At 47.5% G+C, this 70,660-nt stretch overlaps 1 protein-coding gene across 1 annotated transcript; it reads left to right on the forward strand.

Moving 5' to 3' along the window:
- Nucleotides 1–1,470: 1,470 nt before the first annotated feature.
- LOC130301616 (zinc finger protein 420-like) lies at nt 1,471–52,949 on the forward strand. Its single transcript, XM_056551630.1, has 8 exons — nt 1,471–1,738; nt 6,220–6,399; nt 8,994–9,120; nt 17,547–18,728; nt 32,098–32,243; nt 33,033–33,212; nt 34,647–34,767; nt 50,000–52,949. Exons 1-8 carry the CDS (start codon nt 1,658–1,660, stop codon nt 51,364–51,366), a joined length of 3,384 nt encoding a protein of 1,127 aa, XP_056407605.1. The 5' UTR covers nt 1,471–1,657; the 3' UTR covers nt 51,367–52,949.
- The last annotated feature ends 17,711 nt before the right edge of the window (nt 52,950–70,660 follow it).

The raw sequence follows: 70,660 nt of genomic DNA on the forward strand, positions 1-70,660 counted from the left end.
GTGATGTGATAGTTGGGATTGGGGGGAGGGCGGGAGGGGGAGGGGGGGGATGTTCTGCTACTATCTGTAATTCGCATGTTTGTATCGAAACTTTGTTCTATGATATGTTTAATGTCACGTCTGATGATACTCAGACGGTTGTGGAAGTTTGTAACTTCAAATAAAAAGATGTTTGAAAAAAAAAAAAAAAAAGTTTGAATCACCCCCCTTTTCCCATTAAAAAAATAAAACAGTGTAAATAAAAATAAACATATATGGTATCACCGCGTGCGTAAATGTCCGAATTATAAAAATATATTGTTAATTAAACCGCACGGTCAATGGCGTATTTATGGTCACTTTTCATACCATTATAAAATGAATAAAAAGTGATCAAAAAGTCAGATCAAAACAAAAATTGTACCAATAAAAACGATCAGATCAGATCACGGCGCAAAAAATTAGCCCACATACCGCCTTGTATGTGGAAAAATAAAAAAGTTATAGGGGTCAGAAGATGACATTTTTAAACGTATACATTTTCCTGCATGTAGTTATGATTTTTTCCAACCTATATAAGTCGGGGATCATTATAACCGTATGGACCTACAGAATAATGAGAAGGTGTCATTTTTACCGAAATATGCACTGCGTAGAAACAGAAGCCCCCAAAAGTTACAAAACTGCGTTTTTTCTTCGATTTTGTTGCACAATGAATTTTTTTTCCGTTTCACCGTAGATTTTTGGGTAAAATGACTGATGTCACTGCAAAGTAGAATTGGTGACGCAAAAAATAAGCATCATATGGATTTTTAGGTGCAAAATTGAAAGAGTTATGATTTTTAAAAGGTGATGAGGAAAAAACGAAAATGCAAAAACTGAAAAACCTTAAGGGGTTAAAGAGTAAAGTTTTTCTGAATTAAAGAGAGAGAACGGCCAGGGAGTCTATGGATATGGAGTTAGTAGAGGCAAATGCAGTGTTTTTAAAGTGGAACCCTTTCCTGACGAGATTGGGGGAGATTTATCAAAATCTGTGCAGAAGAAAAGTTGCCCAGTTGCCCATAGCAACCAATCAGATCGCTTCATTTTTAACAAGGCCTCTGCAAAATGAAAGTAGCGATCTGATTGGTTGCTATGGGTAACTGGACAACTTTTCCTCTGGACAGGATTTGATAAATCTCCCCCTGTGACTGTAGTACATGCACTATAAAGAAGTATAAGGGCTGGTAACCATGGCGACTACTCCACTAATAGGAATGACTGATCTTAACACCAGTTCTCCTCTTAACAGCTCAGGTCACATGATTGTGACATCATCAAAGGTCCTTCAACACTTATCCTCTACTAATGCTAAGCTCCACCCACTCCTGTCACATGACCATCATCACAGGTCCTTTATCCACAATTTCTTCTATCTTGCTGGCCCCGCCTACTCCTATCACATGACCATGCTCACAGGTCCTTCAACCACAAAGGCTTCAATCCTACTGAGCTCCGCCCCCACATGTACTCATCACATGATAGTGACATCGTCGCAGGTCCTACACCCCCAGCTTCTAGCAGATACAGAGAAGATCGGGCACTCGCTGCTGTTGTGTTCTGAGTGCTCTTTCTCTTTCTGGTTCCTTCTTCTCTAGGTCCCATTTTTTTTTCTCCATCTTATGAATTAAATTCAAGAATGATGGAGAAGGACAGGAATGAGATGTCTAGGACAATATTACACTTCTCTTTGGAGATCCTCCACCTGCTGACCGGAGAGGTGAGGTGACCCATTTACATTTCCACCATTGTTGTCCCCCCATCTACATTTCCACCATTGTTGTGTCCCATCTACATTTCCACCATTGTTGTCCCCCATCTACATTTCCACCATTGTTGTCCCCCATCTACATTTCCACCATTGTTGTCCCCCATCTACATTTCCACCATTGTTGTCCCCATCTACATTTCCACCATTGTTGTCCCCATCTACATTTCCACCATTGTTGTCTCCATCTACATTTCCACCATTGTTGTCCCCCCCCATCTACATTTCCACCATTGTTGTCCCCCATCTACATTTCCACCATTGTTGTCCCCCATCTACAGTTCCACCATTGTTGTCCCCCCCATCTACATTTCCACCATTGTTGTCCCCCCCATCTACATTTCCACCATTGTTGTCCCATCTACATTTCCACCATTGTTGTCCCCCCATCTACATTTCCACCATTGTTGTCCCCCCATCTACGTTTCCACCATTGTTGTCCCCATCTACATTTCCACCATTGTTGTCCCCATCTACGTTTCCACCATTGTTGTCCCCATCTACGTTTCCACCATTGTTGTCCCCCCATCTACATTTCCACCATTGTTGTCCCCATCTACATTTCCACCATTGTTGTCCCCTCCATCTTCATTTCCACCATTGTTGTCCCCCATCTACATTTCCACCATTGTTGTCCCCTATCTACATTTCCACCATTGTTGTCCTCATCTACATTTCCACCATTGTTGTCCCCATCTACATTTCCACCATTGTTGTCCCCCCATCTATATTTCCACCATTGTTGTCCCCCCATCTACATTTCCACCATTGTTGTCCCCATCTACATTTCCACCATTGTTGTCCCCATCTACATTTCCACCATTGTTGTCCCCCATCTATGTTTCCACCATTGTTGTCCTCCATTTACATTTCCACCATTGTTGTCCCCATCTACATTTCCACCATTGTTGTCCCCATCTACATTTCCACCATTGTTGTCCCCATCTACATTTCCACCATTGTTTTCCCCTCATCTACATTTCCACCATTGTTGTCCCCATCTACATTTCCACCATTGTTGTCCCCATCTACATTTCCACCATTGTTGTCCCCATCTACATTTCAACCATTGTTGTCCCCATCTACATTTCCACCATTGTTGTCCCCATCTACATTTCCACCATTGTTGTCCCCATCTACATTTCCACCATTGTTGTCCCCATCTACATTTCCACCATTGTTGTCCCCATCTACATTTCCACCATTGTTGTCCCCATCTACATTTCCACCATTGTTGTGTCTCCATCTACATTTCCACCATTGTTGTGTCTCCATCTACATTTCCACCATTGTTGTGTCCCCCATCTACATTTCCACCATTGTTGTCCCCATCTACATTCCTACCATTGTTGTCCTCCATCTACATTTCCACCATTGTTGTCCCCATCTACATTTCCACCATTGTTGTCTCCATCTACATTTCCACCATTGCTGTCCCCCATATCTACATTCCCACCATTGTTGTCCCATCTACATTTCCACCATTGTTGTCCCCCATCTACAGTTCCACCATTGTTGTCCCCCCCATCTACATTTCCACCATTGTTGTCCCCCCCATCTACATTTCCACCATTGTTGTCCCATCTACATTTCCACCATTGTTGTCCCCCCATCTACATTTCCACCATTGTTGTCCCCCCATCTACGTTTCCACCATTGTTGTCCCCATCTACATTTCCACCATTGTTGTCCCCATCTACGTTTCCACCATTGTTGTCCCCATCTACGTTTCCACCATTGTTGTCCCCCCATCTACGTTTCCACCATTGTTGTCCCCATCTACATTTCCACCATTGTTGTCCCCTCCATCTTCATTTCCACCATTGTTGTCCCCCATCTACATTTCCACCATTGTTGTCCCCTATCTACATTTCCACCATTGTTGTCCTCATCTACATTTCCACCATTGTTGTCCCCATCTACATTTCCACCATTGTTGTCCCCCCATCTATATTTCCACCATTGTTGTCCCCCCATCTACATTTCCACCATTGTTGTCCCCATCTACATTTCCACCATTGTTGTCCCCATCTACATTTCCACCATTGTTGTCCCCATCTACATTTCCACCATTGTTGTCCCCCCATCTATATTTCCACCATTGTTGTCCCCCCATCTATATTTCCACCATTGTTGTCCCCCCATCTACATTTCCACCATTGTTGTCCCCCATCTATATTTCCACCATTGTTGTCCCCCCATCTACATTTCCACCATTGTTTTCCCCTCATCTACATTTCCACCATTGTTGTCCCCATCTACATTTCCACCATTGTCCCCCCATCTACATTTCCACCATTGTTGTCCCCATCTACATTTCCACCATTGTTGTCCCCCCATCTATATTTCCATCATTGTTGTCCCCCCCATCTATATTTCCATCATTGTTGTCCCCCATCTATGTTTCCACCATTGTTGTCCTCCATTTACATTTCCACCATTGTTGTCCCCATCTACATTTCCACCATTGTTGTCCCCATCTACATTTCCACCATTGTTGTCCCCATCTACATTTCCACCATTGTTTTCCCCTCATCTACATTTCCACCATTGTTGTCCCCATCTACATTTCCACCATTGTTGTGCCCATCTACATTTCAACCATTGTTGTCCCCATCTACATTTCAACCATTGTTGTCCCCATCTACATTTCCACCATTGTTGTCCCCATCTACATTTCCACCATTGTTGTCCCCATCTACATTTCCACCATTGTTGTCCCCATCTACATTTCCACCATTGTTGTCCCCATCTACATTTCCACCATTGTTGTCCCCATCTACATTTCCACCATTGTTGTCCCCATCTACATTTCCACCATTGTTGTGTCTCCATCTACATTTCCACCATTGTTGTGTCTCCATCTACATTTCCACCATTGTTGTGTCCCCCATCTACATTTCCACCATTGTTGTCCCCATCTACATTCCTACCATTGTTGTCCTCCATCTACATTTCCACCATTGTTGTCCCCATCTACATTTCCACCATTGTTGTCTCCATCTACATTTCCACCATTGCTGTCCCCCATATCTACATTCCCACCATTGTTGTCCCATCTACATTTCCACCATTGTCCCATCTACATTTCCACCATTGTTGTCCCCATCTACATTTCCACCATTGTTGTCCCCATCTACATTTCCACCATTGTTGTCCCCATCTACATTTCCACCATTGTTGTCCCCCATCTACATTTCCACCATTGTTGTCCCCCATCTACATTTCCACCATTGTTGTCCCCCATCTACATTTCCACCATTGTTGTCCCCCATCTACATTTCCACCATTGTTGTCCCTCATCTACATTTCCACCATTGTTGTCCCCCATCTACATTTCCACCATTGTTGTCCCCCATCTACATTTCCACCATTGTTGTCCCCATCTACATTTCCACCATTGTTGTCCCCATCTACATTTCCACCATTGTTGTCCCCATCTACATTTCCACCATTGTTGTCCCCATCTACATTCCTACCATTGTTGTCCTCCATCTACATTTCCACCATTGTTGTCCCCATCTACATTTCCACCATTGTTGTCTCCATCTACATTTCCACCATTGCTGTCCCCCATATCTACATTCCCACCATTGTTGTCCCATCTACATTTCCACCATTGTCCCATCTACATTTCCACCATTGTTGTCCCCATCTACATTTCCACCATTGTTGTCCCCATCTACATTTCCACCATTGTTGTCCCCATCTACATTTCCACCATTGTTGTCCCCCATCTACATTTCCACCATTGTTGTCCCCCATCTACATTTCCACCATTGTTGTCCCCCATCTACATTTCCACCATTGTTGTCCCCATCTACATTTCCACCATTGTTGTCCCTCATCTACATTTCCACCATTGTTGTCCCCCATCTACATTTCCACCATTGTTGTCCCCCATCTACATTTCCACCATTGTTGTCCCCCATCTACATTTCCACCATTGTTGTCCCCATCTACATTTCCACCATTGTTGTCCCCATCTACATTTCCACCATTGTTGTCCCCATCTACATTTCCACCATAGTTGTCCCCATCTACATTTCCACCATTGTTGTCCCCATCTACATTTCCACCATTGTTGTCCCCATCTACATTTCCACCATTGTTGTCCCCATCTACATTTCCACCATTGTTGTCCCCATCTACATTTCCACCATAGTTGTCCCCATCTACATTTCCTCCATTGTTGTCCCCATCTACATTTCCACCATTGTTGTCCCCATCTACATTTCCACCATTGTTGTCCCCATCTACATTTCCACCATTGTTGTCCCCATCTACATTTCCACCATTGTTGTCCCCCATCTACATTTCCACCATTGTTCCAGATGTGCTCACTAGAGCTCTATACAGGGGGCACAATCTCCTCTTTGTAGTGGGGGAGGAATACTGGGGTCAGTCCTCTCATTGTCTCTCTCCATACACAGGATTACACCATAGTGAAGAAGACAGGGGGGGAGTGTGTGGCCCCCAGCAGCCATCTCCATGAGTCAGGAGGACAGAACAGGGCACAGGGCCCCATCACGGAGCCTCCATCTCTCTCACTGATAAATGAAGAGAAGATCCTAGAACTCATCCACAGGATCACTGAGCTGCTGACTGGAGAGGTGACCCTGCCCGGACATTATACAGTAATGGAGGGGTCTGGTGATGACTGGAGGGGTGACGCTGCTGGGACATTATACAGTAATGGAGGGGTCTGGTAATGACTGGAGAGGTGACACTGCTGAGACATTATACAGTAATGGAGGGGTCTGGTGATGAATGGAGAGGTGACACTGCTGGGACATTATATAGTAATGGAGGGGTCTGGTGATGACTGGAGAGGTGACACTGCTGGGACATTATACAGTAATGGATGGGTCTGGTGATGACTGGAGAGGTGACACTGCTGGGACATTATACAGTAATGGAGAGGTCTGGTGATGATTAGAGAGGTGACACTGCTGGGACATTATACAGTAATGGAGGGGTCTGGTGATGATTAGAGAGGTGACACTGCTGGGACATTATACAGTAAAGGAGGAGTCTGGAGCTGACTGGAGAGGTGACACTGCTGGGACATTATACATTAATGGATGGGTCTGGTGATGACTGGAGAGGTGACACTGCTGGGACATTATACAGTAATGGAGGGGTCTGGTGATGACCGAAGAGGTGACACTGCTGGGACATTATACAGTAATGGAGGGGTCTGGTGATGACTGGAGAGGTGACTCTGTTGGGACATTTTATAGTAATGGACGGGTCTGGTGATGACTGGAGAGGTGACACTGCTGGCACATTATACAGTAATAGAGGGGTCTGGTGATGATTTAGAGAGGTGACACTGCTGGGACATTATACACTAATGAAGGGGTCTGGTGATGACTGGAGAGGTGACCCTGCTGGAACATTATACAGTAATGGAGGGTCTGGTGATGATTAGAGAGGTAACACTGCTGGGACATTATACAGTAATGGAGGGGTCTGGTGATGATTAGAGAGGTGACACTGCTGGGACATTATACAGTAATGGAGGGGTCTGGTGCTGACTGGAGAGGTGACACTGCTGGGACATTATACAGTAATGGAGGGGCCTGATGACTGGAGAGCTGACACTGCTGGGACATTATACAGTAATGGAGGGGTCTGGTGATGATTAGAGAGGTGACACTGCTGGGACATTATACAGTAATGGAGGGGTCTGGTGATGACTGGATGACTGGAGAGGTGACACTGGTGGGACATTATACAATAATGGAGGGTGTCTGGTGATGATTAGAGAGGTGACACTGCTGGACATTATGTAGTAATGGAGGGGTCTGGTGATGATAAGAGAGGTGACACTGCTGGGACATTATACAGTAATGGAGGGGTCTGGTGATGACTGGAGAGGTGACACTGCTGGGACATTATACAGTAATGGATGGGTCTGGTGATGACTGGAGAGGTGACACTGCAGGGACATTATACAGTAATGGAGGGGTCTGGTGATGACTGGAGAGATGACACTGCTGGGAGATTATACAGTAATGGAGGGGTCTGGTGATTAGAGAGGTGACACTGCTGGGACATTATACAGTAATGGAGGGGTCTGGTGATGACTGGAGAGGTGACACTGCTGGGACATTATACAGTAATGGAGGGGTCTGGTGATGATTAGAGAGGTGACCCTGCTGGGACATTATACAGTAATGGAGGGATCTGGTGATGACTGGAGAGGGGACACTGCTGGGACATGATACAGTAATGGAGGGGTCTGGTGATGATTAGAGAGGTGACCCTGCTGGGACATTATACAGTAATGGAGGGGTCTGGTGATGATTAGAGAGGTGACACTGCTGGACATTATATAGTAATGGAGGCGTCTGGTGATGATTAGAGAGGTGACACTGCTGGGACATTATACAGTAATGGAGAGGTCTGGTGGTGATTGGATAGGTGACACTGCTGGGACATTATATAGTAATGGAGGGGTCTGGTGATGACTGGAGAGGTGACACTGCTGGGACATTATATAGTAATGGAGGGGTCTGGTGATGACTGGAGAGGTGACCCTGCTGGGACATTATACAGTAATGGAGGCGTCTGGTGATGACTGGAGAGGTGACACTGCTGGGACATTATACATTAATGGAGGGGTCTGGTGATGACTGGAGAGGTGACACTGCTGGGACATTATACAGTAATGGAGGGGTCTGGTGATGACCGGAGAGGTGACACTGCTGGGACATTATACAGTAATGGAGGTGTCTGGTGATGACTGGAGAGGTGACACTGCTGGGACATGATACAGTAATGGAGGGGTCTGGTGATGATTAGAGAGGTGACCCTGCTGGGACATTATACAGTAATGGAGGTGTCTGGTGATGACTGGAGAGGTGACACTGCTGGGACATTATACAGTAATGGAGGGGTCTGGTGATGATTGGTTAGGTGACACTGCTGGGACATTATACAGTAATGGAGGGGTCTGGTGATGGCTGGAGAGGTGACACTACTGGGACATTATACAGTAATGGAGGGGTCTGGTGATGACTGGAGAGGTGATCCTGCTGGGACATTATACAGTAATGGAGGGGTCTGGTGATTAGAGAGGTGACACTGCTGGGACATTATACAGTAATGTAGGGGTCTGGTGATGATTAGAGAGGTGACACTGCTGGGACATTATACAGTAATGGAGGGGTCTGGTGATGACGGTATCATTGTGTGTCAGGTTCCTATAAGGTGTCAGGATGTGGCGGTCTATTTCTCCATGGAGGAGTGGGAGTATGTAGAAGGACACAAGGATCTGTACCAAGACATAGTCATGATGGAGGATCACCGGCCCCTCACATCACATGGTAAGAGGAGACATGTATGTACGGTATATTTTGTGTTGGTTGCAGTCACTAGTGACTATATGGAATCTATAAAGGGGTACTCCGGTGAAAAATGACTTTATTTTTTTGTTTTTACTTATTATATGCTGTATGCTCCACAGGAAGTTGTGTAGTTCTTTCCAGGCTGACCATACTGCTGTCTGCTGACACCTCTGTCCATATCAGTAACTGTCCAGAGCTGGTGAGGTTTTCTATGGGAATTTGCTTCTACTCTGGACAGTTCCTGACATGGACAGAGGTGTCAGCAGAGAGCACTTCCTGTAGTCCAGAGCAGTTCAGTGTGCAGCTCATTTGGGTGTGTCTCTTTGTGTGTGCTCCAGAGACTTCCAGCAGACCAGAGCAGGTGTTTCATCAGCCTCCCCAGGAGTGTGGCAGCCTCCTCGGGAGAGCCTCCCTGCATGGCGTCCCTGGGCTCCACCTCCCGTTCTTCAAGGCTGGCGGGGGGTGGAGAGCAAACAGCAACAGCCATTCCGGCCGGGGGGAGAAGATCTGGCAGAGTCTGCAGCAATGCGGGCTCTGCACCCCCGGCAACGGGTGCCAGCCAGAAGACTGGTAAAAGAAAAGCAAGAAGGAGAAGTGTGGAGTTGTGGGCAGAGAGAAGGCCCAAGGAGTCCAGTGCCACCTACTGCTCCCGCATGGCCGCGCGGTTTGCTGAATATGATCGCTGCGGCAAGGAGCTGAAGTTGGCCAGACAAGATCTGCAAGGGGCTCAGAATCTGGTGAACACTGCGCCCAAAAAGAGCAGACCAGAGCTAAGAAGAAAGATCTAAGCACTGAAGGCTGAGATTGTGCAGCTGGAGGAGAGGAGAGCAGAGATCTTGGAGGGGAGAAGTCTCTTCAAGGACAAGGAAGCTTCAGAACAACAACTGGTTTGCCGCCATGAAATCCCCAGGTAAGGTGGAGGTGGATAATGGGGAGAGTAGTGGCGGTGAAGAAAGTGTGGATGGTGAAGGCATAAAGAAGAAGGAGGAGGAGAATGTGGGAGAAAGAGCACAAGTGGTGGAAATGGATGCCTTGCCTGTAGCTACTCCCTATAACACCCAGGACAGCTACATAGAGCCAGCCCAGGTAGCGCTTCCATTAAGTGAGAGCGAGGAGGATGAACTGGAGAGTGAGGCTGGGGGATTACTGAGGGCGATTGTTATGCAGGAGTCCCCAGCCCACCTCCAGAATTTTACCTTTGGAGATGACCAGTGCGATGATGTAGCAGTAAAGCGTAAGAAGCAGAAGACTCAGGAGACAGTAAAGTACATGTTTGTCCCTTTCCAGCAGTCAGGGCCAGCTGCAAAGCTGGTTCAGGCTGCTGGGCCCCCCAGACTGCCAGACTCCGTTTCTGTAGTGGAACGGAGCCAGCATGGGGGGTACAGCATGGCGTCAGAAAAGGCTGCGGACGCAATAGCTGTAAAGCCCACCCATCCTGCCGGTAGGGAGGGGAAGGATGGGCTCATGGTGGGCAGCTCTGGCACTGCAGGGCCGCCCCAGGGTGACGGGAGGCGAGTTTTGCTGCTGTGTGCTCGGGGGTGGTTCCCCGAGAACTGTGGGCATTACCGGCACTGCGGGGCACTCCCCTGTGAGGAGGGGTGGAGTGTCCGGGCACCGGTGGCGGAGAGCGGAGTGTCTGTGTGCTCGGGGGGCGGTCCCCCGAGTACTGTGTGTTCTGTGGGTGCTGCGGGGCACTCCTCTGTGAGGGGGGGGGGGAGTGTCCGGGCACCGATATCCCCTGCAGAGCCTGTGCGGTTAGGCAAACCAAGCGATGGCGCTGTGGGAGGAGCTGGGGTGCGCTTTGAGGGGCAGCCCCAGACTCAGGAGGTGTCATCGCACGTGGAGGAGGAGTCTTCAGTGTCGACCCCGGCAGCAGCAGCATCGACCCCAGCACAGAAAACCATAATAAGACCAGCAGTACTATAGGTCCCAGCCAGACCAGAATCCATTAGGCAGGAAAAGACTGGAGGATGTGAGAATGCTGAGTGTAGTAGAGCTGTGGATGTGAGGAGTGTAAGTGGAGTGAATGATGGTGGGAGTAGTAGTGGTAAGAATGGGAAGTCTGGTATGGAGGAGAATAAAGATGGGAGTAGTGGTGTGAGTGGTTGTACTGATGGGTCTGGGTCTGGTCCGGCTGCCCACCCGGTAGTGACTGCTCCTAGAAGTTATGCTAATGTTGCTGCCGGGGGTTCAGGGGGGTCCCCGTCTCCGGCCGGCTCTGGAGGCCACTTGCAACAGCGCCTCCTGGAGGCTCTGCGTAGGGGCGACAGGTCGATCCAGGTAGAGGGGAGGGGTGAGGTCGACCTGTCTTTCTGGATAGAGAGGCACAGTTTGTGGGCTTTCCGAGAGCGGAATGGGGAGGTGGTCTGGTCCCTCCCGACAACCGGGCAGGACAATAACCGTAGGAATGTGGTCCGTCTGATTTGGAGGGGCGAGGATGCGTGCCCGCCTCGCGCTAAAGTGGTTGAGCTCCTCCTCCAGATGGAATTCAGGGCGTGTGACATCTTTGCCCTGATCCACCCCTACGGTTCGTCTGAGTTTGATGTCAGCTTCGTTCGGCCAGAGGGTCTCGAACTCTTCTGGTCAAACTACGAAGTGGCAAAAAACAAGCCCGGCTGGCGGGAGTTCGCCGTAAAGGCGATTTCCCGTCAGAATGCGGTCAAGAAGGTGACCATTTTGACCCGTAATGAGTCACTTTCTTGTTATGACATCATGACCTGGCTCGGACGGTATGGGGATGTGACGGACATGCCCAAGAAAAACTTGGATGAGCACGGGATCTGGTCCGGGGCCTGGACGTTTTCTGTCAAACTCAAGCGTTCAGGGAGTACGGTTGCCCACATTCTGTCAGCCGCCTTCCTTGGACGTGATAGGATCCAGGTCTTCTACCAGGGGCAGCCTAAGGTCTGTCACAGGTGTGGCAGCCCCACCCACTTTAGCGCACCCTGTACTGTGCAGGTCTGCGCTTTGTGTGGTGGGGTGGGTCATCTGGCCGCATCCTGTCGGCAGATCCGGTGCCACCTGTGTGGTGTCCTCGGACACCCTTTCAGCCGTTGTCCTAGCGCCGTCGCCCATACAGCGGCCGCTCCAGCTGAGGAGAGCTATGAAGTTGCCTCGGCTGGGGAGGGTACGGGCAGGGATGGGGGCGCAACAGGGCTAGTGAGGAGGAAAAAGGGCCCTGCCAAACTAAGGCGGGAGGAAAATCATAGAAGGAGTAGGGAGCTGGAGAGTGCCCAGGTGGCAGGGGTAGCTTCAGTCCCTGCTCCTGAAGCTGGCCCTGTAACTGCTGAAGCCCTGGTGGAGAATGTGCTGGATGAGGAGATCAGGAGACTTCACAGAGAGGAAAGCAATATGGCCGACCCTTCCGATTCCTCCCACTATGAAAGTGTGGATGAGGAGAGTGGGGTGAGGCCCAAAAAGAAAGAAAAGGGCAAAAGGAAAGGGAGAAAGAAGAGATCAGAGTCCTCTGAAGCTCCTGGTACTACGGGCCAGGTCCAAAGCGGAAGCCTGGCTGCCCCCCCTCTGATTGACCTGTCAAACCGGTACCTCGTCCTCGATACCATCTCCTCCCCCTCCTTGGAGGGGGAAGGTGAGGGCGGGGTGCCTCGGGAGAAATAGCCTCTGGGGGGAACTGGGCCCTGTCATGTCGAGGCACCTTCCTCAGAGGGCAGGGCTAGACTGGGTCCGGACAGACACGGGGACCTTATGGACCAATCGGAGTCGAAAAAAAGATGTAAGAGTGGTCCTGCCCTCTCGTCGTCTTCGGGGGATGAGGGGGCTAAAAAGAAGGGGAAAAATAAATAAAGGGTGTGGCCGTCTAATTTAATCACCCTGTATGGCGGCACTCACCCCATTGACGCTGGCATCTATTAATTGTGCCAGTATAAAGTCTGATACGGCTAGATTTGCAGCCTTTGATTTTTCTCGGCAGTGTTGAAGCCGACATTTTCTTTTTACAGGAGACCAGGTTGTCAGATCTTGCCTCTCTGGTAAAAGCCAGAAGAGAGTGGAGGCGTGGGCCCTCCCACTGGTCTCTTGCGGCTGAGCCGTATAGTGGGGTGGCGGTCCTTTTGACCGCTCCTGTTGAATGCCGACGGGTTATTGAATTAGAAATGGGGAGGTGCCTGATCTTAGATGTCTTCATGAAGGAACAGGAGCTCCGGCTCATTAACATCTACGCCCCGCAAACTAAGCGGGGCCGTAAAGATCTCTTCATGAGGATTAAGTCCTTTCTTTTTACGAGTCGGCAGGTGATCTTTGGAGGGGATTTCAATAATGTCACGAGATACCAAGATAGGAGAAGCTCCAATGGTCCGCTGACTTGCAATAGTGTGGCACTGATTAGCATAGCTAGAGAAGCTCACCTAGAGGATGCCCATGTCCGGAGCCCCTCGGGCCACGCGGGTTTCACCTATCATCAAGGTAGTCGCAGGTCTAGAATAGATGTAGATGACCTATGTAGTAGTAAGTCAGAGTGGTGGGAGATATTCAAGAAGCGGGTTGCGGGGTTCTTCCGCCAGCTCTCGAGCCTCAGGTCCCTGAACAGGTATCGCTTGTATCAGGGTCTGAGGAGGAAACTCGAGCTTCTCGTCTCGACTGGAGGTAGCCGAGAGGATATCTCCAGAGCGAAATCCTTGCTGATTCAGTACGATAGGCACGCATCTTTGGTTTTTGAGAGGGATTTCGGGAAGTACCGCTCGCCCGACCCTTACAGAAACTGTAAGATGTCAGTGAGTAGTAAAGTCATTTCAGGACTGATTGATAGTATGGGATCTCTGAATCGGTCCAGATCAGGGATCTTGGAGGTAGTCAGATCCTTCTACTCGAAGGATCTAGATCGAGACAGGATGTCGGCTTTCCTGGCTGAAACCATTCCTGAGCCAGGGGTAGACCCCTCTCTTGATGTTTTGGCAGAAGAAATCAGGGAAGAGGAAGTGAGACTGGCTATCGAGGGGCTCGCCCCTAAGAAGTCGCCAGGTCCGGATGGCTTAACATCCGAGTGGTACAGGACCTTTAAGGAGTCTTTAGCTCCCCTCTTGACTTAGGTATTCAATGAGTGTCTCTCCTCTGGCACTCTGCCGAAGTCAATGAGGAGGTCAGCCCTGATTCTTCTGTCAAAGGGTAAAGATCCCAGCCAAATTGAGAATTGGAGGCCCATAGCTCTTCTCAATACGGACAGGAAGCTTCTGGCCAAGATACTGTTTAATCGGCTGGTGAAGTTTGCACCCCGGCTCCTTTCAGGGACTCGGCACTGCTCTGTTCCAGGCCGAAGCACCTTAAGTGCTGTCCTTAGTGTGAAGGAGGCAGTGGAGCGGAGTAGTGCAGGTCTCTGGAAGGGGTACTTGCTGTCCCTGGATCAGGCCAAGGCGTTTGATCGGGTGAACCACGAGTACCTCTGGTCCGTCCTCCTGAGATATGGCTTACCAAGTACTTTTGTTAATTGGCTTAAGATCTTGTATGCAGGGGCAGAGAGTTTCCCGCTGGTGAACGGTTGGTCTGGCCGCTCTTTTGAGGTGGGGTCCAGAGTCCATCAGGGTTGTCCTTTAAGCCCGCTTTTATACGTGTTCGCAATTGATCCCTTCGTCCGGAGGGTAGATTGTGGGCTGTTGGCGGGAGTCGGGATGAGTTTGGCGGAGCTGGATGTCACCCAGAGAGTGGTGGCATACGCTGACGATGTCACTATTTTCGTCTCCGAGAGAGAGGAGGTCGATGTGGTGATGTCGGAGGTGGACCGCTACTCGGAGGCATCCGGGTCTAAGATCAACCGGGATAAGTGTGAGAGTCTCTGGCTGGGAGGGGGGGATCCCAAGTTTGATCTCCCAGACACCCTTCCAGGGCCCCAAGAATCAGCAAAAGTCTTAGGCATCACATTCGGCCAGGATGATTATCCCACCAAAAACTGGGATGGTAAGCTCCAGGATGCCGCTCAGAAGGTGGACCAGTGGAAGGGTTGGTCTATGACCCTCAGGGAAAGGGTAAACCTGATCAAATCGTACCTGCTCCGCTTGTTTATCTATCTGGGCAGTGTATGTATCTTGCCAGAGGCTTACTACACTAGGATCTACAGCCTGTTTTTCCAACTGTTATGGGGGAACAGGTTGAACGTAGTCAAGAGGGAGGTTACGTACCACACGAGGAGACTAGGGGGTTTATCTATGGTAAACCCTGTGGTGTTCTTAACGAACACCTTCTTGAAAGCGAACATTGTAAACCTCTGGAAAGAGAGGGCTCCTCCGTGGGTACTCTCCTGCAGGGAATGGTTTCAGTCTTTCTTCCAGGAATGGGAGAGAGGAGGGCGAGTGAAGGTCCTCCGTACGCCCCATGGATATCTTCCGGCTTATGCTACCCCAACTCTGAAGGCGATACGTCGGTGGGGTCTGGGAGTGTGGGAGATCAGGACCCAGTCAAGGCAGTTCCTTGACAAACGGGTTCTGTTGACCCATTTCCAGAAGCCTCTGGCGCTCAGGGACTGCCCAGGTCGGGATCTGAGGGTGGGGTTGTACCTTTTAAACATGGAAAGGATCCCCCAGAAGTTTTGGGACTTGGCCTGGTGCTGCTTTCAGGGGAAGCTATATGTAAGGGACAACCTGAAGTACAGGAACTTTGATGACCGGGGATGTCCCCAAGAAGTGCGGGGACACGCTGCAAAGCATGGACCACTTCCTGCTTCATTGTCCCTTTAATATAGGGGTTTACAACAGGGTGGGTGCTTCCATCGCCTGGAGTCAACTTTCCGGCCTAACCTATCCGGAGTGGGCTTATGGGGCATTTAGGAACCTGGGTGGCCGAGACCGGGCACTTTATTCTTAGTTAGCTTAGTGGTTAGGTACTACACGTGGAATGCATGGTGTTTAGTGTCGACCAAACAGAAAATCCTCTCCGAGGTGGAGGTCTGTAGGAATATCACCGGTGACCTCGGGAAGATCAGGTCTTTGGAGTATGGCAGTCTTGGTACCAGTAGGGCTTCTCTCCTGTGGAGAGGTTTTTCTTTTGATGTGCCCTAGGTACTAGACCTTTTTAGGTAGAGTACCTTTATTTTGGTTAGGGGCAGTGTTATAGGGATAGTGAGAGGGTGAGAGCAGGGTCAGTTTTAATGGAGGGATAGAATTAGGGAAAATTGTAGGGGGGGGGAGTTAGGCAAGTTAGTCCAGGTCTGGGAGGACATCCCTCAGGAGACCATCCTCCACCTCATCAGGAGCATGCCCAGGTGTTGTAGGGAGGTCATTCGGGCATGTGTGAGCCACATACACTACTGAGCCTCATTGGGACTTGTTTTAAGGACATTACATAAAGTTGGATCAGCCTGTAGTGGGGTTTTCCACTGTGATTTTGAATGTGACTCCATATCCAGACCCCCAGGGGTTCATACATTTGATTTCCAGTGATAATTTTTGGTGATTTTGTTGTCATCACATTCAACTATGTAAAGATGAAAGTATTTCCTACGATTAGTTCATTCAGATCTAGGATGTTTTATCTTAGTGTTCCCTTTATTTTTTTGAGCAGTGTAAAAATCTTAATCCTTCCACTACTTATCAGCTGCTGTATGCTCCGCAGGAAGTTATTTTCTTTTTAAATTTATTTATTGTCTTACCACAGTGCTTTCTGCTGACACCCCTGTCCATGTCAGGAACTGTCCAGAGGAGGATAGGTTTGCTATGGGGATTTGCTCCTGTGGTCAGACAGAAAAGAAATTCAAAAAGAAATGAATTTCCTGTGGAGCATACAGCAGCTGATAAGTACTGGAAGGATTAAGATTTTTTTAATAGAAGTAATTTACAAATCTGTTTAACTTTCTGGCACCAGTTGATTTAAAAAAAAAAGTTTTTCAGTGGAGTACCCCTTTAAGCGGGTAAAGGTTAAATAGCAATGGGATATTGGCTGTGTATTACAGCCGACACTCGCCACTGATGGATCTTCTGCCTTTACCAGCCACTAACTGTAGGTCTATGTCCATTTGTGAGAAGGGATGAAACTGATTCCCGATAGGTACTTAATGGCCAAACGTGTGGGCAGAGGACGGGCTCCATGGTCAGACAAGGCTGTGCGAGTCAAATTTTCGAAGAAATGTGGCCACGGAATGAGGACCACAATCCTGAACTTTGTTATTGACAATTAATGTTGTTATATAGAATGTTTCGGCTGGAATGGTCATGTGATCATTGTTCGGCAATCATGTGTCATGGAGATATATTGCTTTATATTTACCAGCACCTGGTTTAGTCATGTGACTGACAGGTCCCAGATGATTGGTTTACTTTACATAAACGTGGTCTTGTGACGTTATCGGGGATTTAGTGTCTACTTCATGTTGGCTCCGAAACTGCTTAAAAAAATTTGCATAAAAAACTACATGTGTGTTTCTACCCTAATAACTAAATCCATTTTGTTTTTTCTCCTTACAGAAAATCCCAGTAACGTCTCTAATGGGAAATGTACGGAATCGGTAAATTATAAAGAAGAAGATAAAGATATGGTGCAGCAATCCTCAGGAGGAAACCTCCTTACCCTTAATATATATCCGGCTCCTCCCAGCACTTATCTATTATATATTAATACTCCCCCTATTCATGTGTTACCTGCTCCTTACCAACCACGTGTTGTTATCCCGACTACAGATCCCAAAAGGTTTAAATGTGAGGAATGCGGAAAAGAGTTTACAAAAAGTTCAAGTCTTGTTACACACAGAAGAATTCACACAGGAGAGAAACCATTTTCATGTTCAGAATGTGGGAAATGTTTTGGCGATAGATCACATCTTGTTAGACACAAGAGAGATCACACAGGAGAGAGGCCGTATGTGTGTTCAGAATGTGGGAAAAGTTTTACACGCAAATCCTATCTTGTCACACATGAGAGAATTCACACCGGGGAGAAGCCATATTCATGCAGAGAATGTGGGAAATGTTTTTCACACAGAACACAACAAGTTATACACGAGAGAGGTCACACAGGGGAGAGACCGTATTCATGTTCAGAATGTGGGAAATGTTACCTGAGTAGATCGAGTCTGGTTGCACATGAAAAATGTCACACACGAGAGAAAAAATCTGATCTTATGATACATGAGAGAATTCGCACAGGAGAGAGGCCATATTCATGTTTAGAATGTGGCAAACTTTTTAGAAGTAAAAAACAGCTTGGTAGACATGAGAGAAGTCACAAAGGAGAGAAGCCATATTCATGTTCAGAATGTGGCAAATGTTTTAAAAGTAAATCAGATCTTGTAAGACATGGGAGAACTCACACAGGAGAGAAGCCACATTCATGTTCAGAATGTGGAAAAGGTTTTAGAAATAAATCAGATCTTATCATACATGAGAGAATTCACACAGGAGAGAAGCCATATTCATGTTTAGAATGTGACAAATGTTTTATAAGTAAAAAAGAGCTTGTTAGACATGGGAGAAGTCACACAGGAAAGAAGCCACATTCATGTTCAGAATGTGGGAAAGGTTTTATAAATAAATCAGATCTTATAAAACATGATAGGATTCACACAGGAGAGAGGCCATATTCATGTTCAGAATGTGGGAAAGGTTTTAAAAATAAATCAGATCTTATAAAACATGAGAATTTACACAAGAGTTAAGCCATATTCATGTTCAGAATGTGGGAAAGGTTTTACACAAAAATGCCGTCTTGATCAACATGAAAGAAGTCAACAAAGAGAAGGCATTTTGATGTTTAATAGGTGAAAAACATTTTTTACACTAATTCGCACAGTAAAAACATGTTGTTTGGTATGTGGGAAGTAATAAAAAAGTCAAAATATACAGAAGAGAAGTCACAATATAGAAAAGCCATATTTATGTTCAGAATGTGGGGAATGTTTTTCACATCAACACCTCTTGAACATAAGTGAAGTCACAGTGGAGAGAAACCATTTTGATCTATTTGTAAAAATATTCTATAGGAACCTTTTATACAGTGGGGCAAAAAAGTATTTAGTCAGCCTCCAATTGTGCAAGTTCTCCCCCTTAAAAAGATGAGGCTGTAATTTTCATCATAGGTTATGACTCGGGATCGACCGATATCGATTTTTTAGGGCCGATACCGATAATCTGTGACCTTTCAGGCCGATAGCCGATAACTTATACTGATATTCCGGTATAGGTTATCGGCTATTTCTGCCTACAAACAAGCAAAATTTCTGGCTCTCACAGACCTGTAACTTCTTATTTAAGAGTCTCCTCTGTCCTCCACCTGTATTAATGGCTCCTGTTTGAATTTGTTATCAGTATAAAAGACGCCTGTCCACAACCTCAAACAGTCACACTCCAAACTCCACTATGGCCAAGACCAAAGAGCTGTCGAAGGACACCAGAAACAAAATTGAAGACCTGCACCAGACTGGGAAGGCTGAATCTGCAATAGGCAAGCAGCTTGGTGTGAAGAAATCAACTGTGGGAGCAATTATTAGAAAATGGAAGACCTACAAGACCACTGATAATCTCCCTCCATCTGGGGCTCCACGCAAGATCTCACCCTGTAGTGTCAAAATTATCACAAAAACGGTGATCAAAAATCCCAGAACCACACGGGGGACCTAGTGAATGACCTGCAGAGAGCTGGGACCAAAGTAACAAAGGCTACCATCAGTAACACTACGCCGCAAGGGACTCAAATCATGCAGTGCCAGACATGTCCCCCTGCTTAAGCCAGTACATGTCCGGGCCCGTCTGAAGTTTGCTAGAGAGCATTTGGATGATCCAGAAGAGGATTGGGAGATTGTCATATGTTCAGATGAAACCAAAGTAGAACTTTTTGGTAAAAACTCAACTCATCATGTTTGGAGGAGAAAGAATGCTGAGTTGCATCCAAAGAACACCATACCTACTGTGAAGCATGGGGGGTGGAAACATCATGTTTTGGGGCTGTTTTTCAGCAAAGGGACCAGGACGACTGATCCGTGTAAAGAAAAGAATGAATGGGGCCATGTATAGTGAGATTTTGAATGAAAACCTCCCATCAGCAAGGGCATTGAAGATGAAATGTGGCTGGGTCTTTCAGCATGACAATGATCCCAAACACACCGCCCGGCAATGAAGGAGTGGCTTCGTAAGAAGCATTTCAAGGTCCTGGAGTGGCCTAGCCTGGGCCAAAATACCAGCAACAGTGTGTGAAAACCTTGTGAAGACTTACAAAAAAGTAATGAGATGAACTTTTCTTATAGACCAAATTACTTATTTTCACCATAATTTGAAAATAAATTATTTATAAATCGGACAATGTGATTTTATGGATTTTTTTTCTCATTCTGTCTCTCATAGTTGAGTTTATAACCTATGATGGACATTACAGCCTCTCATCGTTATAAGTGGGAGAACTTAAACAATTGGTGGATGACTAAATACTTTTTTGCCCCACTGTATATGTCACTGAAAGGAAAGAGGGGACACAATGAAATGTCATTATATTATTTCAACATGTTGTCGATTTATAACTGAATATAAAATATCCAATAAAATATATTCTAAAAGTAAAAAGAAAGCAATTTAAAATAGGGGAAATCTATGCAGTAAATGAAGACTTCACCTTATTACTACTAATACAAATACTTGAAGCGTAACTATTGTATTAAAAGACTTTTGGTTTTGTTGGTGACAATGTAATATTAGGTCCCTCACTGCTGTTATTGGGCCCCTGAGAGTCCTCTCCATGGTGCACAGATACTTCTCTCCATCTCGGAGCAGGTCCAGAGGTGGTCTGTGTTCCAGCAGCACACGCACAGGGATTTCCTTTTCCTTGTCTGTCCAATCACACAACAACACCTACTCCGCTCTGCTTCCAAATCACAGTCAGTGCATTCGGAAAGTCTTCATACCCTTTCACCCTCTTCACATTTTGTTGTTGCTCCTTATGTTTCCCATCATTCTGCCCTCAATACCCTATAATAACAAAGAGGAAAAAGAATGTGAGAAATGTTTACTGATTTATTAACCCTGTCCCGTATTATCAGGTACACGTACGTGATGATTTAGGCTGATTTGCTGCATTATCACTTTTATATGTACCTGACGATTTAAAACTGTCAATTGCCTACAGCACAGCTGAGCACCCCTAAAGCCGGCAATCACTTCTATTGGTCTGTCAGAAGTGACATTGGTATTTTGGTCACCTCGCTTACCAAGGCCCTTCTCCCCTGATTACTTTATTTGGTGTTTGGGGGGACATGTGTTATATCTAGGAAAAGTCCTGGTTGTTATAAACTTCTACAGGCAGTTCTTTCCCGCTCATGGCTTGGTGTTTGCTCTGATATACATTGTCAGCTGTGAGACTATATAGACAGGGCTGTGTCTGAGCTCTACAGGCAGTTCTTTCCCACTCATGTCTCAGTGTTTGCTCTGATATACATTGTCATGTGTAAGACCTTATATAGACAGGACTGTGTCTGAGCTCTACAGGCAGTTCTTTCCCTCTCATGGCTTGGTGTTTGCTCTGATATACATTGTCAGCTGTGAGACCTTATATAGACAGGACTGTGTCTGAGCTCTACAGGTAGTTCTTTCCCCTCATGACTTGGTTTTTTGCTTTGATATACATTGTCAGCTGTGAGATCTTTATATAGACAGGGCTGTGTCTGAGCTCTACAGGCAGTTCTTTCCCCTCATGACTTGTTTTTTTGCTCTGATATACATTGTCAGCTGTGAGATCTTATATAGACAGGGCTGTGTCTGAGCTCTACAGGCAGTTCTTTCCTTCTCATGGTGTTTGCTCTGATATACATTGTCAGCTGTGAGATCTTATATAGACAGAGCTGTGTCTGAGCTCTACAGGCAGTTATTTCCACCTCATGGTGTTTGCTCTGATATACATTGTCAGCTGTGAGACCTTATATAGACAGAGCTGTGTCTGAGCTCTACAGGCAGTTATTTCCACCTCATGGTGTTTGCTCTGATATACATTGTCAGCTGTGAGACCTTATATAGACAGGGCTGTGTCTGAGCTCTACAGGCAGTTATTTCCTCCTCATGGTGTTTGCTCTGATATACATTGTCAGCTGTGAGACCTTATATAGACATGGCTGTGTCTGAGCTCTACAGGCAGTTCTTTCCCGCTCATGGCTTGGTGTTTGCTCTGATATACATTGTCAGCTGTGAGACCTTATATAGAGAGGGCTGTGTCTGAGCTCTACAGGCAGTTCTTTCCTGCTCATGGTGTTTGCTCTGATATACATTGTCAGCTGTGAGATCTTATATAGACAGGGTTGTGTCTGAGCTCTACAGGCAGTTATTTCTTCCTCATGGTGTTTGCTCTGATATACATTGTCAGCTGTGAGATCTTATATAGACAGGGCTGTGTCTGAGCTCTACAGGCAATTATTTCATCCTCATGGCTTGGTGTTTGCTCTGATATACATTGTCAGCTGTGAGACCTTATATAGACAGGGCTGTGTCTGAGCTCTACAGGCATTTTTTTTCCTCCTCCTGGCTTGGTTTTTGCTCTGATATGCACATGAGACCTTATATGAGGGGTACGCCATCGGTTTTGTGGGGGTATGAAATACACTGACAAATACCGGCCATGTATTGGCCAGTATTTGTCCGTGCAGAGCGGGGAATGGCCACGGCAGCTTTCTGTAATGTACCACGGCCGCAGCTCAGGCCGAGGCTGCTTTACGGGAGCTGCGTGGTTGCCAGGCAGACGTGTGACATCCCCTGACATTGCGCGGAGGTGCTGCACAGTGCAGGAGGACGTCACCCTTCTGTGCAGCCCCACCAAACGGGACTATGGGAGCGCCGTATACCCAAACAGGCCTTAAAAAATAAAAAGTATGTTATTGTATGTATATAGAAATAATGGCAAAAGGGGATCAGAGGGAGGGGGAGTAATGGCACAAGGGGATCAGAGGGAGAGGGGAGTCATGGCACAAGGGGATCAGAGGGAGGGGGGGAAATGGCACAAGGGGATCAGAAGGAGGGGGAGTGATGGCACAAGGGGATCAGAGGGAGGGGGGAATAATGGCACAAGGGGATCAGAGGGAGGGGGGAGTAATGGCACAAGGGGATCAGAGGGAGGGGGGAGTAATGGCACAAGGGGATCAGAGGGAGGGGGGAGTAATGGCACAAGGGGATCAGAGGGAGGGGGAGTAATGGCACAAGGGGATCAGAGGGAGGGGGAGTAATGGCAAAAGGGGATCAGAGGGAGGGGGAGTAATGGCACAAGGGGATCAGAGGGAGGGGGGAGTAATGGCACAAGGGGATCAGAGGGAGGGGGAGTAATGGCACAAGGGGATCAGAGGGAGGGGGAGTAATGCCACAAGGGGATGAGAGGGAGGGGGAGTAATGGCACAAGGAGATCAGAGGGAGGGGGAGTAATGGCACAAGGCGATGAGAGGGAGGGGGGGTAATGGCACAAGGGGATGAGAGGGAGGGGGGAGGATTGGCACAAGGGGATCAGAGGGAGGGGGAGTAATGGCACAAGGGGATCAGAGGGAGGGGGAGTAATGGCACAAGGGGATGAGAGGGAGGGGGAGTAATGGCACAAGGAGATCAGAGGGAGGGGGAGTAATGGCACAAGGGGATGAGAGGGAGGGGGAGTAATGGCACAAGGGGATGAGAGGGAGGGGGAGTAATGGCACTGGGGGATTAGGTATCACATTAGTGTAAAGGTAAGCACGCGCCATAATGAAATAAGGAATTCTATGACTTATTTACGTACGAGGGGCACCCGCCGACATACATTCACCCTTGGGGCACAGTCACGATAAAGGTTGAGAACCACTGCCTTATACAGAGAGGACTGTGTCTTGTCCAATCAGATGAATTTGGTCATAGTAAAGGGTCTGAATACATGTTCGTTGCGGACTCCTGTATATAGCTATATACTTTGCCATATCTGGAACCTTTTAAGAAGATTGTAATAATAATCGTAATCTCCATTTTTAAAGAAACTATTTTGAAGTCCTTCCAGATTAGAGAAATGTTCCCTCCTGGTCCGTCATATGTTTTATAAATAGTGTTCTTAAAGGGGTTGTCCGCTTCATATATGAGGAGTGTCTCCTAGACGATGTATTATTAGAGGGGTTCTCCGCATCATATATGGGGAGTGTCTCCTAGACGATGTATTATTAGAGGGGTTCTCCGCATCATATATGAGGAGTGTCTCCTAGACGATGTATTATTAGAGGGGTTCTCCGCATCATATATGGGGAGTGTCTCCTAGACGATGTATTATTAGAGGGGTTCTCCGCATCATATATGGGGAGTGTCTCCTAGACGATGTATTATTAGAGGGGTTCTCCGCATCATATATGGGGAGTGTCTCCTAGACGATGTATTATTAGAGGGGTTCTCCGCATCATATATGAGGAGTGTCTCCTAGACGATGTATTATTAGAGGGGTTCTCCGCATCATATATGGGGAGTGTCTCCTAGACGATGTATTATTAGAGGGGTTCTCCGCATCATATATGAGGAGTGTCTCCTAGACGATGTATTATTATAGGGGTTCTCCGCATCATATATGTGAGTGTCTCCTAGACGATGTATTATTAGAGGAGTTCTCCGCATCATATATGGGGAGTGTCTCCTAGACGATGTATTATTAGAGGGGTTCTCCGCATCATATATGGGGAGTGTCTCCTAGACGATGTATTATTAGAGGGGTTCTCTGCATCATATATGGGGAGTGTCTCCTAGATGATGTATTATTAGAGGGGTTCTCCGCATCATATATGGGGGGTGTCTCCTAGACGATGTATTATTAGAGGGGTTCTCCACATCATATATGGGGAGTGTCTGCTAGACAATGTATTATTAGAGGGGTTCTCTGCATCATATATGGGGAGTGTCTCCTAGATGATGTATTATTAGAGGGGTTCTCCGCATCATATATGGGGAGTGTCTCCTAGACGATGTATTATTAGAGGGGTTCTCTGCATCATATATGGGGAGTGTCTCCTAGACGATGTATTATTAGAGGGGTTCTCCGCATCATATATGAGGAGTGTCTCCTAGACGATGTATTATTAGAGGGGTTCTCCGCATCATATATGGGGAGTGTCTCCTAGACGATGTATTATTAGAGGGGTTCTCCGCATCATATATGGGGAGTGTCTCCTAGACGATGTATTATTAGAGGGGTTCTCTGCATCATATATGGGGAGTGTCTCCTAGACGATGTATTATTAGAGGGGTTCTCTGCTTCATATATGAGGAGTGTCTCCTAGACGATGTATTATTAGAGGGGTTCTCCGCATCATATATGGGGAGTGTCTCCTAGACGATGTATTATTAGAGGGGTTCTCCGCATCATATATGGGGGTGTCTCCTAGACGATGTATTATTAGAGGGGTTCTCCGCATCATATATGGGGAGTGTCTCCTAGACGATGTATTATTAGAGGGGTTCTCCGCATCATATATGGGGAGTGTCTCCTAGACGATGTATTATTAGAGGGGTTCTCCGCATCATATATGGGGAGTGTCTCCTAGACGATGTATTATTAGAGGGGTTCTCCGCATCATATATGGGGAGTGTCTCCTAGACGATGTATTATTAGAGGGGTTCTCCGCATCATATATGGGAGTGTCTCCTAGACGATGTATTATTAGAGGGGTTCTTCGCATCATATATGAGGAGTGTCTCCTAGATGATGTATTATTAGAGGGGTTCTCCGCATCATATATGGGGGGTGTCTCCTAGACGATGTATTATTAGAGGGGTTCTCCGCATCATATATGGGGAGTGTCTGCTAGACAATGTATTATTAGAGGGGTTCTCTGCATCATATATGGGGAGTGTCTCCTAGACGATGTATTATTAGAGGGGTTCTCCGCATCATATATGAGGAGTGTCTCCTAGATGATGTATTATTAGAGGGGTTCTCCGCATCATATATGAGGAGTGTCTCCTAGATGATGTATTATTAGAGGGGTTCTCCGCATCATATATGGGGAGTGTCTCCTAGATGATGTATTATTAGAGGGGTTCTCCGCATCATATATGGGGAGTGTCTCCTAGATGATGTATTATTAGAGGGGTTCTCCGCATCATATATGGGGAGTGTCTCCTAGACGATGTATTATTAGAGGGGTTCTCCGCATCATATATGGGGAGTGTCTCTAGACGATGTATTATTAGAGGGGTTCTCTGCATCATATATGGGGAGTGTCTCCTAGACGATGTATTATTAGAGGGGTTCTCTGCTTCATATATGAGGAGTGTCTCCTAGACGATGTATTATTAGAGGGGTTCTCCGCATCATATATGGGGAGTGTCTCCTAGACGATGTATTATTAGAGGGGTTCTCCGCATCATATATGGGGAGTGTCTCCTAGACGATGTATTATTAGAGGGGTTCTCCGCATCATATATGGGGAGTGTCTCCTAGACGATGTATTATTAGAGGGGTTCTCCGCATCATATATGGGGGGTGTCTCCTAGACGATGTATTATTAGAGAGGTTCTCCGCATCATATATGGGGAGTGTCTCCTAGACGATGTATTATTAGAGGGGTTCTCTGCATCATATATGGGGAGTGTCTCCTAGACGATGTATTATTAGAGGGGTTCTCCGCATCATATATGGGGAGTGTCTCCTAGACGATGTATTATTAGAGGGGTTCTCCGCATCATATATGAGGAGTGTCTCCTAGACGATGTATTATTAGAGGGGTTCTCCTCATCATATATGGGGGGTGTCTCCTAGACGATGTATTATTAGAGGGGTTCTCCGCATCATATATGGGGAGTGTCTCCTAGACGATGTATTATTAGAGGGGTTCTCCGCATCATATATGGGGGGTGTCTCCTAGACGATGTATTATTAGAGGGGTTCTCCGCATCATATATGGGGAGTGTCTCCTAGACGATGTATTATTAGAGGGGTTCTCCGCATCATATATGGGGACTGTCTCCTAGACGATGTATTATTAGAGGGGTTCTCTGCATCATATATGGGGGGTGTCTCCTAGACGATGTATTATTAGAGGGGTTCTCCGCATCATATATGTGGAGTGTCTCCTAGACGATGTATTATTAGAGGGGTTCTCCGTATCATATATGGGGAGTGTCTCCTAGATGATGTATTATTAGAGGGGTTCTCCGCATCATATATGGGGAGTGTCTCCTAGACGATGTATTATTAGAGGGGTTCTCCGCATCATATATGGGGAGTGTCTCCTAGACGATGTATTATTAGAGGGGTTCTCCGTATCATATATGGGGAGTGTCTCCTAGATGATGTATTATTAGAGGGGTTCTCCGCATCATATATGGGGGGTGTCTCCTAGACGATGTATTATTAGAGGGGTTCTCCGCATCATATATGGGGAGTGTCTCCTAGACGATGTATTATTAGAGGGGTTCTCCGCATCATATATGGGGAGTGTCTCCTAGATGATGTATTATTAGAGGGGTTCTCCGCATCATATATGGGGAGTGTCTCCTAGACGATGTATTATTAGAGGGGTTCTCCGCATCATATATGGGAGTGTCTCCTAGACGATATATTATTAGAGAGGTTCTCCGCTTCATATATGGGGGGTGTCTCCTAGACGATGTATTATTAGAGGGGTTCTCCGCATCATATATGGGGGGTGTCTCCTAGACTATATATTATTAGAGGGGTTCTCCGCATCATATATGGGAGTGTCTCCTAGACGATGTATTATTAGAGGGGTTCTCCGCATCATATATGGGGAGTGTCTCCTAGACGATGTATTATTAGAGGGGTTCTCCGCATCATATATGGGGAGTGTCTCCTAGACGATGTATTATTAGAGGGGTTCTCCGCATCATATATGGGGAGTGTCTCCTAGACGATGTATTATTAGAGGGGTTCTCCTCATCATATATGGGGAGTGTCTCCTAGACGATGTATTATTAGAGGGGTTCTCCGCATCATATATGGGGGGTGTCTCCTAGACGATGTATTATTAGAGGGGTTCTCCGCATCATATATGGGGAGTGTCTCCTAGACGATGTATTATTAGAGGGGTTCTCCGCATCATATATGGGGGGGTCTCCTAGACGATGTATTATTAGAGGGGTTCTCTGCATCATATATGGGGAGTGTCTCCTAGACGATGTATTATTAGAGGGGTTCTCCACATCATATATGGGGAGTGTCTCCTAGACGATGTATTATTAGAGGGGTTCTCCGCATCATATATGGGGAGTGTCTCCTAGACGATGTATTATTAGAGGGGTTCTCCGCATCATATATGAGGAGTGTCTCCTAGACGATGTATTATTATAGGGGTTCTCCGCATCATATATGGGGAGTGTCTCCTAGACGATGTATTATTAGAGGGGTTCTCCGCATCATATATGGGGAGTGTCTCCTAGACGATGTATTATTAGAGGGGTTCTCCGCATCATATATGGGGAGTGTCTCCTAGACGATGTATTATTATAGGGGTTCTCCGCATCATATATGGGGAGTGTCTCCTAGACGATGTATTATTAGAGGGGTTCTCCGCATCATATATGGGGAGTGTCTCCTAGACGATGTATTATTAGAGGGGTTCTCCGCATTATATATGGGGGGTGTCTCCTAGACGATGTATTATTAGAGGGGTTCTCTGCATCATATATGGGGGGTGTCTCCTAGACGATGTATTATTAGAGGGGTTCTCCACATCATATATGAGGAGTGTCTCCTAGACGATGTATTATTAGAGGGGTTCTCCGCATCATATATGGGGAGTGTCTCCTAGATGATGTATTATTAGAGGGGTTCTCCGCATCATATATGGGGAGTGTCTCCTAGACGATGTATTATTATAGGGGTTCTCCGCATCATATATGGGGAGTGTCTCCTAGACGATGTATTATTAGAGGGGTTCTCCGCATCATATATGGGGAGTGTCTCCTAGACTATATATTATTAGAGGGGTTCTCCGCATCATATATGGGGAGTGTCTCCTAGACGATGTATTATTAGAGGGGTTCTCCGCATCATATATGGGGAGTGTCTCCTAGACTATATATTATTAGAGGGGTTCTCCGCATCATATATGGGGAGTGTCTCCTAGACGATGTATTATTAGAGGGGTTCTCCGCATCATATATGGGGAGTGTCTCCTAGACGATGTATTATTAGAGGGGTTCTCCGCATCATATATGGGGAGTGTCTCCTAGACGATGTATTATTAGAGGGGTTCTCCGCATCATATATGAGGAGTGTCTCCTAGACGATGTATTATTAGAGGGGTTCTCCGCATCATATATGGGGAGTGTCTCCTAGATGATGTATTATTAGAGGGGTTCTCCGCATCATATATGGGGAGTGTCTCCTAGACGATGTATTATTATAGGGGTTCTCCGCATCATATATGGGGAGTGTCTCCTAGACGATGTATTATTAGAGGGGTTCTCCGCATCATATATGGGGAGTGTCTCCTAGACGATGTATTATTAGAGGGGTTCTCCGCATCATATATGGGGAGTGTCTCCTAGACGATGTATTATTAGAGGGGTTCTCCGCATCATATATGGGGAGTGTCTCCTAGACGATGTATTATTAGAGGGGTTCTCCTCATCATATATGGGGGGTGTCTCCTAGACGATGTATTATTAGAGGGGTTCTCCGCATCATATATGGGGAGTGTCTCCTAGACGATGTATTATTAGAGGGGTTCTCCTCATCATATATGGGGGGTGTCTCCTAGACGATGTATTATTAGAGGGGTTCTCCGCATCATATATGGGGAGTGTCTCCTAGACGATGTATTATTAGAGGGGTTCTCCGCATCATATATGGGGAGTGTCTCCTAGACGATGTATTATTAGAGGGGTTCTCCGCATCATATATGGGGAGTGTCTGGTAGACAATGTATTATTAGAGGGGTTCTCTGCATCATATATGGGGAGTGTCTCCTAGACGATGTATTATTAGAGGGGTTCTCCACATCATATATGGGGAGTGTCTCCTAGACGATGTATTATTAGAGGGGTTCTCCGCATCATATATGGGGAGTGTCTCCTAGACGATGTATTATTAGAGGGGTTCTCCGCATCATATATGGGGAGTGTCTCCTAGACGATGTATTATTAGAGGGGTTCTCCGCATCATATATGGGGAGTGTCTCCTAGATGATGTATTATTAGAGGGGTTCTCCGCATCATATATGGGGAGTGTCTCCTAGACGATGTATTATTAGAGGGGTTCTCCGCATCATATATGGGGAGTGTCTCCTAGACGATGTATTATTAGAGGGGTTCTCCGCATCATATATGGGGAGTGTCTCCTAGACGATGTATTATTAGAGGGGTTCTCCGCATCATATATGGGGAGTGTCTCCTAGACGATGTATTATTAGAGGGGTTCTCCGCATCATATATGGGGAGTGTCTCCTAGACGATGTATTATTAGAGGGGTTCTCCTCATCATATATGGGGGGTGTCTCCTAGACGATGTATTATTAGAGGGGTTCTCCGCATCATATATGAGGAGTGTCTCCTAGACGATGTATTATTAGAGGGGTTCTCTGCATCATATATGGGGAGTGTCTCCTAGACGATGTATTATTAGAGGGGTTCTCCGCATCATATATGAGGAGTGTCTCCTAGACGATGTATTATTAGAGGGGTTCTCCGCATCATATATGGGGAGTGTCTCCTAGACGATGTATTATTAGAGGGGTTCTCTGCATCATATATGGGGGGTGTCTCCTAGACGATGTATTATTAGAAGGGTTCTCCGCATCATATATGAGGAGTGTCTCCTAGACGATGTATTATTAGAGGGGTTCTCCGCATCATATATGGGGGGTGTCTCCTAGACGATGTATTATTAGAGGGGTTCTCTGCATCATATATGGGGGGTGTCTCCTAGACGATGTATTATTAGAAGGGTTCTCCGCATCATATATGAGGAGTGTCTCCTAGACGATGTATTATTAGAGGGGTTCTCCGCATCATATATGGGGGGTGTCTCCTAGACGATGTATTATTAGAGGGGTTCTCTGCATCATATATGGGGGGTGTCTCCTAGACGATGTATTATTAGAGGGGTTCTCCGCATCATATATGAGGAGTGTCTCCTAGACGATGTATTATTAGAGGGGTTCTCATCATATATGGGGAGTGTCTCCTAGACGATGTATTATTAGAGGGGTTCTCATCATATATGGGGAGTGTCTCCTAGATGATGTATTATTAGAAGGGTTCTCCGCATCATATATGAGGAGTGTCTCCTAGACGATGTATTATTAGAGGGGTTCTCTGCATCATATATGAGGAGTGTCTCCTAGATGATGTATTATTAGAGGGGTTCTCTGCATCATATATGGGGGGTGTCTCCTAGACGATGTATTATTAGAGGGGTTCTCTGCATCATATATGGGGGGTGTCTCCTAGACGATGTATTATTAGAGGGGTTCTCCGCATCATATATGAGGAGTGTCTCCTAGACGATGTATTATTAGAGGGGTTCTCTGCATCATATATGGGGGGTGTCTCCTAGACGATGTATTATTAGAGGGGTTCTCCGCATCATATATGGGGAGTGTCTCCTAGACGATGTATTATTAGAGGGGTTCTCTGCATCATATATGGGGGGTGTCTCCTAGACGATGTATTATTATTCTGCTCTTCTTTGTTTCTCAGACTCCTGGGATTTGTACACTATTCGATCACTATAAAGAAGTATAAGAAGTGCTGGTTACCATAGCGACTACTGCACTAATAGAAATGACTGATCTCAACACCACGTCTCCTCTTCACAGCTCAGGTCACATGATTGTGACATCATCAAAGGTCCTTTACCGCTTGTCCTCTCCTAATGCTGAGCTACGCCCACTCCTGTCACATGACCATCCTCACAGGTCCTTCAGCCTCGATCTCTTCTATCCTGCTAAGCTCCTCCCCTGAATGAACTGGTCACATGATTGTTACATCATCACAGGTCCTAAACCTCCAGCTTTTTGCACAATCAGATCAGGTCCTGGTCGGGCAGTCACTGCTGTTATGTGGAGATTTCTTTCTCTTTCTCTCTGATTCGTCTTTTGCTGTAGTTGTTTCTTCTTTATGAACCATTTTTATTCTCCACCTGATCAAGTAAAATACAGAAGGATGAACAAGGACAGGAGTGAGATGACTAAGAGAATATTACACTTCACCCTGGAGATTCTCCACCTACTGACCGGAGAGGTGAGGTGACCCATCTACATTTCCACCATTGTTGTCCCCATCTACATTTCCACCATTGTTGTCACCATCTACATTTCCACCATTGTTGTCCTCATCTACATTTCCACCATTGTCGTCTCATCTACATTTCCACCATTGTTGTCCCCATCTACATTTCCACCATTGTTGTCCCCATCTACATTTCCACCATTGTTGTCCCCATCTACATTTCCACCATTCTTGTCCCCATCTACATTTCCACCATTGTTGTCCCCATCTACATTTTCACCATTGTTGTCTCCATCTACATTTCCAACATTGTTGTCTCCATCTACATTTCCACCATTGTTGTCCCACCATCTACATTTCCACCATTGTTGTCCCCATCTACATTTCCACCATTGTTGTCCCCCATCTATATTTCCACCATTGTTGTCCCATCTACATTTCCACCATTGTTGTCCCTATCTACATTTCCACCATTGTTGTCCCCATCTACATTTCCACCATTGTTGTCCCCATCTACATTTCCACCATTGTTGTCCCCATCTACATTTCCACCATTGTTGGCCCCCCCCCCATCTACATTTCCACCATTGTTGGCCCCCCCATCTACATTTCCACCATTGTTGTTCCCCATCTTTGGAGTCGTTCTATGTTCTGGATGTTTCTTTGTAGTTGAGTTCTCCAGAACTGACCCCAGTATTCCAGATGTGCTCACTAGAGCTCTATACAGAGGGCACAATCTCCTCTTTGTAGTGAGGGAGGAATACTGGGGTCAGTCCCCTCATTGTCTCTCTCCATACACAGGATTACACCATAGTGAAAAAGACTTTGGGAGAGTGTGTGGCCCCCAGCAGCCATCTCCATGAGTCAGGAGGACGGAGCATGACCCAGGGCCCCATCACGGAGCTTCCACCTCACTCACTGATCCATGAGGAGAAGATCCTAGAACTCACCCACAGGATCACTGAGCTGCTGACTGGAGAGGTGACACTGCTGGGACATTATGCAGTAATGGAGGGGTCTGGTGATGACTGGAGAGGTGACACTGCTGGGACATTATACAGTAATGGAGGGGTCTGGTGATGACTGGAGAGGTGACCCTGCTGGGACATTATACAGTAATGGAGGGGTCTGGTGATGACTGGAGAGGTGACCCTGCTGGGACATTATGCAGTAATGTAGGAGTCTGGTGATGACTGGAGAGGTGACACTGCTGGGACATTATACAGTAATGGAGGGGTCTGGTGATGATTAGGGAGGTGACACTGCTGGGACATTATACAGTAATGGAGGGGTCTGGTGATGATTAAAGAGGTGACACTGCTGGGACATTATACAGTAATGGAGGGATCTGGTGATGACTGGAAAGGTGACACTGCTGGGACATTATACAGTAATGGAGGGGTCTGGTGATGACTGGAGAGGTGACCCTGCTGGGACATTATACAGTAATGGAGGGGTCTGGTTATGAATAGAGAGGTGGCACTGCTGGGACATTATACAGTAATGGAGGGATCTGGTGATGACTGGAGAGGTGACACTGCTGGGACATTATACAGTAATGGAGGGGTCTGGTGATGACTGGAGAGATGACACTGCTGGGACATTATACAGTAATGGAGGGGTCTGGTAATTACTTGAGAGGTGCCACTGCTGGGACATTATACAGTAATGGAGGGGTCTGGTGAGTAGAGAGGTGACACTGCTGGGATATTATACAGTAATGGAGGGGTCTGGTTATGACTGAAGATGTGACACTGCTGGGACATTATACAGTAATGGAGGGGGCTGGTGATGACTGGAGAGGTTACCCTGCTGGGACATTATACAGTAATGGAGGGGTCTGGTGAGTAGAGAGGTGACACTGCTGGGATATTATACAGTAGTGGAGGGGTCTGGTTATGACTGAAGATGTGACACTGCTGGGACATTATACAGTAATGGAGGGGTCTGATGATGACTGGAGAGGTGACACTGCTGGGACATTATACAGTAATGGAGGGGTCTGGTGATGATTAGAGGGTGACACTGCTGGGACATTATACAGTAATGGAGGGGTCTGGTGATGACTGGAGAGGTGACACTGCTGGGACATTATACAGTAATGGAGGGGTCTGGTGATGACTGGAGAGGTGACACTGCTGGGACATTATACAGTAATGGAGGGGTCTGGTGATGACTGGAGAGGTGACCCTGTTGGAACATTATACAGTAATGGAGGGGTCTGGTGATGATTGGAGAGGTGCCACTGCTTGGACATTATACAGTAATGGAGGGGTCTGGTGACGACTGGAGAGGTGACACTGCTGGGACATTATACAGTAATGGAGGGGTCTGGTGATGATTAGAGAGGTGACACTGCTGGGACATTATACAGTAATGGAGGAGTCTGGTGATGACGATATCATTGTGTGTCAGGTTCCTATAAGGTGTCAGGATGTGGCGGTCTATTTCTCCATGGAGGAGTGGGAGTATGTAGAAGGACACAAGGATCTGTACCAGGACATGATGGAGGATCACCGGCCCCTCACATCACAAGGTAAGAGGAGACATGTCTGTACGGTATAATATTGTGTTGGTTACAGTCACTAGGGACTATATGGAATCTTTAAAGTAAAACTGACAGTAGGGTCACATGTTCTCATGTGAATATACAGATATATAGTGCGGGGGGGGGGGGGGGATGATGTATATATTTCACGTACCGGCTGGACTGGTAGTGGATCCTCTGGACCTGAGAGGCGATGACGCGGGTTGTACCAGAGGACCGGTTCTAAGTGGTTACGGCGGGATGGTCTTGCTGCGGCGGTAACCACCAGGTCGTATCCTCCAGTAGCAACTCAACCTTTCAGGCAGCTGATATAGCGTGGTACACAGGGAGCAGGCAGGAGCGTAGTCGGACGTAGCAGAGGTCAGGGTAGGCGGCAAGGGTTCACAGGCGAGTAGGCGGTAGCAACGGGTTCGGCAACAGGCAAGGCAATACACACTATAGGAACGCTTTCTCAGAGGCACTAGGGCACAAAGATCCGGCAAGAGCAGGAAGGGGCAGGTGCCTTTTATAGGGAAGGCATGAGAAGTGAGGAACCAGCGCACCAATTACCAGTGCGCTGGCCCTTTAAATTTACTGAAGGCGGCGCGTGCGCACCGGGAGGCAGAGAAGGACGTCGCAAGGAGCGGGGAGCCAGGTGAGGGGAGCTGGGATGCGGCGCGTGAACGGGGGCCAGCTGTCACGGCAGCCGCGTCCCAGACACAAGGGAACCCGGGCTCCCGGTCAGTGTGACTGACCGGGAGACGCCGGGATCCCGGGGCAAAAGGCCAAGGGGGCGGGCGGTCCGCGGACGGGGACCGGAGCGCACGCTTTAACAGTACCCCCCCCCCCCTTAGGTCTCCCCCTCTTCTTGGTGCCCAGAAAAGAGAGAATGAGACTGCGGTCCAAGATATTCTCATCAGGCTCCCAAGACCTCTCCTCAGGGCCACAACCCTCCCAATCCACCAGAAATAATCTTTTCCCCCGAGAGATCTTGGTCGCCAAGATCTCCTTAATAGAAAAAATATTGGAGGTACCTGCAACAGGGGTGGGAGAAAAAAGCTTGGGAGAGAAACGGTTGAAGACAGCAGGTTTAAGAAGGGAGACATGGAAAGAGTTATGGATTCGGAGGGAGGGAGGAAGATGGAGCTGGTAAGAGACCTGATTAATCCGACTCTTGATTTTGTAGGGTCCCAAGTAGCGAGGACCCAACTTGTAGCTAGGAACCTTGAATCGGATATATTTCGAGGAGAGCCAAACCTTGTCACCTGGGCGGAATTCCAGAGGAGCTCTGCGTCTCTTGTCGGCTTGGACCTTCATACGAGCAGATGCACTGAGGAGAGCCGTTTGGGTATCATGCCAGATGGTGGAAAAGTCCTGCACTAGATTGTCAACAGCAGGTACAGAAGAAGGAGAGGAAGACTGCGGCAGAGGTGGAAGAGGATGTTGGCCAAAAACTACAAAAAAAAGGAGATTTGTTAGTAGCAGAGGATTGTTTGTAATTGTAAGAAAATTCCGCCCAGGGAAGGAGATCCATCCAATTGTCATGGCCCAAAATTTGATTCACCCGTTCTACTTGGCCGTTGGACTGAGGGTGGTAGGAAGAAAAGTCCAATTTGATCCCAAATTGCCCACAAAGGGCCCTCAAGAACTTGGAGACAAATTGTACCCCACGATCCGAGACGATATGTTCGGGGAGGCCATGGAGACGGAAGATTTGTTGGAAGAATAGTTTGGCTAACATGGGTGCAGAAGGTAGACTGGAGAGAAGTACAAAGTGAGCCATTTTGGAGAAGCGATCAACCACAACCCAGATCACAGTAATGCCATGGGAGTAGGGAAGGTCTGTAACAAAGTCCATGGCAATGTGAGACCAGGGCTTTGCGGGAACGGGCAGAGGCAAGAGAAGGCCCTCTGGTTTCTGGCGGGGCGTTTTATCCCGGGCGCAAATCACACAGGCGTGGACAAAGTCCGAGACATCCTTCTCCAGAGATGGCCACCAGTATCTTTGGGAGATCAGCTGAAGGGATTTTTGTATCCCTGGATGCCCGGCAAAAAGAGAAGAGTGGCCCCACTTGAGCACCTGCAACCGCTGACGTGGAGGTACATAAGATTTGCCGGGAGGAAGAAGACTTAGGTCCACGGAAGCTACAGCAATCAGCCGTTCAGGTGGGATAATATGTTGAGGAGTTAGTTAATCACCCACTACATCAGAAGAGCGAGACAGAGCATCTGCTCTAATGTTCTTGCATGCAGGACGGAAATGGATTTCGAAATTAAAGCGGGCGAAGAACAAGGACCATCGAGCTTGGCGGGGATTTAGTCGCTGGGCGGACTGGAAATAAGCCAAGTTCTTGTGATCAGTGAAGATGTTCACAAGGTGTGAGGCGCACTCGAGTAAATGCCTCCATTCCTCCAGTGCCAATTTAATGGCCAGTAGTTCTCTGTCTCCAATAGAATAGTTACTCTCTGCGGGGGAAAATGTTTTAGAAAAGAAGCCATAAGTTACTGTTTTGCCCCCGGGAGACTTCTGGGTAAGAACAGCTCCAGCGCCCACCGAGGAGGCATCCACTTCAAGAGAGAAAGGCTTGGTGGAATCTGGCCTAGAGAGAACGGGTGCAGAGGCAAAGGCAGCTTTCAGTGACTGGAAGGCTTCTTCGGCTTGAGAAGGCCAGGATTTGGGGTTGGCTCCTTTCTTAGTTAAAGCCACGACAGGAGCCACGAGAGTGGAATACTGCGGAATAAACTGTCTGTAGTAATTAGCAAAGCCCAGAAATCATTGTATGGATCGGAGTCCAGAGGGGCGTGGCCAATCCAGTACCGCTGAGAGCTTGTCTGGATCCATTTGAAGTCCTTGGGCTGAGATAATATATCCCAGGAAAGGTAGGGAGGACCGTTCAAAAAGGCATTTCTCAAGTTTGGCGTATAGGCGATTGTTCCTAAGGCGGGTGAGAACTTGACGCACATGGACCCGATGTTGAATCAAATTGGGGGAGAAGATTAGGATGTCATCCAAGTATACGACCACGCAGGTATAGAGTAGGTCTCTGAAGATGTTGTTGACAAATTCTTGGAAGACGGCAGGTGCATTACAAAGGCCGAAGGGCATCACCAGATACTCAAAGTGCCCATCCCTCGTGTTGAAGGCGGTCTTCCACTCGTCCCCCTCTCGGATGCGGATCAAATTATAGGCCCCTCGTAGGTCCAAATTGGTGAAGATCTTTGCCCCTTGGAGGCGATCAAACAGTTCCGAGATCAGGGGCAGAGGATAACGGTTCTTGACGGTGATCTTATTAAGTCCTCTGTAGTCAATGCAGGGACGGAGAGAACCGTCCTTTTTAGTCACAAAGAAAAACCCGGCTCCAGCAGGGGAGGAAGACTTTCTAATAAATCCTCCCTCTAGATTCTCACAAATATAGTCAGACATGGCAAGAGTCTCAGGAGGAGAGAGAGGATAGATCCTACCCCGAGGTGGGGTCGAACCGGGCACCAGGTCAATAGGACAGTCATAAGGTCTGTGAGGAGGAAGTACCTCAGCTTGCTTCTTGCAAAAGACATCTGCAAAAGAATGGTACGGCTTGGGCAGACCAGGAGGCGGAGCGACTTGCGGGACCTGTTTGACAGGGGAAGGCTTGAGACAATGGCCAGAACAAGAGGAGCCCCAATGCAGGATTTCACCGGAGGTCCAATTCAGGACGGGACAATGTCGTTGCAGCCACGGCAGACCCAGGAGGAGTTCGGAGGAGCAGAATGGGAGGACAAAGAACTCTAAGGTTTCGGTATGTTAACTGTAGAAATGAGGAACGACTTAGGAAGACAGGTTACTGGAATATGGTACTTGTCAACCAAGGAAGCATGAATGAAATTGCCAGCTGAACCGGAATCCAAGAAGGAGGAAGCGGAGAAAGAGGACTTGGAAGAGATGAACAACTGCATGGATATGATGAGTTGTGGAGAGGAGGAATCCACACCTAGCAACGCCTCTCCCACGTTTACTAGGTGCGAGCGTTTCCCGAACGCGGTGGACGGAGAGGACAGTCTCGTAGGAAGTGCTCAGTACTGGCACAGTACAGACATAGGTTCTCGTCTCTGCGACAGCTTCGTTCCTGCGGGGTCAGATGTGACCGATCCACCTGCATGGCTTCCACAGCGGGAGGCCCGGAAAAGGGTTGAGGTGGATGCTGGAAAACGGGAGCCAGACGAGGGTAGCGTCTAGGTTGAGCTTTTCCTTTTTCTAGAAGAAGTTCCTCCCTTCTCTCGGCAAAACGCTTGTCGATTCTAGTGGCCAGCAAGATGAGATCACTAAGGGTGGAAGGTAGTTCACGTGCAGCCAGAACGTCCTTTACTTCACTTTTAAGTCCCTTCTTGAACTTGGCACAAAGGGCATAATTGTTCCAGATCAGTTCTCAGGCTAGGGTGCAAAACTGAATGGCGTAGTCGCCCACGGTACAGTTTCCCTGGGACAAGTTTAGTAAGGCAGTCTCTGCGGAGGTAACCCGGGCCGGTTCTTCGAAAACATTCCGGAACTCTTGGCAGAAGCTCTGGATGGAGGAGGTGGCTGGATCAGCGCGGTCCCACAGAAGTGTAGCCCAGGCCAGGGCCTTCCCGGAGAGCAGACTGAGGATAAAGGCTACCTTGGCTCTCTCGGAAGGAAACTGGTCAGACAGTAGCTCGAGGTGGAGAGAGCACTGTGAGAGGAACCCTCGGCACTGCTTGGGATCTCCGTCATACTTGTCCGGCAGGGATAGACGGACTCTGCAACCGGAGATAACTGCAGGCGGTGGAGATACAGCGGATGCAGGAGGAGGAGCTGGTTGTTGCTGAGATGGCAGGAGCTGCTGCATCATGGCAGTTAGCTGGGCCAGCTGCTGACCTTGCTGGGCCACAATGGAGGTGAGGTCCGCTAGGCTTGGCAAAGGAACATCAGCGGGATCCATGGCCGGATCTTACTGTCACGTACCGGCTGGACTGGTAGTGGATCCTCTGGACCTGAGAGGCGATGACGCGGGTTGTACCAGAGGACCGGTTCTAAGTGGTTACTGGTTTTCACCAGAGCCCGCCACAAGGCGGGATGGTCTTGCTGCGGCGGTAACCACCAGGTCGTATCCTCCAGTAGCAACTCAACCTCTCAGGCAGCTGATATGGCGTGGTACACAGGGAGCAGGCAGGAGCGTAGTCGGACGTAGCAGAGGTCAGGGCAGGCGGCAAGGGTTCACAGGCGAGTAGGCGGTAGCAACAGGTTAGGCAACAGGCAAGGCAATACACACAGCAGGAAGGGGCAGGTGCCTTTTATAGGGAAGGCAGGAGAAGTGAGGAACCAGCGCACCAATTAGCGGTGCACTGGCCCTTTAAATTTACTGAAGGCGGCGCGCGCGCACCCTAGAGAGCAGGACTGCGCGCGCCGGGAGGCAGAGAAGGACGGCGCAAGGAGCGGGGAGCCAGGTGAGTGGAGCTGGGACGCGGCGCATGAACGGGGGCCAGCCGTCACGGCAGCCGCGTCCCAGACACAAGGGAACCCGATCCCAGTCAGTGTGAGGCCCGGGGACGGGGACCGGAGCGCACGCTTTAACAATATACAGATATATATAGTGCAGGGGGGATGTATATACAGATATATAGTGCGGGGGGGATGATGTATATACAGATATATAGTGCGGGGGGATGTATATACAGATATATATAGTGCGGGGGGGATGTTGTATATACAGATATATTGTGCAGGGGGAATGTTGTATATACAGATATATATAGTGCGGGGGGATGATATAGTGCGGGGGGGATGATGTATATACAGATAAATAGTGCGGAGGGGATGATGTATATACAGATATATAGTGCGGGGGGGATGATGTATATACACATATATAGTGCAGGGGGGATGATGTATATACAGATATATAGTGCAGGGGGGATGATGTATATACAGATATATAGTGCAGGGGGGATGATGTATATACAGATATATATATATATAGTGCGGGGGGATGATGTATATACAGATATAGTGCGGGGGGATGATGTATATACAGATATATATAGTGCGGAGGGGATGATGTATATACAGATATATATAGTGCGGGGGATGATGTATACACAGATATATATAGTGCGGGGGGGGATGATGTATATACAGATATATAGTGGGGGGGGGGGGATGATATATATACTTGTCCTCTCGCCACCCGTCCCAAGAGAGATAGATGGGATATTAAAGGACTGTCCACAACCGGAGGTTTCAGAAAACTGTCGGAACTTTTACTGCAAGTTTTATGCAGAGTTAAACAGGAACAGTCTTTGTACAATAAGAGTCTACAGTGACCCCCCCCCCCCCGACCTATGATGGCCCCGACATATGATCAAATCTACATACGATGCTTTTTTATGTCGGGGCCATCGCATTAAGTGCTATCTGGCAGCGCAAAATGCGTGAGCTGCTGCCGGATAGCAGCTTAATGTTCCCTGTGTGGTGCGGTGAGTATTACTTACCTCTCCACGATGCTCCGGGGTGCCCTCCGGGTCCAGCGCTGGTCTTCCGGTGTCTTCTCGGCCCTCTCAGATGACGTCAATACACTGCTGCGCACGTCATGCAATAGGAATGGCGTATGCAACGGCGTAATGACGTCGCTACGCAGGCCCAGTAAGGCCTTGCGGAAGACAGCAGAGGACCGGAGAAGGCCAGGAGAGCCCAGCAGAGGAACGGAGAAGACCAGGAGAGCCCAGCGGAGGCCCGGGGTCACCATCGGGAGCGGCGGGGACACCATCGCGAGCGGTGGGGACAGGTGAGTACAGCTTCCTATACTTTACATTGCACGAATCCCTCAACATACGATGGATTCGACAAACGATGGCTCGTTTGGAACTAATTACCATCGTATGTTGAGGGACCACTGTATTAGGATCCTGACAGTTGGTTGGGAGAATGTTCTGCTGCCTGCAACATCCTCTAGCGCGATCGGTTTGGAAGTGGGTCAGTAATGGTGTGGGGGGTGGCATTTCTTTGGGGCCGCACAGCCCTCCATGTGCTTGCCAGAGGTAGCCTGACTGCCATTAGGTACCGAGATCCTCAGATCCCTTGTGAGACCATATGCTGGTGCTGTTGGCCCTGGGTTCCTCCTAATACAAGACAATGCTAGACCTCATGTGGCTGGAGTGTGTCAGCAGTTCCTACAAGAGGAAGGCATTGATGCTATGGACTGGCCGCCCGTTCCCCTGAATCCAATTGAGCACATCTGGGACGTCTCGCTCCATCCACCACAGACTGTCCAGGAGTTGGCGGATGCTTTAGTCCAGGTCTGGGAGGACATCCCTCAGGAGACCATCCTCCACCTCATCAGGATCATGCCCAGACGTTGTAGGGAGGTCATACGGGCACGTGGAGGCCACACACACTACTGAGCCTCATTGGGACTTGTATTAAGGACATTACATAAAGTTGGATCAGCCTGTTGTGCGGTTCCACTGTGATTTTGAGGGTGACTCCATATCCAGACCTCCATGGGTTGATGATTTCCATTGATAATTTTTGTGTGATTTTGTTGTCAGCGCATTCAACTATGTAAAGAGGAAAGAATTTCATACGATAAGTTCATTCATTCAGATCTAGGATGTGTTATCGCAGTGTTCCCTTATATTTTTTTTGTGCAGTGTAAAAATCTTAATCCTTCCAGTACTTATCAGCTACTGTATGCTCCACAGGAAATTCTTTTCTATTTTAATTTCTTTTCAGTCTGACCACAGTGCTCTTTGCTGACACTTTTTATTATAAAAATACTAAACTTATCCAATACAGAAAGAAAAAGAAAACAAGCTTAACCAGCTATAACCTAAAACAAAACCAAAACCCTGCCTAACCGGCCAGCCCAGCTTAACAGAAAAATTTATAAATAAATAAACCCACTTACCTAACCAAACTATCTAAACAGCATACTGACACACACATACCGAAAATGAACATAAAAATAGCACAACTTGGCTTAAAAATAAATAAATTAGCACTACCCGGCTGTAACTCAAAAACATCCATACCCGGGAAACACACAAGAAGAAAACAAAACAATAAAACAAAACAGAAAACATAGCAAGTACACTACTGCAAAAAAAATAAAAAATAATAATTAAGCTGGAATAAACCAAATAAACCACATATCAACATAACTGGTCCGACTGCCAAAACAATATAGAATATAAATAAACAAACAAATAAATATATAAACATAAACATGTGCACTAGAGAAAACCTTTTTACAAAATCAACAGAAAACCCTAGAAAGAAAATAAAAAAAAACCTAGAAAAAACCCTATACTAAAACTGTGCCCTCACCCACACCACCCCTCCTGCACATGGGTCAGAGTCCATACCGTTCATACAGTTCACAAAGACTTGTCCTTAACTGACCCATGTCAGGTCCCCCCCCCCCCCCCAAGCAAACAAATAAACAAAAACACCACCACCCAAAAATACACCCTCCCCACCTAGCACTCCTCCCAACCAACTTGTACACAAACTTATGCACACTAAACCACAACCCACTTTAGGCCCAAGTTTGGTCGCCTGTAAGCCCTTCATAACGTATCCGCTTAAAACAAAACAAAAAGCTAGCGTGCACATGCATCAGCCCACCACCGGGAAGAAGGATGGCAGACTTGATACATCAAAATAATTTTAAACTCTTTCCCTAACTCCCCCTACAATTCTCCCTAATTCTATCCCTCCATTAAAACTGACCCTGCTCTCACCCAATCACTATCCCTATAACACTGCCCCTAACCAAAATAAAGGTACTCTACCCAAAAGGTATAGTACCTAGGGCACATGAAAAGAAAACCCTCTCCATAGGAGAGAAGCCCTACTGTTACCAAGACTACCATACTCCAAAGACCTGATCTTCCTGAAGTCACCGGTGATATTCCTACCGACCTCCACCTCAGAGAGGATTTTCTGTTGGGTCGACACTAAACACCGTGCATTCCACGTGTAGTACCTAACCACTAAACTAACTAAGAATAAAGTGCCCCGGTCTTGGCCACCCAGGTTCCTAAATGCCCCATAAGCCCACTCCGGATAGGTAAGGCCGGCAAGTTGACTCCAGTCGATGGACGCACCAACCCGGTTGTAAACCCCTATATTAAAGGGACAATGAAGCAGGAAGTGGTCCATGCTTTCCAGCGTGTCCCTGCACTCTTCTCAGGGACATCCCCGGTCATCAGAGTTCCTGCACTTCAGGTTGTCCCTTACATATAGCTTCCCCTGAAAGCAGCGCCAGGCCAAGTCCCAAAACTTCTGGGGGATCCTTTTCATGTTTAAAAGATACAACCCCACCCTCAGATCCTGACCTGGGCAGTCCCTGAGCGCCAGAGGCTTCTGGAAGTGGGTCAACAGAACCCGTTTGTCAAGGAACTTCCTTGACTGGGTCCTGATCTCCCACACTCCCAGACCCCACCGAAGTATCGCCTTCAGTGTCGGGGTAGCGTAAGCCGGAAGATATCCATGGGGCGTACGGAGGTCCTTCATTCTCCCTCCTCTCTCCCATTCCTGGAAGAAAGGCCGAAACCATTCCCTGCTGGAGAGTACCCACGGAGGAGCCCTGTCTGACCAGAGGTTTGAGATGTTGGCATTAAGAACACCACCGGGTTTACCATAGATAAATCCCCTAGTCTCCTCATGCGGTACGTAACCTCCCTCTTGACTAGGTTCATCCTGTTTCCCCATAACAGTTGGAAAAACAGGCTATAGATCCTAGTGTAGTAGGCCTCTGGCAAGATACATACACTGCCCAGATAGATAAACAAGGGGAGCAGGTACGATTTGATCAGGTGTACCCTTTCCCTGAGGGTCAAAGACCAACCTTTCCACTGGTCCACCTTCTGAGTGGCATCCTGGAGCTTACCATCCCAGTTTTGGTGGGATAATCATCCTGGCCGAATTTGAGGTCTAAGACTTTTGCTGATTCTTGGGGCCCTGGAAGGGTGTCCGGGAGATCAAACGTGGGATCCCCCTCTCCCAGCCAGAGACTCTCACATTATCCCGGTTGATCTTGGACCCGGATGCCTCCGAGTAACGGTCCACCTCCAGCATCACCACATCGACCTCCTCTCTCGAGGAGACGGAAATAGTGACATCGTCAACGTACGCCACCACTCTCTGGGTGACATCCAGCTCTGCCAGATTCATCCCGACTCCCACCAACGGCCCACAATCTACCCTCTGGACAAAGAGATCGATTGCGAACACGTATAAAAGCGGGCTCAAAGGACGACCCTGATGGACTCCGGACCCCACCTCAAAAGAGCGGCCAGACCAACCGTTCACAAACGGGAAACTCTCTGCCCCTGCATACAAGATCTTAAGCCAATTAACACAAGTACTTGGTAAGCCATATCTCAGGAGGATGGACCAGAGGTACTCGTGGTTCACCCTATCAAACGCCTTGGCCTGATCCAGGGACAGCAAGTACCCCTTCCAAAAACCCGCACAACTCTGCTCCACTGCCTCCCTCACACTAAGGACAGCACTTGAGGTGCTTCGGCCTGGAACAGAGCAGTGCTGAGCCCCCGAAAGGAGCCGGGGTGCAAACTTCACCAGCCGATCTTTACTCTTTCACAGAAGAATCAGGGCTGACCTCCTCATTGACTTCGGCAGAGTGCCCGAGGAGAGACACTCATTGAATACCTCAGTCAAGAGGGGAGCTAAAGACTCCTTAAACGTCCTGTACCACTCGGATGTTAAGCCATCCGGACCTGGAGACTTCTTAGGGGCGAGCCCCTCGATCGCCAGTCTCACTTCCTCTTCCCTGATTTCTTCTGCCAAAACGCCAAGACAGGGGTCTACCCCTGGCTCAGGAATGGTTTCAGCCAGGAAACCCGACATCACATCCCGATCCTTCCTTCCCAAGAGGTGTGTGTAGAAGGATCTGACGACCTCCAAGATGCCTGATCTGGACCGATTCAGAGATCTTGTACTATCAATCAGTCCTGAAATTATTTTACTACTCACTGACATCTTACAGTTTCTGTAAGGGTCGGGCGAGCGGTACCTCCCGTAATCCCTCTAAAAAACCAAAGATGCGTGCCTATGGTACTGACACCTCATCAGCTACCTCCAGTCCAGACGAGAAGCTCGAGTTTCCTCCTCAGACCCTGATACAAGCGATACCTGTTCAGGGACCTGAGGCTCGAGAGCTGGCGGAAGAACCCCGCAACCCGCTTCTTGAATATCTCCCACCACTCTGACTTACTACTACATAGGTCCAGTAAAGGTACCTGACTCTGAAGGAAATCCTCAAAGGACTGTCTTATCTCTGCTTCCTCCAGGAGGGACAAATTCAGCTTCCAATAACATTTTCCCATCCGGGGGGGGGGTCTCTGAAACATTCAAGGAAAAGAAAATCATACAGTGATCAGAGAACTCCACCTCAACCACGGACACTGCGGAAGATACGGCTTCCTCCTTTAAATAAAATCTAGCTATCCTAGACCTGCGACTACCTTGATGATAGGTGAAACCCGCGTGGCCCGAGGGGCTCCGGATGTGGGTGTCCTCTAGGCGAGCTTCTCTAGCTATGCTAATCAGTGCCACACTATCGCAAGTCAGCGGACCATTGGAGCTTCTCCTATCTTGGTATCTCGTGACATTATTGAAATCCCCTCCAAAGATCACTTGCCGACTGGTAAAAAGAAAGGGCTTAATCCTCATAAAGAGATCTTTACGGCCCCGCTTAGTTTGTGGGGCGTAGATGTTAATGAGCCGGAGCTCCTGTCCCTTCATGAAGACATCTAAGATCAGGCACCTCCCCATTTCTAATTCAATAACCCATCGGCATTCAACAGGAGCGGTAGAAAGGACCGCAAGAGACCAGTGGGAGGGACCGCGCCTCCACACTCTCCTGGCTTTTACCAGAGAGGCTAGATCTGACAACCTGGTCTCCTGTAAAAAGAAAATGTCTGCTTCAACACGGCCAAGAAAATCAAAGGCTGCAAATCTAGCCGTATCAAACTTTATGCTGGCACAGTTAATAGATGCCAGCGTCAATGGGGTGAGTGCCACCATACAGGGTGATTAAATTAGACGGCCACACCCTTCACTTTAGTTTTCCCTTCTTTTTTGCCCCCTCATCCCCCGAAGAAGATGAGAGGGCAGGACCACTCTTGGATCTTTTTTTCGATTCTGATAGATCCATGGTATCCCCGTCTCTGTCCGGCCCCGGTCTAGCCCTGCCCTCTGAGGAAGGTGCCTCAGCAGGACAGGGCCCAGTTCCCCCCTGAGGCTCTTTCTCCCTAGGCACCTTGCCCTCACCTTCCCCCTCCAAGGAGGGGGAGGAGATGGTATCGAGGAGAAGGTACCTGTTTGAAAGGTCAGTCAGAGGGGGGGGGCAGCCAGGCTTCCGCTTTGGACCTGGCCCATAATACAAGGAACAGAGGGCTCTGACCTCTTCTTTCTCCCTTTCCTTTTGCCCTTTTCTTTCTTTTTAGGCCTCTCCCCACTCTCCTCATCCACACTTTCATAATGGGAGGAATCAGAAGGGTTGGCCATATTGCCTTCCTCTTTGCGCAGCCTCCTGATCTCCTCATCCAGCATGTTCTCCTCCAGGGCTTCAGCGGTTACAGGGCCAGCTTCAGGAGCAGGGGCTGAAGCTACCCCCGCCACTTGGGCACTCTCCAGCTCCTTACTCCATCTACGATTTTCCTCCCGCCTTAGTTTGGCGGGGCCCTTTTTCCTCCTCACAAGCTCTGTTGCGCCCCCATCCCTAGCTCTGTTGCGCCCCCATCCCTGCCCGTACCCTCCCCAGCCGAGGCAACTTCACAGCTCTCCTCAGCTGGAGCGGCTGCTGCACGGGCGAAGGCGCTAGGACAACGGCTGAAAGGGTGTCTGAGGACAACACACAGATGGCACCGGATCTACCTACAAGATGCGGCCAGATGACCCACCCCACCACACAAAGGGCAGACCTGCACAGTACAGGCTGCGCTAAAGTGGATGGGGCTGCCACACCTGTGACAGACCTTAGGCTGCCCCTGGTAGAAGACCTGGATCCTATCACGTCCAAGGAAGGCGGCTGACGGAATGTGGGCAACCGTACTCCCTGAACGCCTGAGTTTGACGGAAAACGTCCAGGCCCCAGACCAGATCCCGTGCTCATCAAAGTTTTTCTTGGACATGTCCGTCACATCCCCATACCGTCCGAGCCAGGTCATGATGTCATAACAAGAAAGCGACTCGTTACGGGTCAAAAAGGTCACTTTTTTGACAGCGTTCTGATGGGAAATCGCCTTTACGGCGAAATCCCGCCAGCCGGGCTCGTTCTTCGCCACTTCGTAGTTTGACCAGAAGAGTTCAAGACCCTCTGGTCGAACACAACTGACGTCAAACTCAGACGAACCGTAGGGGTGAATGAGGGCAAAGATGTTGCATCCACAGCCTTTACTGATGCCATGCTGTACCCCCCATGCTGGCTCTGTTCCACCACAGAAACGGGGTCTGGCAGTCTGGGGGGCACAGCAGCCTGAACCAGCTTTGCAGCTGGCCCAGACTGCTGGAAAGGAACAAACACATACTGCACAGATTCATGTGTCTTCTGTTTCTTTACTTTCCTCTTCACTGCCACATCCTCACATAGGTCATAACCAAAGGTAAAATTTTGGAAGTGGGCTGGGGACTCTTGCATGACTATAGCCCTCAATAAGCCCCCAGCCTCACCCTCCACATCCTCCTCACTCTCACTCGAAGGAAGCGCCACCTGGGCAGGTTCAATGTAGCTGTCCTGGGTGGTCTGGATGTCACAGGGGGCAGCCACAGGCACAGCATCTTCCTCCACCCTCTCCTCCTCCTTTTCTTCTTCACCACCATCATCACTGTATTCACCGCCACTACTCTCCCCATCATCCACCTTACCTGGGGATTTCATGGTGGCAAACCAGTCCCCGTTCATCAGCTTCTCCCTGAAGAGACAACTCCCTTCCAGGATTTCTGTCCTCCGTTCCTCCAGCTTCACAATCTCGGCTTTTAGGGCCATGATTCTTTGTTTCAGCTCACTCTTATTCCTCTTTGACCCAGAGTTTGCTAGACTCTGGGCCCCACGCAGATCTTCTCTTGTCATCCTAAGCTCCTTACTGCAGCGGTCATATTCCGCAAACCTTGCGGCCATGTGGGAGAAGTAAGTGGAGCTGGACTCTTTGGGCCCTCTTTCAGCCCACATCTCCAAGCTCTTTCTCCCTGCCTTTCTTCCACTGCTGGATCTCTGGCTCACCGTTGACGGAGGAGCAGAGCCTGCATTGCTGCAGACTCTGCTGGATCTTCTCCCTCCGGCCGGAACAATGGCTGTCGCTGTTTTCCCTCCACCCCTCGCCAGCCTTGAAGAACGTGAGGTGGAGCCCCGAGACTCCATGCAGGCAGGCTCTCCCCAGGAGCTGGGAAAGATGGATGTAACACCTGCTGCTTTCTGCTTCTGGAAGTCTGGAGGAGCACACAAAGGGACACACCCGCTCGCTACTCACACTGAACGGTTCTGGACTGCTGTGTTCACAGGAAGTGCTCTCTGCTGACACCTCTGTCCATGTCAGAAACTTCCTGTAGAGCATACAGCAGCTGATAAGAACTAGAAGGATTAAGATTTTTGAATAGAAGTAATTAAAAAAATCTTTAACTTTCTGGAACCAGTTGATTTAAAAAAAAATGTTTTCCAGCAGAGTACCCCTTTAAGCGGGTAAAGGTTACATAGCAATGGGATATTGGCTGTGTGTTACAGCCGACACTCGCCACTGATTGCTCTTCTGCCTTTACCATCCACTGACTGTAGGTCTACGTCCAATTGTCGGAATGGAGGAAAATGATTCCCAATAGGTACTTAACGGCCAAACGTGTGGGCAGAGGACGGGCTCCATGGTCAGACAAGGCTGTGTGGGTCAAATTTTCGAATAAATGTGGCCACGGAATGAGGACCACAATCCTGAACTTTGTTATTGACAATTATACAGAACGTTTCGCCTGTAATGGTCATGTGATCATTGTTCAGGAATCATGTGTCATGGAGATATATTGTTTTATATTTAACAGCACCTGGTTTAGTTATATGACTGACAGGTCCCAGATTGGTTTACTTTCCTTATTATACATAAACATGGTGACGTTATCAGTGATTTAGCGTCTACTTTATGTTGGCTCCAAAACTGCATTAAAAAAATTGCATAAAAAACTACGTGTGTGTTTCTACCCTAATAACTAAATCCATTTTGTTTTTTCTCTTAACAGAAAATCCCAGTAACGTCTCTGATGGGAAATGTACGGAATCAGTAAATTATAAAGAAGAAGATAAAGATATGGTGCCGCAATCCTCAGGAGGAAACCTCCTTACCCTTAATATATATCCGGCTCCTCCCAGCACTTATCTATTATATATTAATACTCCCCCTATTCATGTGTTACCTGCTCCTTACCAACCACGTGTTGTTATCCCGACTACAGATCCCAAAAGGTTTAAATGTGAGGAATGCGGAAAAGAGTTTACAAAAAGTTCAAGTCTTGTTACACACAGAAGAATTCACACAGGAGAGAAACCATTTTCATGTTCAGAATGTGGGAAATGTTTTGGCGATAGATCACATCTTGTTAGACACAAGAGAGATCACACAGGAGAGAGGCCGTATGTGTGTTCAGAATGTGGGAAAAGTTTTACACGCAAATCCTATCTTGTCACACATGAGAGAATTCACACCGGGGAGAAGCCATATTCATGCAGAGAATGTGGGAAATGTTTTTCACACAGAACACAACAAGTTATACACGAGAGAGGTCACACAGGGGAGAGACCGTATTCATGTTCAGAATGTGGGAAATGTTACCTGAGTAGATCGAGTCTGGTTGCACATGAAAAATGTCACACAGAAGAGAAAAAATCTGATCTTATGATACATGAGAGAATTCACACAGGAGAGAGGCCATATTCATGTTTAGAATGTGGCAAACTTTTTAGAAGTAAAAAACAGCTTGGTAGACATGAGAGAAGTCACAAAGGAGAGAAGCCATATTCATGTTCAGAATGTGGGAAAGGTTTTAAAAATAAATCAGATCTTATGATGCATGAGAGAATTCACACAGGAGAGAAGCCATATTCATGTTCAGAATGTGGCAAATGTTTTATAAGTAAATCAGATCTTGTAAGACATGGGAGAATTCACACAGGAGAGAAGCCACATTCATGTTCAGAATGTGGAAAAGGTTTTAGAAATAAATCAGATCTTATCATACATAATAGAATTCACACAGGAGAGAAGCCATATGCATGTTTAGAATGTGACAAATGTTTTATAAGTAAAAAAGAGCTTGTTAGACATGGGATAAGTCACACAGGAGAGAAGCCACATTCATGTTCAGAATGTGGGAAAGGTTTTATAAATAAATCAGATCTTATAAAACATGATAGGATTCACACAGGTGAGAGGCCATATTCATGTTCAGAATGTGGGAAAGGTTTTAAAAATAAATCAGATCTTATAAAACACACAAGAATTCACACAAGAGTTAAGCCATATTCATGTTCAGAATGTGGGAAAGGTTTTACACAAAAATGCCGTCTTGCTCAACATGAGAGAAGTCACACAGAAGAGAAGGCATTTTGATGTTTAATAAGTGAAATTTTTTTTTTAACTAATTCGCACAGAGAAAAAAAAATGTTGTTGTTTGGTATGTGGGAAGTAATAAAAAAGTCAAAATATACAGAAGAGAAGTCACAATATAGAAAAGCCATATTTATGTTCAGAATGTGGGGAATGTTTTTTACATCAACACCTCTTGAACATAAGTGAAGTCACAGCGGAGAGAAACCATTTTGATCCGTTTGTAAAAATATTCTATAGGAACCTTTTATACAGTGGGGCAAAAAAGTATTTAGTCAGCCACCAATTGTGCAAGTTCTCCCACTTAAAAAGATGAGAGGCTGTAATTTTCATCATAGGTTATAACGAGGACTATTTCTGCCTACAAACAAGCAATATTTCTGTGTCTCACAGACCTGTAACTTCTGTAAGAGTCTACTCTGTCCTCCACTCGTTACCTGTATTAATGGCTCCTGTTTGAACTTGTTATCAGTATAAAAGACACCTGTCCACAACCTCAAACAGTCACACTCCAAACTCCACTATGGTCAAGATCAAAGAGCTGTCGAAGGACACCAGAAACAGCATTGCAGACCTGCACCAGGCTGGGGAGGCTGAATCTGTAATAGGCAAGCAGCTTGGTGTGAAGAAATCAACTGTGGAAGCAATTATTAGAAAATGGAAGATATACAAGACCACTGATAATCTCCCTCGATCTGGGGCTCCACGCAAGATCTCACCCTGTAGTGTCAAAATGATCACAAAAACGGTGATCAAAAATCCCAGAACCACATGGGGGACCTAGTGAATGACCTGCAGAGAGATGGGACCAAAGTAACAAAGGCTACCATCAGTAACACACTACGCCGCCAGGGGCTCAAATCATGCAGTGCCAGACGTGTGCCCCTGCTTAAGCCAGTACATGTCCAGGCCCGTCTGAAGTTTGCTAGAGAGCATTTGGATGATCCAGAAGAGGATTGGAAGAATGTCATATGATCAGATGAAACCAAAGTAGAACTTTTTGGTAAAAACTCAACTCTTCATGTTTGGAGGAGAAAGAATGCTGAGTTGCATCCAAAGAACACCATACCTACTCTGAAGCATGGGGGTGGAAACATCATGATTTGGGGCTGTTTTTCTTGTAAGGGACCAGGACGACTGATCCATATAAAGGAAAGAATGAATGGGGCCATGTATCGTGAGATTTTGAGTGAAAACCTCCTTCCATCAGCGAGGACATTGAAGATGAAATGTGGCTGGGTCTTTCAGCATGACAATGATCCCAAATACACCACCCGGGCAATGAAGGAGTGGCTTTGTAAGAAGCATTTCAAGGTCTTGGAGTGGTCTAGCCTGGGCCAAAATACCAGCAACAATGTATGAAAACCTTGTGAAGACTTACAAAAAATGGGGATATAACAAAGTAATGAGATGAACTTTTCTTATTGACCAAATACTTATTTTCCACCATAATTTGAAAATAAATTATTTATAAATCGGACAATGTGATTTTATGGATTTTTTTCTCATTCTGTCTCTCATAGTTGAGGTTATAACCTATGATGGACATTACAGCCTCATCGTTATAAGTGGGAGAACTTACACAATTGGTGGCTGACTAAATACTTTTTTGCCCCACTGTATATGTCACTGAAAGGAAAGAGGGGACACAATGAAATGTCATTATATTATTTCAACATGTTGTCGATTTATAACTGAATATAAAATATCCAATAAAATATATTCTAAAAGTAAAAAGAAAGCAATTTAAAATAGGGGAAATCTATGCAGTAAATGAAGACTTCACCTTATTACTACTAATACAAATACTTGAAGCGTAACTATTGTATTAAAAGACTTTTGGTTTTGTTGGTGACAATGTAATATTAGGTTCCTCACTGCTGTTATTGGGCCCCTGAGAGTCCTCTCCATGGTGCACAGATACTTCTCTCCATCTCGGAGCAGGTCCAGAGGTGGTCTGTGTGCCAGCAGCACACGCACAGGGATTTCCTTTTCCTTGTCTGTCCAATCACACAACAACACCTACTCCACTCTGCTTCCAAATCACAGTCAGTGCATTCAGAAAGTCTTCATACCCTTTCACCCTCTTCACATTTTGTTGTTGCTCCTTATGTTTCCCCTCATTCTGCCCTCAATACCCTATAATAACAAAGAGAAAAAAGAATGTGAGAAATGTTTACTGATTTATTAACCCTGTCCCGTATTATCAGGTACACGTACGTGATGATTTAGGCTGATTTGCTGCATTATCACTTATAAGTACCTGACGATTTAAAACTGTCAATTGCCTACAGCACAGCTGAGCACCCCTAAAGCCGGCAATCACTTCTATTGGTCTGTCAGAAGTGACATTGGTATTTTGGTCACCTCGCTTACCAAGGCCCTTCTCCCCTGATTACTTTATTTGGTGTTTGGGGGGACATGTGTTATATCTAGGAAAAGTCCTGGTTGTTACAAACTTCTACAGGCAGTTCTTTCCCGCTCATGTCTTGGTGTTTTCTCTGATATACATTGTCAGCTGTGAGACCTTATATAGACAGGGCTGTATCTGAGCTCTACAGGCAGTTATTTCCTCCTCATATCTTGGTTTTTGCTCTGATATACATTATCAGCTGTGAGACCTTATATAGACAGGGCTTAGTCTGAGCTCTACAGGCAGTTATTTCCACCTCATGGCTCAGTGTTTGCTCTGATATACATTATCAGCTGTGATACCTTATATAGACAGGGCTGTGTCTGAGCTCTACAGGCAGTTATTTCCGCCTCTTGGTGTTTGCTCAGATATACATTATCAGCTGTGATACCTTATATAGACAGGACTGTGTCTGAGCTCTACCGGCAGTTATTTCCTCCTCATGGCTTAGTGTTTGCTCTGATATACATTGTCAGCTGTGAGACCTTATAAAGATAGGACTGTGTCTGAGCTCTACAGGCAGTTATGTCCACCTCATGGCTCAGTGTTTGCTCTGATATACATTATCAGCTGTGAGACCTTATATAGACAGGGCTGTGTCTGAGCTCTGCAGGCAGTTCTTTCCACCTCATGGCTTGGTGTTTGCTCTGATATACATTGTCAGCTGTGAGACCTTATATAGACAGGGCTGTGTCTGAGCTCTACAGGCAGTTATTTCCTCCTCTTGGTGTTTGCTCTGATATACAATGTCAGCTGTGAGACCTTTATATAGACAGGGCTGTGTCTGAGCTCTACAGGCAGTTCTTACCTTCTCCTGGCTTGGTTTTTGCTCTGATATGCACATGAGACCTTATGTCAGGGGTTCTCAACCGGTGGTACGCGTACCCCTAGGGGTACACCACCGGTTGTGTGGGGGTATGCAATGCTATGACAAATACCGGCTATGCATTGGCCAGTATTTGTCAGTGCAGAGCGGGGAATGGCCGCGGCAGCTCTCTGTAAAGTACCACGACCGCAGCTCTGGCAGAGGCTGCTTTACGGAAGCTGCGTGGTTGCCAGGCAGACGTGTGACATCTCCTGACATTGCGCGGAGCTGCTGCACAGCGCAGGAGGACGTCACCCTTCTGTGCAGCCCCACCAAACGGGACTCCGGGAGCGCCGTATACCCAAACAGGCCTTAAAAAATAAAAAGTATGTTATTGTATGTATATAGAAATAATAGCACAAGGGGATCAGAGGGAGGGGGGAGTAATGGCACAAGGGGATCAGAGGGAGGGGGGAGTAATGGCACAAGGGGATCAGAGGGAGGGGGGAGTAATGGCACAAGGGGATCAGAGGGAGGGGGGAGTAATGGCACAAGGGGATCAGAGGGAGGGGGGAGTAATGGCACAAGGGGATCAGAGGGAGGGGGAGTAATGGCACAAGGGGATCAGAGGGAGGGGGGAGTAATGGCACAAGGGGATCAGAGGGAGGGGGGAGTAATGGCACAAGGGGATCAGAGGGAGGGGGGAGTAATGGCACAAGGGGATGAGAGGGAGGGGGGAGAAATGGCACAAGGGGATGAGAGGGAGGGGGGAGTAATGGCACAAGGGGATCAGAGGGAGGGGGGAGTAATGGCACAAGGGGATCAGAGGGAGGGGGAGTAATGGCACAAGGGGATCAGAGGGAGGGGGGAGTAATGGCACAAGGGGATCAGAGGGAGGGGGGAGTAATGGCACAAGGGGATCAGAGGGAGGGGGGAGTAATGGCACAAGGGGATCAGAGGGAGGGGGGAGTAATGGCACAAGGGGATCAGAGGGAGGGGGGAGTAATGGCACAAGGGGATCAGAGGGAGGGGGAGTAATGGCACAAGGGGATGAGAGGGAGGGGGAGTAATGGCACTGGGGGATTAGGTATCACATTAGTGTAAAGGTAAGCACGCGCCATAATGAAATAAGGAATTCTATGACTTATTTACGTACGAGGGGCACCCGCCGACATACATTCACCCTTGGGGCACAGTCGCGATAAAGGTTGAGAACCACTGCCTTATACAGAGAGGACTGTGTCTTGTCCAATCAGATGAATTTGGTCATAGTAAAGGGTCTGAATACATGTTCGTTGCGGACTCCTGTATATAGCTATATACTTAGCCATATCTGGAACCTTTTAAGAAGATTGTATTAATAATCGTAATCTCCATTTTTAAAGAAACTATTTTGAAGTCCTTCCAGATTGGAGAAATGTTCCCTCCTGGTCCGTCATATGTTTTATAAATAGTGTTCTTAAAGGGGTACTCCGCTTCATATATGAGGAGTGTCTCCTAGACGATGTATTATTAGAGGGGTTCTCCGCATCATATATGGGGAGTGTCTCCTAGACGATGTATTATTAGAGGAGTTCTCCGCATCATATATGGGGAGTGTCTCCTAGACGATGTATTATTAGAGGGGTTCTCCGCATCATATATGGGGAGTGTCTCCTAGACGATGTATTATTAGAGGGGTTCTCCGCATCATATATGGGGAGTGTCTCCTAGACGATGTATTATTAGAGGGGTTCTCCGCATCATATATGGGGAGTGTCTCCTAGACGATGTATTATTAGAGGGGTTCTCCGCATCATATATGGGGAGTGTCTCCTAGACGATGTATTATTAGAGGGGTTCTCCGCATCATATATGGGGAGTGTCTCCTAGACGATGTATTATTAGAGGGGTTCTCCGCATCATATATGGGGAGTGTCTCCTAGACGATGTATTATTAGAGGGGTTCTCTGCTTCATATATGGGGAGTGTCTCCTAGACGATGTATTATTAGAGGGGTTCTCCGCATCATATATGGGGAGTGTCTCCTAGACGATGTATTATTAGAGGGGTTCTCCGCATCATATATGGGGAGTGTCTCCTAGACGATGTATTATTAGAGAGGTTCTCCGCATCATATATGGGGAGTGTCTCCTAGACGATGTATTATTAGAGGGGTTCTCCGCATCATATATGGGGAGTGTCTCCTAGACGATGTATTATTAGAGGGGTTCTCCGCATCATATATGGGGAGTGTCTCCTAGACGATGTATTATTAGAGGGGTTCTCCGCATCATATATGGGGAGTGTCTCCTAGACGATGTATTATTAGATGGGTTCTCCGCATCATATATGAGGAGTGTCTCCTAGATGATGTATTATTAGAGAGGTTCTCCGCATCATATATGGGGGGTGTCTCCTAGACGATGTATTATTATTCTGCTCTTCTTTGTTTCTCAGACTCCTGGGATTTGTACACTCGCTCACTATAAGGAAGTTTAACCCCTTAAGGACCAAGGACGTACCGGTACGTCCTTGGTCCTGCTCTTCTGATATAACGCGGGGTTACACAGTAACCCCGCGTCATATCATGGCGGGCCCGGCGTCATAGTGAAGCCGGGACCCGCCTCTAATAGCGCGCAGCGCCGATCGCGGCGCCGCACGCTATTAACCCTTTAGCCGCGCGCTCAGAGCTGAGCCGCGCGGCTAAAAGTGAAAGTTCCCGACTAGCTCAGTCGGGCTGTTCGGGATAGCCGCGGCTAATCGCGGCATCCCGAACAGCTGACAGGACAGCGGGAGGGCCCCTTCCTGCCTCCTCGCTGTCCGATCGCCGAATGACTGCTCAGTGCCTGAGATCCAGGCATGAGCAGTCATGCGGCAGAATCGTTGATCACTGGTTTCTTATGAGAAACCAGTGATCAACATAGAAGATCAGTATGTGCAGTGTTATAGGTCCCTATGGGATAACAATGATCAGTGTGTCCCTATGGGACCTATAACACTGCAAAAAAAAAAAGTGAAAAAAAAAAGTGAATAAAGATCATTTAACTCCTCCCCTATTAAAAGTTTGAATCACCCCCCTTTTCCAATAAAAAAAAAAACACAGTGTAAATAAAAATAAACATATGTGGTATCACCGTGTGCGGAAATGTCCGAATTATAAAAATATATCATTAATTAAACCGCTCGGTCAATGGCGTGCGCGCAAAAAAATTCCAAAGTCCAAAATAGTGCATTTTTGGTCACTTTTTATATCATTTAAAAATGAATAAAAAGTCAATAAGTCCTATCAATGCAAAAATGGTACCGTTAAAAACTTCAGATCACGGCGCAAAAAATGAGCCCTCATACCGCCCCATATATGGAAAAAAAAAAAAGTTATAGGGGTCAGAAGATGACAATTTTAAACGTATTAATTTCCCTGCATGTAGTTATGATTTTTTCCAGAAGTCCGACAAAATCAAACCTATATAAGTAGGGGATCATTATAATCGTATGGACCTACAGAATACATATCAGGTGTCATTTTTACCGAAAAATGTACTACGTAGAAACGGAAGCCCCCAAAAGTTACAAAACAGTCCAGGTCCATCTGATGACGAGGAAATAAAGGACCTGGTCCCTCTGATGACTAGGAAATAAAGGACATGGTCCATCTGATGATGAGGAAATAAAGGACCTGGTCCATCTGATGACTGGGAAATAAAGGACCTGGTCCATATGATGACGAGGAAATAAAGGACCTGGTCCATCTGATGATGAGGAAATAAAGGACTCGGTCCATCTGATGACTAGGAAATAAAGGACCTGGTCCATCTGATGACTAGGAAATAAAGGATCTGGTCCATCTGATGACTAGGAAATAAAGGATCTGGTCCATCTGATGACTAGGAAATAAAGGATCTGGTCCATCTGATGATGAGGAAATAAAGGACCCGGTCCATCTGATGACTGGGAAATAAAGGACCTGGCCCATCTGATGACTAGGAAATAAAGGACCTGGTCCATCTGATGACTAGGAAATAAAGGATCTGGTCCATCTGATGATGAGGAAATAAAGGACTCGGTCCATCTGATGACTGGGAAATAAAGGACCTGGTCCATCTGATGACGAGGAAATAAAGGACCTGGTCCATCTGATGACTAGGAAATAAAGGACCTGGTCCATCTGATGACTAGGAATTAAAGGACCTGGTCCATCTGATGACTAGGAAATAAGGGACATGGTCCATCTGATAACGAGGAAATAAAGGACCTAGTCCATCTGATGACTAAATAAAGGACCTAGTCCATCTGATGACTGGGAAATAAAGGACCTGATCCATCTGATGACTAGGAAATAGAGGACCTGGTCCATCTGATGACTAAATAAAGGACCTGGTCCATCTGATGACTGGGAAATAAAGGACCTGATCCATCTGATGACTAGGAAATAAAGGACCTGGTCCATCTGATGACTAGGAAATAAAGGACCTGGTTCATCTGATGACTAAATAAAGGACCCGGTCCACCTGATGACTAAGAAATAGCCTGTTCTATGTGAAGGGACCTGGTCCATCTGATGACTAGGAAATTAGCTTATACTACATAAAAAAGGCTGGATACTATAGGATAAAGGACCTGGTCCATCTGATGACTAGGAAATAAAGGACCTGGTCCATCTGATGACGAGGAAATAAAGGACCTGATACATCTGATGACTAGGAAATAAACGACCTGGTCCATCTGATGACTAGGAAATAAACGACCTGGTCCATCTGATGACTAAGAAATAAAGGACCTGGTCCCTCTGATGACTAGGAAATAGCCTGCTCTATGTGAGATTGCTAAATCCTAGCCAGCTAAAGGACCTGGTCCACCTGATGACTAGGAAATAAAGGACCTGGTCCATCTGATGACTAGGAAATAAAGGACCTGGTCCATCTGATGACTAGGAAATAAAGGACCTGGTCCATCTGATGACTAGGAAATAAAGGACCTGGCCCATTTGATGACTAGGAAATAAAGGACCTGGTCCATCTGATGACGAGGAAATAAAGGACATGGTCCATCTGATGACTAGGAAATAAAGGACCTGGTCCATCTGATGACTAGGAAATAAAGGACCTGGCCCATTTGATGACTAGGAAATAAAGGACCTGGCCCATTTGATGACTAGGAAATAGCTTATGTTCCCGCTCTTTACAGTATTACAACAAAGTTTTATACAAATCCACTTCCGATGAAGCATCCAAAGTCGATTCGCTCATCCCTACATGTTAAAGGGGTATTCAAGGAATTTTTTTATTTGACTATGCTACAGGGGCTGTAAAGTTAGTGTAGTACATAATATAGTGTCTGTAGCTGTGACGGTTTTCTCACAATTCTTATGTGATTTTCACCCCAATATTTATTTTTAACAGCATACAAAATGACTGCTGTCTCGGATTGTTCCCAGCTTGCAATGCGGCCAAGACTTGACATCACTAGTCAGCTGACGGCAGGGAGCCTGTCTGCTTCAATGGGTGGAGGGATCAATCTTCAACTAATGCAACAGCTGTAGGCACCCTGATTGAAAACCACAGGTCTTTTGAATCGATGCAGCTCATTTATGGAGTGGCTGATGTGTGGGAGGGATGAAAATGGAATCATGGGATTTGTAGGCAAACAAGAAAACTGAAAACGGGAAATACCAATTCACAGAAAGCTAGCCACAGTGTTATGGTAATCTCACAACATAGCCATTTAGACCCAAAACAAGCGCAGATCCTTCCTAAGCATGTCCATTACTGCCTGCCAGGTACGTACTAAAATCACCTTATGGTGGAGAACCCCTTTAACTTTTAAATCTCTGGTGTTGTAGTACAGTACCTGTAAACCCCAAGAGGACATTTTTCATTTTCCCGGACCACTGTTCCAAAAACCTGTCAGACACCTGTGGGGTGTAAATACTCACTTTACCCCTTGTAACATTCCGTGAGGAGTGTAATTTCCAAAATGGGGTCACATGTGTGTGTGGGGGGGGGGGTCCACTGTTCTGGCACCATGGGGGCTTTGTAAACACACGTGGCCTCCAATTCCAGACACATTCTCTCTCCAAAAGCCCAATGGCGCTCCTTCTCTTCTGAGCATTGTAGTGCGCCAGCAGAGCACTTTACATCCACATTTGGGGAATTTCTACACATTTTGGGGGCTTTTTCCTATTACCCCTTGTAAAAAATGAAAACTGTGGTAACACCAGCATTTTACTGAAATAAATCAAATTTTTCATTTTCATGTCCAACTTTAACAAATATTTGTCAAACACCTGTGGGGTGTGGTTTTTAAAATGGGGTCACATGTGGGTGTTTTTTTTTTTTTTTTTTCATTTATGACAGAACTGCTGTAACGATCAGCCACCCCTGTGCAAATCACCAGTTTAGGCCTCAAATGTACATAGTGCGCTCTCACTCCTGAGCCTTGTTGTGCGCCCGCAGAGCACTATACGTCCACATATGGGGTATTTCTGTACTCAGAAGAAATTGTGTTACAAACATGCTGGAGTAGACCCCAACTCTACATTTCCATAAGGGGTAAAAGCCCCCCAAAATTTGTAACACATTTTCTCCCGAGGACGGAAATACCCCATATGTGGTCTTAAACTGTTGCCTCGAAACACGTCAGGGCTCCAGAGTGAGAGAGCGTCATGCTCATTTGAGGCATAAATGAATTTTCATAAGGGTGGACGCGGATGCATGTATAGCGCTTGCCTCTGTTAAGAATGGGTTAATGTGCGGCCTTAGTGACTACCGCTGTACTATTTTGCCGAGTGTTGACGTAAGCAAATTCACACAGGACCAGGTTGGTATAAATTCCCTCCTTGGTACTGACTCCAGGGAGTTCTGTTTATTATCGGAAATCACATTAGTTTTTACAATCTGACATGAAGGGTAAAACTATGCATCGTTCTGTTTGCTGATTGGTCATTTGAGTGTGGCGGAGCATAAGTCATTTATGTTACAAGCCCTCTAGCTTGAGATTTCTCCATCCTTCCACAAAGCCCATTGTTTAGACTTCTTGTATCCAGTCTCCATCTCAAGGTTCTAGTCTTGTATCCATAGTCTCCATCTCAAGGTTCTAGTCTTGTATCCATAGTCTCCATCTCAAGGTTCTAGTCTTGATTACGGGCAAAGAGCAGCTCAGTAGGGGCTCATTAGGGTTATAGGTTGAACTTAATGGACTCTGGTCTTTTTTTTTTTTAACCTTATGAACTATGTTAATATGTTTTGGAAACAGTGCCATACAAGACATTTTTCATTTTTATTTGGGGGGGGGGGTCACACAGTCGGGCTCACAGCGAGTTTCCTGCTTGAAGCTTGAGCTGTGGCGGAAATTGTTATCTATCATTTCAGATTCAGTGGATTGCGACCATGAACAGCGCTTTTTTTTTTTTTTTAAATGTCAATAAAAGGGGCTAACGAGGGCTGTGGGGGAGTGTTTTTTTTCCCCAATGTGCATGTTTTTTATAATTGAATTTTCAGGCTTACTAGTGGAAGCCATCAGGTAGACAGAATCCATTACTAAGCCGGGGCTTAGCGCTAACCCCCAATTATTACCCCAGTACCCACCGCCACAGGGGTGCTGGGAAGAACATATACCAACAGGCCCAGAGCATCAAAAAATGGTGCTCCTGGACCTAGGTGGTAACAGGTTGGCATCATTTAGGCTGGGGAGGACCAGTAACAATGGTCCTCGCCCACCTTGGTAACATCTGTTGCTGCTTGGTTGGTATCTGCCCGATACTGAAAATAAGGGGAAATCACAAACTTTTTTTTATAAAAAAAAAAAACGCATAGGGTTACCCATATTTTCAGTATCAGCCAGATACCTACCAAGCAACAACAGATGTTACCAGGGTGGGCGAGGACCATTGTTACTGGCCCTGGAGCGCCATTTTTTTGAAAATCTGGGCCTGTTGGTACCGGTTCTTCCCGGTACCCCTGTGGCTGTGGGTACCGGGGTAATAATTGGATGTTAGCGCTAGCTGATTTTGGGGCTAACGCTGAGTAATGGATTCTGTCTACAAGACAGCTTCCACTACTAAGCATAAAAATTCAGTTATTAAAAACACGACAAATTGTAAGAAATTATATATTTTTTTTTAAAACACTACCCCACAGCCCTCGTTAACCATTTTATTGAAATTTAAAAAAAAAACGCGGATCATCGTCGCAGTCCTCCGCATTCATGTATCTGAAATGGAAAACAAGAAATAGAAGTTAGTAAATTTTTTGGGTGCACATAATGCAGCGTGTTCCTAAACCGGGAGCCTCCAATTGTTGCCAAACTACAATTCAAATCATGGGGAGCTGTAGATAAGCAACAGCTGGAGTCTCCCTGTTTGGGAACAAACTGCCAGAAAGGCTCTGTTCCCATTATGCAAAACTCATGTGAACAGAGTCAGGCCTGGACTGTGTAGCTCCGCCGTCTAATGACGTCATCAATAGGGGGCAGGGCAGTAAAGGTCGCAGGGGGTCTCAGGCGTGAGACCCCCTTTTCGATCTGTCCCTCTGCCCTTGGACTACTATTCCCATCATGGGACAGATGGGAGTAGTACTGCACCACTGAGGGATGGCACTTGCACATGTGCGGGACCACTTTTTGGACAGTTAGGACTACTACTCCCATCATGGACAGACTGCCCATAATGGGAGTTAGAGTCCAGGGGCCCATCGCAGCAGGTCATTCTCCAGAGAGGCGCTGCGATCCGTATTTATTAACTGTAGAAACCACCGGTACATGTGGCTCCACTGCGTTCCCCGCCAGCTCCTGTATACACTGTCATAATTAATAATCCTCACCACCGGGAGATGGGAGCTCTGATTGGTGGACAGCGTATACAGGAGCCGGTGGGGAGCGCAGTGGAGCCGCATGTGCTGCCAGCTTGGACAGTTAATAAATGCGGATCACAGCTTGTCTCTGGAGAATTACCTGCTGCGATCGGTCTCTCCATGATGGGAGTAGTAGTCCTAACTGTTCCAAGAGTCCGGCAGCCGGGGGGGGGGGGGGGGGATGTGCAAGTGCCATCCCTCAGCCATCATGTTCCATGATGGGAGTAGTTGTAGTTTAGAAGTGTTGAGGGACGGCTCCTGCATCCCCCGGCTGTCTCGGTAGAACACTTTCCTACGTGTCCTTTTTGATGGTGTATTTTTGCAGTATAAAAACAAACTTATTTGGGAAAACAAAAAAATGCGTCAAAACAAAAAATGCACATGATAAATTAGTATCCACTGAAAAATGCCGTCCACAATACACAAAAAAAAAAAAATCAAGTGCTTGCTTTTTGCTCTATCAAAAAAGACGCACAAAAAAAGATGCAAAATAACCCACTGCGCAAAAAATTTGCACAACATCTAGAAAAGAAAAAGCTTCTCCCACCAATGATAAATTTCCCCCTTAGGGTAGGTTCACATGAGAGGATTTACAGCGTATTTTACGCTGCGGATCCGCTGGTGATGGCCGCTCTATGCTGTCTTTACATGTGCCTGCTCGTAGCGGTGTATGCAGCGATGTGTGCGGTGTACTCACTCATCGCAGCCGCTCTCCCTACTCTGAGCTAGGCAGAGAGCTCCCGCGATGTGCAAGTATACTGCAGTGCGTCTGCTTGTAGCGGCATATGCAGCGATGTGCGAGTATACTACAGTGTGTCTGCTCGTAGCGGCGTATGTAGCGATGTGCGAGTATACTGCAGTGCGTCTGCTCGTAGCGGCGTATGCAGCGATGTGCGAGTATACTGCAGTGCGTCTGCTCGTAGCGGCGTATGCAGCGGTGTGCGAGTATACTGCAGTGCGTCTGCTCGTAGCGGCGTATGCAGCCATGTGCGAGTATACTGCAGTGCGTCTGCTCGTAGTGGCGTATGCAGCCATGTGCGAGTATACTGCAGTGCATCTGCTCGTAGCGGCGTATGCAGTGATGTGCGAGTATACTTCAGTGTGTCTGCTCGTAGCGGCGTATGCAGCGATGTGCGAGTATACTGCAGTGCGTCTGCTTATAGCGGCATATTGCAGACACATATAAAGACAGCATAGAGCGGCATTCACCAGCGGATCCGCAGCGTAATCCGCTCGTGTGAATGTACCCTTAGAGGGGTTTGCTGGTGAGGAGAAGGGCAGAAGCGCTTTAGTAGCGGAGGAGGTTTTCTCTTGGTGGGTGAATGGTTAAGGCCATTTGTGTCCGGTAGGTGAAGTCCATTAGGAAGATAGCGGGAGAAGAATGTGACATCTTTATCTCCCGCTAACTTCCGGTGGAATAACAGGAGTTATAACGGATTCAAGTGAATGGGATCCTCTTTGCCCGTTTTGACGGCTCTGTTACAATAACGGGCGTTAAAGAGGTACTCTGTTGGAAAAAAAAATTTTTTATCAACTGGTGCCAGAAAGTTAAACAGATTTGTAAATTACAAAAAGAGACAAAAATACCCAGACCTCAAGGAAGGTAAACTATATGAATACAATTGAAGGAAACAAGGATCGTGCTTCAATTATAATAGGATATACAGATTTTATTAAAAATGTATATAAAATATTCCACCTCACAAGGGGCCCCTTATGAGAGGAGTATACAATGACCTAAAATAGACTATCACTGGTAACTAATTAATATCACAGAATGCACTATTACACTGGAACAGTTATAGACAAATTGCACTGAAATAGAGAAGGAAAAATATACTGATATGGACTGAAAGAGTTAAAGACCCTTGAATTGCCGGAAAGTCTCTTGGAAAACAGTCCTTTTCACTGGAGAGATGATAATGTAATATTGTAACAAGTTCCTCTTAATGGACGGCAATGAAACAATGTTTGGGGTGTTAAACTGAGGAAGTATTAAAGTTCACAGTTGCTAGTCTCACTGTATCACTGTGTCAGGACAGATATCAGGCAGCTTGGTGGTACATTACCGGTCCCGAGAGCGGAGGACACATTACCGGTCCCGAGAGCGGAAGACACATTACCGGTCCCGAGAGCGGAGGACTCATTACCGGTCCTGAGAGCGGAAGACACATTACCGGTCCCGAGAGCGGAGGACACATTACCGGTCCCGAGAGCGGAAGACACATTACCGGTCCCGAGAGCGGAGGACTCATTACCGGTCCCGAGAGCGGAGGACACATTACCGGTCCCGAGAGCGGAAGACACATTACCGGTCCTGAGAGCGGAAGACACATTACCGGTCCTGAGAGCGGAAGACACATTACCGGTCCTGAGAGCGGAAGACACATTACCGGTCCTGAGAGCGGAAGACACATTACCGGTCCTGAGAGCGGAAGACACATTACCGGTCCTGAGAGCGGAAGACACATTACCGGTCCTGAGAGCGGAAGACACATTACCGGTCCTGAGAGCGGAAGACACATTACCGGTCCTGAGAGCGGAAGACACATTACCGGTCCCGAGAGCGGAAGACACATTACCGGTCCCGAGAGCGGAGGACACATTACCGGTCCCGAGAGCGGAGGACACATTACCGGTCCCGAGAGCGGAGGACACATTACCGGTCCCGAGAGCGGAGGACACATTACCGGTCCCGAGAGCGGAGGACACATTACCGGTCCCGAGAGCGGAGGACACATTACCGGTCCCGAGAGCGGAGGACACATTACCGGTCCCGAGAGCGGAAGACACATTACCGGTCCCGAGAGCGGAAGACACATTACCGGTCCCGAGAGCGGAAGACACATTACCGGTCCTGAGAGCGGAAGACACATTACCGGTCCTGAGAGCGGAAGACACATTACCGGTCCTGAGAGCGGAAGACACATTACCGGTCCTGAGAGCGGAAGACACATTACCGGTCCTGAGAGCGGAAGACACATTACCGGTCCTGAGAGCGGAAGACACATTACCGGTCCTGAGAGCGGAAGACACATTACCGGTCCTGAGAGCGGAGGACACATTACCGGTCCTGAGAGCGGAGGACACATTACCGGTCCTGAGAGCGGAGGACACATTACCGGTCCTGAGAGCGGAAGACACATTACCGGTCCTGAGAGCGGAAGACACATTACCGGTCCTGAGAGCGGAAGACACATTACCGGTCCTGAGAGCGGAAGACACATTACCGGTCCTGAGAGCGGAAGACACATTACCGGTCCTGAGAGCGGAAGACACATTACCGGTCCTGAGAGCGGAGGACACATTACCGGTCCTGAGAGCGGAAGACACATTACCGGTCCTGAGAGCGGAAGACACATTACCGGTCCTGAGAGCGGAGGACACATTACCGGTCCTGAGAGCGGAAGACTCCCGTGAGGCTGGATGGATCTAGCACTTGGATGGTCACTGCAGGTGGGCTACCTCCGAGTCCCGGCGCTGGCAGGCATCGGGGATGGACACTTTCAGAGGTGGCACTCGCTGGTGGCTGCCGTGGAGACCAGGTCTGCAGCAGACCGGTAGTAGATGCCTCGCGAGGGTGGCGCGTGATGTCAGTGCCAGCACCTGCAGGATGGGCTTTGATTCCACAGCTCGCTGAGGATCCACTCAAAACTAGATGTAAATTATGGACCGGATCGGCAAGATCTACAGGGTCGTCTCCGGACCGGACCAGCAAGGCCACAGAGGTATGTCCAGATAGAATTTAAGAGCCAAGTACAGTCAGTGATAGTCCGCAAATTGACTAGACGCGTTTCAGGGTAAATGAATGGACCCTTTCTTCCATCATCAGATCTTTTTCTAATATTTATTACTGGCACCATAGGTATAGGTGCATTACCCATTTGTCCTCGGTTGGTGATATCATTGTGAGCTGCACATATTGTGTTTCCTAGAGATTTGTAAATTACTTCTATTAAAAAATCTTTATCCTTCCAGTACTTATTAGCTGCTGAATACTACAGAGGAAATTATTTTCTTTTTGGAACACAGAGCTCTCTGCTGACATCACGACCACAGTGCTCTCTGCTGACATCTTTTTCCATTTTAGGAACTGTCCAGAGCAGCATAATGTTTTCTATGGGGATTTTCTCCTACTCTGGACAGTTCCTAAAATGGACAGAGATGTCAGCAGAGAGCACTGTGGTCGTGATGTCAGCAGAGAGCTCTGTGTTTCAAAAAGAAAAGAATTTTCTCTGTAGTATTCAGCAGCTAATAAATACTGGAAGGATTAAGATTTTTTAATAGAAGTAATTTACAAATCTGTTTAACTTTCTGGCACCAGTTGATAAAAAAAAAAATAAAGTTTTAGGAGTTATAGGAGCCGGTCTGGAGTCTGCAAGAAGCACAGGTGATATCCCCAGAGGCTTATGAGTGGCTTGCTGTAATGCTCTGCAGGGGGGGGGGTTGCTGTAATGCTCTGCAGGGGGGGTGTTGCTGTAATGCTCTGCGGGGGGGGGTGGGGGTTGCTGTAATGCTCTGCGGGGGGGGGGGTTGCTGTAATGCTCTGCGGGGGGGGGGTTGCTGTAATGCTCTGCGGGGGGGGGGTTGGCTGTAATGCTCTGCAGGGGGGGGTTGCTGTAATGCTCTGCAGGGGGGGGGTTGCTGTAATGCTCTGCAGGGGGGGGTTGCTGTAATGCTCTGCAGGGGGGGGTTGCTGTAATGCTCTGCAGGGGGGGGTTGCTGTAATGCTCTGCAGGGGGGGGTTGCTGTAATGCTCTGCAGGGGGGGGGTTGCTGTAATGCTCTGCAGGGGGGGTTGCTGTAATGCTCTGCAGGGGGGGTTGCTGTAATGCTCTGCAGGGGGGGTTGCTGTAATGCTCTGCAGGGGGGGTTGCTGTAATGCTCTGCAGGGGGGGGGGTTGCTGTAATGCTCTGCAGGGGGGGGGGTTGCTGTAATGCTCTGCAGGGGGGGGGGTTGCTGTAATGCTCTGCAGGGGGGGGGTTGCTGTAATGCTCTGCAGGGGGGGGGGTTGCTGTAATGCTCTGCAGGGGGGGGTTGCTGTAATGCTCTGCAGGGGGGGTTGCTGTAATGCTCTGCAGGGGGGGGTTGCTGTAATGCTCTGCAGGGGGGGTTGCTGTAATGCTCTGCAGGGGGGGTTGCTGTAATGCTCTGCAGGGGGGGTTGCTGTAATGCTCTGCAGGGGGGTTGCTCTAATGCTCTGCAGGGGGGGGTTTGCTCTAATGCTCTCTAAGGGGGTTGTGCTGTAATGCTCTGCGGGGGGGGGGTTGCTGTAATGCTCTGCAGGGGGGGGTTGCTGTAATGCTCTGCAGGGGGGGGTTGCTGTAATGCTCTGCAGGGGGGGGTTGCTGTAATGCTCTGCAGGGGGGGGGTTGCTGTAATGCTCTGCAGGGGGGGTTGCTGTAATGCTCTGCAGGGGGGGGTTGCTGTAATGCTCTGCAGGGGGGGTTGCTGTAATGCTCTGCAGGGGGGGGTTGCTGTAATGCTCTGCAGGGGGGGTTGCTGTAATGCTCTGCAGGGGGGGTTGCTGTAATGCTCTGCAGGGGGGGTTGCTGTAATGCTCTGCAGGGGGGGTTTTGCTGTAATGCTCTGCAGGGGGGTTGCTGTAATGCTCTGCAGGGGGGGTTGCTGTAATGCTCTGCAGGGGGGGTTGCTGTAATGCTCTGCAGGGGGGGTTGCTGTAATGCTCTGCAGGGGGGGTTGCTGTAATGCTCTGCAGGGGGGGTTGCTGTAATGCTCTGCAGGGGGGGTTGCTGTAATGCTCTGCAGGGGGGGTTGCTGTAATGCTCTGCAGGGGGGGTTGCTGTAATGCTCTGCAGGGGGGGTTGCTGTAATGCTCTGCAGGGGGGGTTGCTGTAATGCTCTGCAGGGGGGGTTGCTCTAATGCTCTCTAAAGGGGTTGTGCTGTAATGCTCTGCGGGGGGGTTGCTGTAATGCTCTGCAGGGGGGGTTGCTCTAATGCTCTCTAAGGGGGTTGTGCTGTAATGCTCTGCGGGGGGGGGTTGCTGTAATGCTCTGCGGGGGGGGGGGGGTTGCTGTAATGCTCTGCAGGGGGGGGGGGTTGCTGTTAGGGATTGACTGATGTTTTTTTTTAGGGCTGATAGCCGATAACATACTGATATCCGGTATGCCCCTTGCAGAGTATTACTTGGCCCCCTGCAGACTATTACTTGGCCCCCTGCAGACTATTACTTGGCCCCCTGCAGACTATTACTTGGCCCCCTGCAGACTATTACTTGGCCCCCTGCAGACTATTACTTGGCCCCCTGCAGACTATTACTTGGCCCCCTGCAGACTATTACTTGGCCCCCTGCAGACTATTACTTGGCCCCCTGCAGACTATTACTTGGCCCCCTGCAGACTATTACTTGGCCCCCTGCAGACTATTACTTGGCCCCCTGCAGACTATTACTTGGCCCCCTGCAGACTATTACTTGGCCCCCTGCAGACTATTACTTGGCCCCCTGCAGACTATTACTTGGCCCCCTGCAGACTATTACTTGGCCCCCTGCAGACTATTACTTGGCCCCCTGCAGACTATTACTTGGCCCCCTGCAGACTATTACTTGGCCCCCTGCAGACTATTACTTGGCCCCCTGCAGACTATTACTTGGCCCCCTGCAGACTATTACTTGGCCCCCTGCAGACTATTACTTGGCCCCCTGCAGACTATTACTTGGCCCCCTGCAGACTATTACTTGGCCCCCTGCAGACTATTACTTGGCCCCCTGCAGACTATTACTTGGCCCCCTGCAGACTATTACTTGGCCCCCTGCAGACTATTACTTGGCCCCCTGCAGACTATTACTTGGCCCCCTGCAGACTATTACTTGGCCCCCTGCAGACTATTACTTGGCCCCCTGCAGACTATTACTTGGCCCCCTGCAGACTATTACTTGGCCCCCTGCAGACTATTACTTGGCCCCCTGCAGACTATTACTTGGCCCCCTGCAGACTATTACTTGGCCCCCTGCAGACTATTACTTGGCCCCCTGCAGACTATTACTTGGCCCCCTGCAGACTATTACTTGGCCCCCTGCAGACTATTACTTGGCCCCCTGCAGACTATTACTTGGCCCCCTGCAGACTATTACTTGGCCCCCTGCAGACTATTACTTGGCCCCCTGCAGACTATTACTTGGCCCCCTGCAGACTATTACTTGGCCCCCTGCAGACTATTACTTGGCCCCCTGCAGACTATTACTTGGCCCCCTGCAGACTATTACTTGGCCCCCTGCAGACTATTACTTG

This window comes from Hyla sarda, chromosome 1 (assembly GCF_029499605.1).
Source record: "Hyla sarda isolate aHylSar1 chromosome 1, aHylSar1.hap1, whole genome shotgun sequence".
NCBI classification, from domain to species: domain Eukaryota; kingdom Metazoa; phylum Chordata; class Amphibia; order Anura; family Hylidae; genus Hyla; species Hyla sarda.

Coding starts and splice junctions, on each gene's coding strand:
- LOC130301616 (XM_056551630.1), top strand. CDS start 1,658: ATGATGGAGAAGGACAGGAATGAGATGTCTAGGACAATATTACACTTC. Junction 1,739..6,219: donor TCCACCTGCTGACCGGAGAG/GTGAGGTGACCC, acceptor CTCCATACACAG/GATTACACCATAGTGAAGAA. Junction 18,729..32,097: donor ACATGAGAATTTACACAAGA/GTTAAGCCATAT, acceptor TCTGATTCGTCT/TTTGCTGTAGTTGTTTCTTC.